The 59460-nt window shown below is 41.0% G+C and overlaps 2 protein-coding genes across 5 annotated transcripts; one reads left to right on the forward strand and one right to left on the reverse strand.

Moving 5' to 3' along the window:
• The first annotated feature begins 14387 nt into the window (after window positions 1-14387).
• Window positions 14388-47431, forward strand: PPARA (peroxisome proliferator activated receptor alpha). Of its 4 annotated transcripts, XR_013182281.1 has the most exons (9): window positions 14388-14528; window positions 16841-16963; window positions 30823-31067; window positions 32910-33070; window positions 34010-34148; window positions 36551-36753; window positions 39581-40028; window positions 40205-43601; window positions 43763-47431. XR_013182281.1 is itself a non-coding variant. In XM_077178248.1 (8 exons), exons 3-8 carry the CDS (start codon window positions 30860-30862, stop codon window positions 40450-40452), a joined length of 1407 nt encoding a protein of 468 aa, XP_077034363.1. In that variant the 5' UTR covers window positions 14388-14528; window positions 16841-16963; window positions 30823-30859; the 3' UTR covers window positions 40453-47431. The 4 variants fall into 4 exon arrangements, 3 of the variants coding, with proteins under 3 accessions (XP_077034363.1, XP_054487443.1, XP_077034364.1); XM_077178248.1 differs by having other exon boundaries at window positions 40205-47431; XM_054631468.2 differs by lacking the exons at window positions 14388-14528; window positions 16841-16963 and adding an exon at window positions 18523-18575 and having other exon boundaries at window positions 40205-47431.
• Window positions 47432-50379: 2948 nt separating this feature from the next.
• Window positions 50380-58248, reverse strand: CDPF1 (cysteine rich DPF motif domain containing 1). The gene is made up of 3 exons (XM_054632197.2): window positions 58136-58248; window positions 55932-56043; window positions 50380-50505 (listed from the first exon to the last, which is right to left on the reverse strand). The coding sequence occupies exons 1-3, from the start codon at window positions 58246-58248 to the stop codon at window positions 50380-50382; spliced, it is 351 nt and encodes a 116-aa protein (XP_054488172.2).
• Window positions 58249-59460: the final 1212 nt, after the last annotated feature.

Raw genomic sequence — 59460 nt, forward strand, 5'->3', positions numbered from 1 at the left:
TCACACAATTAGTGTTTGCCCGACCAATTTTTTGGTCTGCAAAAATGAGTGCCAGCTGGACAGGCAGCATGAGCTGGGGGGCAAATCAGCTACTTTGCCCCAAAAAGAAGGATGCTGGGGGATGTCTAGGGCTGGGTGCTGTTTTCAGTCTAGGGCTGAAAACAAAGGACATGGGGCTAAAGGAACTTGGGGAGAGGACGTGGCCAGCTGAAGTTCCCATCTCACAAAATGCTTGGGAAATCAGGTTTTGCTTGTTTCCTGGCACACATGCAATGTGTGTATGGCTAGGAATAGTTCTATTAATTTTTCCAACTTGCTCTCAAGCTCTTTAGTAACTGCACAGTCAATATTGCTGCCTTGTGCAAAAATGCAAAAATGTAAAATTTTATTGGGTTGGGTCTTTCCCAGTGAATGCAGTGAATAGTCATAGAAACTAGTAGAGCAATGATTCCAGATCCAAATGTAGGCTCATTTCATCAATACTTATGTATTTTATGGAGGATCATGATGAGTTTCTGAGCAAGAACCTAAGAAACGAGAGCCTAAGAAAAAACAATCATTTAATTGCTTAAAATGAGATGCTATTTAAACTAACTCAGCCAGTACAGAGTGGTGACATCAGAGCACCCCCACTTAAGCTATTGCCTCCCAACTCGACATCTCCACAGGGAGATGCATTAAATGAATTTGTGGGGATAGATCCACAAGCCAAAGGCATGTGCAAGGGCATTTAGCAAGCAGCAGTTGAAGTCTCCTGAAAACACAGCTCCAGAAACTCCAGCTCATTCATGGTGCTTCTGAAAGGCCCAAACCCAGCCCAGCATGAGGAAGGAAACTTCCCCCTTATCCTTCTCTTACACAAAGGTGTTCCCATGACATGCCCCTGTTCCACAGATCCAAGCAAGAGCAGGGATTTTGCTTTCTGTAGGAGAGATGAAAAATCACCTGCTATCCTTCCTTTGTTAAATAAAAGAGTTGGATTCAGTCTTCTGTCAGAAACCATTCAGTAGCAAAGAAAGAGCTCTAAGCTATGTGGATGCAGCCCTGATCAGCCCCAAGCATCACTGCCATTCCAGCACTTGAAACTTCTGGTTTTGTAAGCTTTTCTCTTGAGACATCTCCACAGAAAAAAACTGGAGAGTATCCAACCTCGCTTTAAAATGTATTTCACCTGACATTACAGAACATCTTGTGTAAACCACACTGAGATGATCTTCAAAGCCTGTTCTTTCCTTCACTGCCTCTTTCAGAGTGCAGCAAATTCTCTTATGGAGATTCCTCTGATGGTAACAACAATCATTGAATATGTCCCAGAGCGCAGTCTTTTATTCATTGGCATCACTATGTTTTCAAAACATTTTCCAGGTTTGTTTGAAATAAATAATTTGAATTTGTTATTTAATCTGTCCCTCCATGGCAAATTGCAGGGGACCTTCTGTGCAATGTCTTAGAACTGTGACAGGGTGACAGGTGGTATAAAATTTCATCATTGAAAAATTCAAAGCACATCAATTCCAAATTTTTTGAGAGATTTAACTTTATCAACAACTGGAAAAATGAAATAATTTAAGAGTAAAAATCTTGAAGTACCAGTCATACACATTAGGAATAAGACAGAACTATGTTTATTTAGGTTTGGAAGGGTAGGCTTTGGGGTTTTTTGGTAGAAGAAGTCTTTTTATCTTTGTTCAAAGAGTGAGTGGCTCCTGTTGTAAGCAGCATTATGGAAAGGGAACAAGCAGTTTTGTCTCAGGTGTTTTCTGTTCTCTCCACCTTGTTTTTACACAGTGCAATCACGGGTACAGAAGTCCACAGTTACTCAATATCCACTTACTGCATGCAAATATTTTTGTTGTGATAGAAACATTATTTTAGAGGATGGCACAATGGCCATGTTACTATTTTAAACCAACTGCTGGTAATATGAAACTACTCCCAGAGTACTTGAAACTGCTACTGTATGGTTTGCTAAAACTGCATTTAGGGTTTGTTTCGTGGCTTTGATGATTACATTGCTCAGATCCTGCTGTCCCTTGTGCTTTGTCTGCCCGGAAGAGGGACTATAGCTTTTCTTTTCAACCAGAGAGAAATTTAAACAGCAAATATTTGATTTTTAGGCTTAAGTAATTTCCAGGGGGATATTCTTTGTTATTTGTAGATACAAAGTTTTATAAGGATTAAAAAAGAAAAAAAATATGGGAAATCACCTATTTGTCTTCTTGTAATGCCATAAAACAACTGCAAGGAGAATTGTTTTTAAATGAGAGAGGAATGGTTCTATCAAGCAAATGTGAAAATAAATTCAATAAGTAGGCATTCATTCTCATTTTGCAGAGAAGTCGTGTATATACCTTGAGTGTTAAAAGATCAGTCTAAAAGATCACCTGTTATATCAAATTTTCACTAATTTGAGGGCAAAAGATCTGCACTCACAGTTGCAGCTGTTTTCTGCAGGGCTGAAATCTTGTCAAATCTGATGATTCTACAGGGCCTGCACAGGTCTGGGTGCAGTCCTGTGAGGTTTCTGTGCCTGCTGACAAATAGAAAGAATAACTTTGTGAACACTGAGTGACTGCACTTTGTAAAGCTAAGCCACTGCAGGTGGTTATGAGTCCTTTCTTTTCTGAAAAGCAGTGCTTTTAAAATCCATTTAATGCTGGAAGAGTTAGCAATCAGCAAGGTGTTCTCTGCTGCTGCCTCCATCTCTCTGTAAGTTCAGGCCCAGGTGTTTGGAGACACATCAGTCAAAGGTGAATATATACAAAGAATATGTGCATCCATCTGCTCCTGACAAAGGGATAAAGTGACTGGTATATGTGGAGTGCAGGAGAACTGACCTCCTATCAGCTGCAGTCTTGCTGTTTTGACCACTTATACTTTTTGTAGTGATACAAGAGGAAAGCAAGAATGCAATTTTGCTGTTTGTTAGGGTTTTATAAAATAACTTTCTGGCTGTGTATCTCTTCTACACCAGTGAATCTGGCAAGGCAAAAATAACCACATTATTCTCTCACAGCACCCCCCAAAAACAGGTAAAAATGTGCTCACAAGATGTAGGGTAGACAGGGTGCAGGGTACTGATAGAGACAAAAAGGTGGAAACATCAGTAGCCATCCTGCCTCCCAGCTCCTCTCAGAGTTCTTCACCTCTCAGAGTTCTTCACTGTCAAAAAAGTACAATTTCAAGGCCTCTGTTTCTTTCCTCCTCAATGTCTCTGCATTTGGTACGTCTCATCAGTCCACTATTTTCCTTTTTTTAATAGCAGCTTCCCACTCCTGAGCCTCAATCTGAATACCACCCATAAAAATTGATGAAGGTGCCAAGTCCAGCGTGGCATTTACAGAGCAGAGCTGCCACATCAGGCTTTCATTGTGACCTTTATTGTGACCCGTGTGTCCTCAGGCTCTCCCTGGCAGTTTGCCGCTGCTGTAGCACAAGCCCCTCTGGGAGCTGCAGAGCTTTTTTTGCTGCAGAGCTCTCTGCTCTCCGTGAGGAACGAAAAATAACAGCGGTGGGTTCCAGTATGCACGGCATGAAGGATGTGGCTGCCAAGAACAAAGGCTTGATCCTTGTGTTCCACAAAAAGAACAGCTCAGTATACTTAGCACATTGCTCCAAGTGATTAATCCAGGGAATAAAGGTGGGCTTTTTTCCTGAGGCACATGAATATTTTTTAAAAGTACAATTTTATTCTCTTGGAGCAGCGAAGCCTTAGAATTGAATAGCCTAATTTCTAGTAGTGCTATCATGGCTTGTGATTAGGAATGGAAAAACAATATCAAACAGTAGCCTACTGTATCAAACATATTCGTTCAATAATCTTTTTGATATCCAGGAGCTTATCAGAAACCTTGTGTCAGGTACAGACTGCACTGGGTACAACCTGCTGTTCTGCTGGAGCAGATGAAGGCAGATCAGCTCTGCAATTCAGAAAACTGCACATATTGCAGGAAGCATCAGGTATTTTCATACATCTGTATTATCAACCTTTTCTTTTAATGTAGGGTTTGTCCCTTCACTCTGAAGTAACTACCTAGAGGCTATTTAGTGAAGAGCCTTGCTGGATTCAGGCCTACTGGAAAGTATTTATCACTGTTTACAGAAGAGAAAAGCAGGGCTGCCAGATTAGCAACCAAATCTAAAACTGGCTTCAAAGTACATTCTCCGATAGCACAATACACATCTTTCAAATTTATGGACATGAGTGGATAGCAGAGAAAAACATGAAATCATCATTTATCCAAAGACAGCCTGACTTTCATGAACCATGGGTACAAATAAAATGTGCATACCTTCCAGAAGCAAACACTGTAGCCAGGTCTCAAAGGTAACTCAAATCTGACTAGATTAATTTAACATCTGTTAGTTGTATTTCTGAATTAAAGCATCATTAGTGTAATATACATACCAGCTGTAAAGTTTTTATTTCTGGAGTGAAAAATCAACATAAGAGCTAGAGACAGAAAAAAACAACAAAAAAATGGTTGGTTGTTCCATTTGGACTCTCTTAGGATTTACAGAATCTAGGAGAAAAAAATCATTATTGTACTTTATTTTTAATCAGAGATTCACTGGGTCTGGATTAAGTACATTTTGATACCAGCATTCCACTCTGATTTTTGAATGTCTGGTTTACCTTTATTTGGGTAATAAATAATATTTTTCTGCATATAGTTCATGGATTGATAGTGGGGTAATGACTGACTTGAGTCTTTCCTCTAAGAGCAAATCAAAGTTGCTAAAATGTCTTAGGATCTTTAGCTACGTACAGGCAAACAGCACTTTACAGAACTGAGAGAAATGGTAAGATTTAGCCCCAAAGAACTGAATAGTCAGGTAAACAGGAATTTAGTATAATTGCATTAGAAGTTGTCAATGAAGAGTTGGCCAATTGGAAAAACAAAGTTTGCAAAAGAAATAGGGCTTGAAGGACTATCCTTTGTATCCTCTCTTGAAGGATACAAAGAGAGCAGGCAAGGACAGTTTGTGCTTGTGAAGAGGGACATTGATCCAATCAAGGGGTTTGAAGATGGGGGAAAGATAAGAGGAATAAAACTAATACTGGTGCAATGGGAAACCGAACAACCCACCAGGGATTTCAACCACTCCTTGATCTGTTTTTTAATATCTGGAGAAAGAGGATATGGCCTTTACCACCTTCTTCCAAGGTATGGTTAAACAAACAAGTGAACTGATGTAACACCTTACAGCTGCAAGGGGGAAGATCTTCTTTCTGCCCTCTCCCAGTATCCTCTCCTCACCCTTGTGCCTCCCCTGGTGTTCCATGGCTCCCAGCTGAGGCAATGCAAGTCCCTGACCTACAGACAACTAGCCAGTCTTTGGGGGAGGTTGAAAAATGCCACAAATACTAAAGCCCAAAGAGGGTAAATTGTGGAGCCTGTGCCTGAAATAAGGGGTAAGAGAAGGGAATGTGGTTTTCCATTGATATTACCCCAGAAGGCTCCTCTGCTGCCACAACACCATGAAATGCAGTTGTCTGACACCTGGCTTTGAGGCTTTTTTCCTGATTCAGTTTCCAGTCTGAACACTAGCCTATGGCATTGCCCTTGATAAGAAAAAAAGTTCAGTTTTTCACTTTGTGTTGTAATTAGAGTTTTACTGGGTCAAAAAAAAAAAAAAGGGACTTGTGTTTGTTTTTACTTACAGCTCGTGCTGGAGCACAGTCATAGGTAATAGCTAATCTAACTGTAAAATCTGAGTGGAGGCACAGCTCCTGTAATTGCACAGCCAAATAATCAGGTGATGTCAGCACACTGCCAGCCTGGCTGGTGTAACCTCACTTACCCTGAGCTAACAGAACAGGGCCCTGCCTTGCCCGCTCGCGGTGCCACGCGTCCCTCGCGCTCTGCGGGGCCTCTGAGGCTTTCTGCGCGTGGCCGTGTGCCCTGACAAACCTGGTGACGTGTGGGACAGTGACAGGGCACTTCACCTGCTGCACAGCTCCAAAAGGCAAACTCTCAGAATGCAAATGTGAATGAGATGTACAGGGCAGGTATATTGACAAGACCTTTTTTCTTTCCAGATTAAATAGAAATAAATTGGAGGAATACTGAGATATCAGAAATATTTGAAAATCCCAGCCTGGACATTAAACAAACATTTGTAATGCTGAAGCCCAGGATAAACAGCAAATATTTTGTGTTCTCTAACAAATATTTGCAGAGTTGCACACAGATGAATTAGGTATTCAGGGCAACTGCTGTCAGATAGCAACTCAAAATGGGTGCAAAACTCTATGATACAGCTCTAATTAACCACTCTTGTATGATGTTCTTGTTCTCGGAGGCTCCCAGAATGGCATCAGTGATCTGCCTGTCCTGTTGTCAGCATTTTCCAGTGGTTTGGGAATTTCTGGGGTCTCCAGCTGTGGCTGTAGAAAGGGTGAAGCCATATAACCAGTGTGTGTGCACCCTGAGAGGCAGGCAGCTGGCAGGAGACCAGCTTTGGTGTATTTACTGCTCTACATTCAAACCTTATGGATTTTGTCTGCCAGTTTCCAGAGCCAAATGAACCTCAAGACATAAACAGCAGGTAAAAAGGAAGAAAGGGAGAGAATTATATTAAGACATGCAAAAGATAGTAACAATTTTTTTTTTTAAATGGGGAAAGACCTGTAAAATAATTCAGTTAAAAACTAAATATCTGATAACACTAGTATGCAGAAAAGCAGACTTCACAGGCTGCTCCTTAGACAAGTTCTTGTCTCTTTTAAACCATATACCCAAATTTTCCTTTTGGCTCTTGCTGCATTTGGAGTGAATGAACTGATATGAGACAGACAGTTTCTTCACATTTTTTTGGGTTTTTTAACTGGAAAGACATTCTCTCAGGGATTATTATGAGAAAAAAACTGTTTGGAAAATATGCTGAATATTGCAAATATATAGCTTAGAAAACATGCTGGATTTTCATCTAGTTCCGAACACAATTTCTATTTCTTGCAGGTTCAGCACCAAATTGTTTCCACAAGGTCATGAGGTTTTCAGAAGCAAATGGAGCATTTCATTCTTGGTTTCACTAAAGAGAGATGGGTCTTGCTACACAAGGATCTGTCATGTGCAATTTTGTTTACTTGGGACTGTTTGCTAACCTCCAGCTTCAATGAGTCACGGTATTTTTACTGCCATGCTGTCCATTCCATAGGCTTTAACACACTCCTCCACTTAATTATTAACAAAGTCCAAAGGTATCCACCCCTCTCCCACACAGATCTTCCAGCTAAACACAGCTTTGAAACCTCTTCTTATTTAAAATTGTTCTTTACGGTTTGGATAAATACAGTGTTAGCAGTTGATGCTTTCGTGTTGCTGCAATGACGTCCTTCCCCACGAAGGCTCCTGCTGCTGTTTACATTCCTTATGTCCAAACAAGCCAGACTTGCCCACACTCCAGCAGATATCCTCTGGCTTGGCTGCTCGTGATCCAGCTGAAAATCACCTCCTTTCCAGGGCTCCCTGTAGTCACTGAAAGAAGCTCTTCCCTCCATTTCCTTATCCTTCAGGTTCCCTGCCACAGTCGCCTTTTCCATGTCCTTGGTGAGGCTGGACCAGGGTTTGATGCCAGGCTGATTTCCAGGGTAGTGTAGAGGACAGAAATTCAGCCAGTGCTCCTCCTGGATGTGAGGCACATGCCATGAATTAGATAATGAAATTATTCTTATTTTCTGGTGCTATTTTCTACTATTTTTTCAGTGGAATAGGTTCCCTGATCTGGTTCCCAGCATAGCCCTGCAAAAAGCTGGAATTGGGAACATTGAGGAGTGATGCAGCATGGCATGAGGACAAATAAGGTAGTACTGAATGTTGGGATGTTTCTGAGGCCACAGGATCAGAAAACTGTGACCTTTCTTTTGCTGGCCTAGAGTAAGCCTCAATTTCTAGCCAGTAATGAGCTTGTTAATCTTATAAGAATGTGTTTTCAAGTCTTGTCTGACCTCCCCCTTCTATGTTTTTTAACATTTTGTTTACAAATTATTTTATCAAACACTTTAAACAATTTTAGAATTACAGTCTTGCTTTAAAAAAACCTGTCCAGGACTTAGTTATGAGCAGCTCCTATTCACACAGCAAAGCTGGTCAGTGTGAAGAGCAGTGAGAAGTACTTGAACAAGAACGTGCACAGTCAAAGTTTAAAAGAAAAACTGGTAGCTACAAAGCAGCAGCCCCATTATATGTGCTTTTGTTTTGAAGTGTGACTTTTAGATGTGCAATGATTGAGCAGAGAGTCCCGAAATGAGCTGTGTGATTGTTCATCCCAAGGCAGCTGTGGCTGAGGCCCGGTGTATCAGTTGTGAGCGCTGGAAAAGGCTGGGTGTGTATCACAGCACGGTGTTAATCACAGCCTGGAAATCACAGGGTAGGAAAACAATTTAAGCTCAATGGTTACTCAGCTAATTGCTTTGACTAAGTCTCACATTTACACACCCAAAGCACCCAAACTCAACATTTTTACTTGACAGTAGAAATACTTGCCCTTTCTCCGGGGGAGATAAGTACAAGCAGTACAAGGGAAAGAAAATGCTTGCTTTAAGGACCCCCGAGAACTGCAAATCTGTGATTAGATGAGCTCTGGGAAATGCACTGATGTGGACACACAGCACCACTATCACCCGGGAAATATCCTACAGTGTGCCACATGCTGCCAACTCCGGAAATGGCAGCAGCCTGTACTTTTCCTTTAATTGCCTCAGCTGAAACCAAACAAACCCAAATCGGCTTAGCTTTGAGCTCCCCTTCAGGAGCCGCCGGACTTTGCACCAAAACAAGCACACATGCACGATTGGCACTGCGTCTCCTCAGCTGCTCTGGAAGTTGTACAATGTGTGCACAACCACTGCACCTCCTTGGGCGCTCTGGCAGCAGTACAACCTGTACAACCACTGCATCTCCTTGCTAAAGGTGTGCTTACACCTCTGGTGCATGAGGTGTCCAGGGTATGGAGGCAAACAGAAGCTGCAACTTCAGTTTTCATTTCTGCACTTGGCCTGAATTATTTACAAAGCAAAATTATTTAGGGCAAGCGGGTATTTTCACAGCAATTCCTTCTTGAAATCCACATAAAACACGAGTGAAGGCCCAGAAACTTCTGCATCTTACATTAAGGCTACAACTAAAGCTAGACAAGGACAGATAAGCACTGATGCTGGGAAAATTGACCAGTGATAGCATAAGCCAATTGAGGCATGGAAGGGAATAAATACACACTGCAGAGGTGCATAGGAGGACACATTAAAAAGAAAACCAAGTAGAAATTGCTAATAATTGTATTAGGAAACACAATCCACCGAACATTCTGTCTTGCTTCTTTGTTGTGCTGTGTCATGCTCATGTACAGGCTGTGCAGGGAAGGAGCAGGTTTCCTGCAGCATTGGTAAAGGACAGTAGAGAGTGCACCGGAGGTTACAGGAAAGAAGAGTTGGGAATTGGAAGCAGACATCAAAGGGGGTACAGAGTTGACGTAAATAGAAAAGAGAGTTGAGAGAGGACAGTGAAAGTTGGCTTTAGCTGGAGACAGGGGAGAACGAGGGCCAAAAGATGTGTTGCAATAGCCACTCGTGAGTAAGGTCTGAATCACAGTTATGGGGGGGACAACAGGGACAGATTTTATGCACATCACCCAAGAAGAGAATCTCAGTGACATGGATAAAACACCAACTGGGAAACTGAGACTGGGGAAAGGGGGAAAAAAAGGCTTCACTGAGTCAACAAAACAAAAGTAGGAACAAGTGGGAAACCTGGATCAGAAAGAAATTCTTTCTTTGAAACTGAAAACATTCAAATAGTATTCAGTTCAAAGGACTGGAAATACAGGGATAAATAAATTTAAATGCTTTAAACAATTAAATTAAGAGTGCATTTATTTCCAAGGATAATAGGGAAAAATCTGCCAAAAAAGGAGGAGACTTTTTCCCTCAGTCACACAATGGCAAGTACCACATTGGTCAAAGAAAGGAAGGAGCGATCCACCCCAGAAAGAGAATAACAAAACTTCTCCCCAGTTCAAGATACCAAGCAGTAATTTGTTTTCTAAAAATGTATACACTTATTATATTAAGCTTAACTGATTTTTAGCAGTTCTTGGAGACCAAAAACAAAATGCACAAATAAATCTGCTAAATCCTGCTGAATCTGGTAATGCAGTGTCCAGCACAAAAAGAAATGTATAGAAAAAGAATATTACACTGGAGAAAGAAATTGTCCAGATGAGAAGGTGGGGAAAATTTGGGAAAGAATAGCCACAGCTGAGTTTTAAGAATAATTGCTTATTGCAATCAGGTGTTTTCAAGTCAGTAATTTTCTCTCTACTTCCTCCCCATCCAGCATGGGCTCCCCCTCAGAAAAAAAGAATTGGGATATCCTGCTTTCCTGTAAGAAAGGTGCTTGCTCTGCTAGTAGTTTTCTTTAAAGACTTTTTTTTTATTAAAACAAAGAAATGAAACACACTGGCTGTAATAATGATGAGGGGATAAACACTAAAAAAAAAAAAATTCACCAGTTCTCAACCTGGCTGGCAATCATGTATTGAAAACCCATAGCAACAATGACAGCACCAGCATAAAGAGTAATGAGAGGAATTCTAAACATTTTGGCTTAAGACAAAACATTTGGTTAATAAGTTTAAAGTACCATGATCTTACGTGCAACTGTTCTGAAGTCTTTTTGACACAGGAAGAGATGAATGGACACCTGCAATGTTTGATCTTGACGCTCTGACAAGTTATGAATTGTTTCAGTAAGGGAAGAGTAATGAGCAAAGTAACCTTCAAATATGAAAAGAAATTATCTGAATGACCAAGGCTATACCTTATATAGATGGGATGGCATGGCAAACATCTCTAACAGAAATTAAATGTAAGTAACAGCTTCATTGCTTATTTTGTTGGGAAATATAATCTCACCTTAGATTTTTTTTAATTGAATGTCTAAATAGTTTTGTGGAAGAGTAGGCTTGTGTAAACCTGTAAGTTGCATCCTGCTTCCATCCAAAACCTGTCATAGTAAAATGAGGCAGATGAGTCTCATGTGACTTAGCTAAATGTTTTCATTTATCACCTCTAGCCTTAGAGCTTTGTTCTAATCCAGGAGAGAGACATACATCTAAAAACAACCAGCCCTCAAATCCAGCCTGAGCTAAAACCAACAGCAAAATAAAGAAGCACAGATATTTCTGTACCCAGGCTGCTATGCTGAGAGAGAGCTTCATAAGGAAAGCTCAGGATGGATACATCTCACTGTCTCCTCTCCTCCACCAGTTTTCTTGGCTGTTTTTTGGGGTTTTTTAAGGGGTTTGATTTAATGAGAGAGAATTGTGCTTTTAGCAATGATTTGCATACTGTGTATATGAAATAAATCAGATTTAAACCTCTCCTGTTCATATCACATGGGACTTTTGGCTTTGATGTATTTTGACCAGGCACAAAGGGGCAGGATCCAGCATGCGCAAAGTTATACAGAAAAAGAATCAAATTACAGTCTGACAGTTTTCTAGGCTTTTGCTAGTGACCTCTGCTTATAAAACTTGTTGCTTTGTGATTGTCCACCCTCTTCTTTTAATAAGCATGATTCAAAGATTAATGTAATTAATTTTCCATTAGTACATGTTAGTTCTGTAAGGCTTCAGTAGGCACTCACAGAGAAACAGAACCCTATGTATGCTATTTCTGCTGATAAAGTGCTGGCTACGATACTGGGCCTCTGCAGTTCCCACTTCAAATAAATACTCAAATGGGAAGGCTCTATGGCTCTATCAACTTTGTAGTGGAAGTATTTCACGATGACCCAGCAAAAACAGGGCCCATTGTCTGTCAAAATCTCTACCATCAAATCAGCAAGAGAAACCACAGCAAATATTTGAGCACAGGGTCAGCCCACTTCCTGCATTCTACCGTAGCTGGAGGAGGTGGCGAAGGCGCTGCCAATTTTCCCTGGTATGGTCTGTCCTCCCAGACTTGTGAATGAGTCTGTGCTGACTTGGAGCTGCTCATCTGCTCCCACAGAATTGGTATGAGAGACTCTACATGTGGCCTTTACATAAATGAAAAGGCATTTCTCTTTTGCAAATGAAAATGTTTTGTGATAGAAATGCTGTGCATGGCTGTGCAGGCCTCTGACAAAGCCAGCTGGCTACTGGAAAGATGGAAAATCGACAACTGCACAAAGCTGGCTGCTTCTTCCACAACTGTCAAGGTGTTGGGCAATTGTAATAAGGTTATTGCATATTAATGGAATAGAACACTAATTGAAGGTTATTTCAGATAAAAACCTAGTAAATAATCTGACTTCTGATTTCTAAAAGCTTCCACATTTAAATAACCAATGGATTTTTATATTTAGTATGAGGTTAAGATTTGAACTGTGATACAAATTTACACAAACCAATCAGTAACTACACTGCAGAAGAATCACTTCCAGAACAGGGGTTAAGAGAGCTCTCTTCCATGCCTGGAGTAGCACAGCCCTCCCTGCTGCAGACGGAGCTTGCTACATGTTTGGTGTGGGCTGAAGAGCCCACAGCTCATAAACAGGAAACAACCCACAACTCATTTTGAATTCCAATAAATATTTTGTGTTTTACTGCCTTTGGGACAGCGCCTGTGCATGAGTCAGGGCAAGATGAGGTGTTGATAAAAAGCTGAGTCAGCCTGGCATGCCTCTCACTGGCAGCTGTGGCAAGTCCCTCAAAACGTGCATGTTCCCCAGGCAAAAGCCTGCATCCATTCCAACACTTTACTCTCGAAAATTGTCATGCAGCACTTGCATCATGTCACCTCACCTGTGGTGAAATATGTAGGTGTTAAACCTGGGAATTAACCTGCTAAATCAACTGATTCTTGTGGCATTGGGTGTTGGCCCAGCTCGGGACAGACCGTGGAGCAGCTCTAGTGGTTGAAAAGTTGAACTGTGACCAGAACCAGTTTGAAAAAGTCTGAAATGCTTTAAATCAATATAAGGCTTTTATTTAGCTTCTGTTTTGCATGGTCAATATTGCCTTTTGCTGGCTGGTCCTGACCCATGCCTTTGGGGGCTTTTCAGCCTCTGCTGTTACTGTTGTTTCTGCACCAAGTGCTCTGGTGTCCAGGGCCATGTGCTAAACCCAAATTTATGAGAAAATTATGGAATAAAGTGTAGTGCTCACGGCGGTAACGAACCAAACCCCCAAAACAATGCTCTCTTCCATTTCTAGGCCTCATTTACCTTCCTATTGGAAATATCTGAAGTGAGTCTTGTTTTATCATCCTGGTACGTGCCATTCACTCAGCTCACTAATTAAGTGAGATTCCTGATTAAATTTTGGTTTTGGTTGGGTTTTTTTCTTCCCCACATGGAATACAAGCGTGAAGGCAAACAGGCATTTATACGATTTTGAGAAGTGTTTCATAGAGCACAGATGGATGGGCACAGGCACGGCCCCTCCTCGCCGGCCCTCAGGCAGGCGGCGCTCACCGCGCCCGTGGCAGCCGGGCCGCCCCTCCGGCCGGCGGGGCTTTATGCGCCCCTCACCGAACGGCCCGGGGGCTCAGGCTCGACCCCCTCAGCCCCGTGTCCCGGTAAACATGCGGCGGCACGGAGGGAACGGGAGCCGGGAGGTTGTGAGGGGAGTGAGGGGAGCGAGAGATGTGAGGGCACTGAGGAGTTTAAGGGCAGTAGAGGGATGTGAGAGCGATGTAGGAAGTGAGGGGTGGGAGGGATATGAAGGGAGTGAGGGCAGCGAGGGGTGTGAGGGCAGCGAACGGAGTGAGGGCAGTGAGGGGCGTGAGGGCAGTGAACGGAGTGAAGGCAGTGAAGAGTGCGAAGGAAATGAGGAGTGTGGGGGGTGTGAGGGCAGCGAGGGGTGTGAGGGCAATGGAGGGGTGTGAGGGCAGCGAACGGAGTGAAGGCAATGAAGAGTGCGAAGGAAATGAGGAGTGTGGGGGGTGTGAGGGCAGTGAGGGGTGTGAGGGGAGCGGGGCCGCCCCCGCCCCGCCAATGGCGCGCGGCCGCGGCGGGAGGTGTGTGCCGACCTCACTTCCGGGACCTGTCACCGGCCGCTCCCGCCCCGCTCCCGTTCCCGTTCCCTCCCCGCTCCTTCCCCGCTCCCGCTCCTTCCCCGCCGGCAGCCGGCGACACGGCTCGGCCCGGCCCCGCCCTGCGCGGCCCGTGGCAGCGATGCACGGTACTGCCTTAGGGGCGGCCTCTGCCCGCGCGGTGCCCGTGTCCCGGCCGGGGCGCCTGCAGGAGGCGGGAGCGCCCGCCTGGGGTTGGGTGACGCCCCCGGCTCGCTAACGCGGCGGCGGCTGTGCTAATGACCTGTCCTTTCCTCTCCTCCCCTCCCTTGCTATTCGCTATTACTTATCTCTCCGGCCCCGCGGTGTGAAGCCCTCGGCGGAGCGGCGGCGGACAGCAGCAGGAGGTAGCCGGCCCGGGGAGATGCTGTAGCGGCTCCCGCTGCTCGCTCGGAGCGGCGCCCTGGCCCGGCTGCGGGAAACGGGGCCGAGGGGCTGCGGGACGGGCAGAGCCGGCCCGGCGCAGGTAAAGAGACACCCGGGAAGCGCCGGGGGAGTGGGATTTCGGGGGGCTGGAGGTGGGAACGGAGAAGGGGGTAATGCGAGGGGCTGTCACACGAGGGGCTGGTTGGCAACTGTCAAGTGTCCCAAATGGAACATCTGGATTGCCCTTAACCTGGAATGAACTCGGACACGAGGCAGAAAGTGCCCGCTGCTGGCTTGGCTCAGTCAGGCGGGCTGTGCTGTTCCCGGCCGGCTGGGCAGAGGAGGGTCCTCGCTGAGGGCGAGCGAGCAGCAGCAGGTCACTGGGAACGCCTCCGGGGCTCGCTTCTGCGGTTTGCCGCCTTCTTGGTTGTCCCCGTGGGGCTGGATACTTGCTTTTCAAAAAGCATTCCAGGAGTAACAAAGGAAAGGAGTGCGAAAAGGTGTTGCCTTGTATTCCTATTAAGATTGGCCCAGTCTCACTCAATGACACGGGAAGCTGTTCCTAAGCTCTCTGATGGAAGTGGTATGAGCACAGGATTCGTCACACGGGATTATCTGGAATGATAATGTTTGGCACTTTTGGCATTGGGTGTCTTAGTAGTACTGCACTAATAAAGGTGTTGCATAAGTTTTGTTGTGAAGGAAAATCGTGGTCAAACTCCTTGTATTGCAGAACATGCACAGACTTTTCTCATTGGCATCTGGCACTGCTCACCTATTAAAATTTGCTTTGCAGGCAGCGAAACGGATCAGCTGTAAAAACGATTTCCTTTGTAAATCCTGAATCACTGACTTAGCACTGAGGCTGCTACCTGGTCTCGTGCTGGAACTGAGGCACTTGTGGTTCATGTGATGTGGTCACACGTCTGCTGAACCCAAACCAGCACCATAACTTTTGTTGGCTGGCATGAGCTACCGAGCAGCCATCAGCTCCCAGTGACTTTGAGCGGCAACTTTGGGAATTTCAAGTAATACAATGTAGTTTATGGGAAGGATGAGGGTATGCAGACCTTATCAAAGGTTTGTGGAACTCCCCAGACTGCATGCTTGCTCTCTTTTCCCATGTTTGGAAGAAACTCTTAGCATGGTCCAAAAAACATTCTTATCAAGCTGTTGGTGCCTTATATTGACTGTCATCCTCTACAGTCAGGTGCATAGGGAGTTTTGGCTACCTATTGGAAACACCTTGTGGGTTTGTCACTTGCTTTTCAGTAGTTCTTTACTGTCCTCATTTTCTGTTAATACTGTAGTCTTCATAAAGGGTATCATGAATTTTAAACCATGGAGAGAGGGTTACACTTCAGTTGTGATTTTGTGTTGTTATGCTTTTAATATTTCACGTGCAGAGTTTTATAAAAATATAAGGGACAATAATGTCCTACAGGAGAGTAGGATATATGGCCTAAGATACTACTCTTGGTCTAAAAAATGGATTATAATGCTCACTGTTGTCCCAAAGTGGGCTAGGAAACATAACTTTTCTTATTATTTTTTCAGAAGCAGCTTGAACTTCAAAATTGCAAACAGCTCTATTCTTGTCCTTACTTTTCTATAGCTTTCCTGATGAGATTTGGGTTCTGGCTTCTGCTTCTATTGCACATGTAATATTTTTGCAAGGGGGAAAAACAGAGAATTCCATACTTATCTTGGAAAATAAATGAAGTTGAATTCATATTTATTACATATAGCTATATTTACATATAGCATATTACATAAGCATATTTTCTTACATAATTTTGGAATTTTAACTTTTTTTTTAATCCACTTTTCCAAAATCTCTCTGCATCTCTAATTTGTTTGATATTTTTTAGCCTTTTTTTTTTTTAATATATAGGCCTTATAAAGTGTATAAAACAAAAATCTCTACCTTTGAGAAGTAAATTCTCAAAATAAAGATCAAAGACATCTCATAGGGCTGTGTGTGCACCTTGGCAACTATAACTACTCTAAATGTGTCCACAGAAAGACTTTGTGAGAAAGTGCTCTTTAGGAGTAAAAGTATTTTACTCTATAACAGATAATTAAAATAGCACAAGGCTGTCACTATAGTGTTCTCAGTTGAGTGGTTTTGAATTCTTTTAGTATGAAAGAAAAAAGATCTGAATTATATTGGGATATACCAATTATATCCCCCAGTTAGCTAGATGTCAGTGTGGTCCAGCTGTAAAACTAGGGACATATTAAAAAACCTCAATCATTTAAAACATTCTCTTAGCCCAAGTGAAAGGAAAGCTTTTTTTTTCAGAACAAGCATAAAGAAATATTTTTTTAAGTTATATTACATCATAGCTATGTAAAATCAGTATTGTAAGCCCTGGGAAATTTTATTGACTTTTTTTTTTTTTTTTTAAGAATGTCAACAGCTTTTTATTGATGAAGAACTGCTTGTTATCACCAATCTGCACATGAAATGGAAGGGGGAAAGATTCTGGAAAACAACTTCTGTTTCAGCCTTGCAAGATGCTGCTTGAAAGGGTGAGTACATACATGGACTGGGCATAGAATCTCTGTAAAGAGTGATTAATGTATAGCCAAATGACAAGGAAAGAAATCTGAGCATATAGTGGCAATAAATGATTGATAAACAGAAAATAGTAGCACAATCAGGAGACCAAAGTCAAACTTCCTTATAGTCTGATATCTGCTGCTGTCTTAGGTGCTAGTCAGTAGAATTCTGAATTCTTAATATTTTAGAAGTAGAGTGCTCAGCATTTCAAAGGACCAGGTCTGTTAAATTAAGTATTGAATGACATTTGATGAACTAGAAGGCTGAATTTTTCACTGAAGTAGAAAGCCTGGTAAGGTTAGGCTCTTAATCATCACAATGCTCAAAACTAAAATCTCTCCAAGAGTGTGATATTTGACATGTTGTAAAGATACTCAAGTAATATGAGACTGTTGTGTGACCAGATTGCATGTGGCATTGAGATGTTGCCAAATCTGACTCCACTTCCTCATACCACTTCTCATAGTTTCTGCTTATGAAACAATATTTATTTATAAGTGCATTGCATGTGTCTTTAAATATCTAAGAAGTGTAATTTCTGTGTCCAGTGAAGGACTTCTCGTGCACAGATTACTATAAATTAGAAACCACAACTCCCTGGCACTCTAATCCTGACTGAGGCTTGAGTTGTTTTGTTACTGGTTTGTGTTAAAGACTTTGCTAAGTCTTAAAATGTGTGTATGGTGTTAACATTTTTTATACTTTGGAAAGATGTAAACTACCAAAGGGGCATGGTTTGTTCTGTGGTGCTGTATTCATCTAAATTTATTGGTTTAAGTTCAAGTTGTCTCATGCCTGTGGAAACACTAAGAGTAGGAGAGATTGGCAAGCATTTGGCAAGTTACCTATCCCTTTCTAAAAGTGCTGCTACACTGTCATGGTTTTTAAAAGATGTGTAAACTGAGAAATTATTCACTAAATCTTTCCAAGAAGTAAAAGAAACTTGTTCCAAAATGTGTCTGCCTTGAGGAGCTTAGAGCAATGAGCTGAAGTTGTACTGAGGTAGTACAGCTCTTTGGCATGTTTCCAGGCAGATGAAATACATGTGAAAGCAAGTTAGTCCAATATTTTAATATTTCATATTTTTGTATCTCATTAGTTTGTTTTCATTTTGTTGAGAAGTATGTGGAAGGAAACCAGAGCTGCTATTTGGAGTGCTGGTTGAGCAAATCCTTGCTCATTTTTGAGTGTATAACATCCTGGAGCTGAGAGAATTTATCGTGGTGAATGCTTTAGAGTTTGATGTATTTTAAATGGAAAAATAATTCTGCAATGACTTAATATTATCTACTTTTAACAACAACAAAAAAAAAATCATAAAAGTGGATCATTTGAAACTATTATCAGCCTGTGATTAATACCTGGAGGCAGGTCTTACTGTCTTGTTGTGTATATCCATGCATCCAGCACTCTCATGCTGAGTAAGTCCTATTACCTGAATATAGGCTTGTATTGCCATTCCTTGTTTTGTTCTGTTACACAAATAAGTGCTACATGCCTGTTTTATTTTAAAAATTATTTACAGGAAATGATTGATATAACAAATCACAGAACAAACCACTGAACATGAATGTTCAGAAGGTAAGAAGAGCTCATGTCTCATTTGCAAAACCTTACTTGAAAGTGAAGACTTGAATTACTGATGATGTTTGCTAACCTGCTGTCAGTGTTACTGCTTCAGGAAGAGTTGTACAAAGTACCTGACACTGCAGTCATGGGGCAGGTTCCAATTAAACAAAACCAAACAAAACCAAACCAAACTCTCTGGCATCTTTATTCAACACGTATGGAAAACGTTCCCTGGAGCACTAAGGCTGAAGAATATAATGTGGAACCAATTGGAACTGCAGGGCAGGAGAAGGGAGAAGGTGGGTGCTGTGTCAGGAGGCTGCTTTGGAGGCTCTCGTTTAATAGTGCCTGGTGGCATTCTGTCCAACAGAGCAGAGGAATCCTCCAGTGCAGCTGTCAATTAATTCCTACTAAACTCTGATGTTAAAATACAATTAATTGCAGGCCACGGGACTGTTGGCTTGTTGGCAGTTTTCAGTGGAAGATTACAAAATAGCTATTTATATGTATATATATATATAAAACAAGTGAAGTTAATACATTCATGCCCACCTCATGATAAAGGACATGCTGTGTGCAGTTGGGCAGGCCAAGTGTGATCAAATCAGGTAGCAGCTTTGGTACCTATGTAAATAAGAGACAAGCTTTAGTACGTAGATAAGTAAGAGACAAGCAGCACAGGGTTACTGCCTCTGAGCAAAGCAGCAGCTGTACCTGTTCTTCTGTGCTGGACATGTACAGATGAAACTGTGCATAAACAGGCCAATAATTTCAAACAGCTGTCAAGTTTTCAGGATAATTGTACATTCTGGTCACCTGATTTTCAGCATACTGAGCTCCTGTCATTCTAACCAAATTTACAAGGAGTTGCATTTTCTCAAGATTATAAATCCTGTAATAAATCCCATGGAAATGTAATAGTGGTTATCCTCTAAGAACATAGAATTGTTCTGTTTGCACCTATCATTCCTTTTATTTCTCTTCTACATGGCGAGGAGTGGGTGGTGTATATAAATGAACACATAAATGCAAATAAGAGTGGGATGTCCTCTGTCAGTGGTTCCTGACAGCCCTGCAAAGACAGGCTACAGCAAGAAGAGTGGCTACACAGCATGGCTGGATCTGATCTAGGCTCCTCCTTTCCCTCTCCCATCCATACTCCTCTCTCTATCCATCCGATTTGCTGCCCCTCGGTGGGTCTGTTCAGCTCTCTGTAGCTGTCCGTGGTTTTCCTGTGTTACCGATTCAGTGAATGGAGCTGTGTCTGCGCTGTGAAATAAAACTGGCCAGGGAGTGTTCCCGGGAGCTGGCCCGGAGTGTAGGGACGGCAGAGCAGCGTGCAGTGCCCCGGGCCTGGCGCTCTCCTGGGAGCCTGTCAGGCTGCTCCGGGCCACAGCGGTGTCGGGCAGGCTCCGGCCCAGCTCTGGCCCGGGTCATTCACGGTGCCAGCCGGATCCGGCAGCGGGGAGCCGCGTGGCTGGAAGGACAGAGGGACACGGAAGGTGCCGGGCCGGCAGTGCCAGGGAGCTACTGAAGGGACATCCTTTTGATGTGTGTTACTTGAGCTGACTTGGCTAGGTACCCTTAAGGTAACCTTACTTTGCAGCCAGTAACTCTGCTTTGGAGAGGGAGTGTGTGCCATGTCCCCCATAACTGCTCTTTCAATGTCTGATTCAAGGCAGCTGAAATGCCTTACAAAGTGAAGTAAAACTGGAATATGAAAATACATACATGGCTTTTTTTAAGAGGTTTTCTTTTTCCTGGTTGTTTCACTGGGCTCATATTCTTCCTCCAGCTTTCTGCAGTTCAGATGCTTGCTTGGTTAGAAGGAGTGGGGTGGCAGATGCACAGCAGTGCTGGTATTGCTGTTAAACTGGGCACCAGATACCCTTCAGAGGATGAGCAGGGAAAACATGGCACGAAAATAATTGGGTATAGTTTGCCACTTTTTGATCAGCCAGGAGTGTGAGGCTTGTGATCTGTATACTGTAGTGAGTGACCTGATTTAGAGCTGTGAAGTCATGTGTCCCAAGTATATCCTCTATCTGACACGTCAGGAGCTTGCAAGTACAAGTACTTGATGTCCATTTGCCAAAAAATGTAGATTAATTGCATTCATGCCTGTTGCCAAGGCTCCTGTCAGTAACACTAACTCAGTGTAAACTTTGGTTTTGTGTGATACATTTATCACTAAGAAAAACTTTTAAAGGTAGGGATGTCTGAATTGTCAGAATAAAATTGAAGGCCTTTTTCTTAGCAAAAAAAAAAAAACCAAAAAACCAAAATCCAAAACTAAACCAAAACCAACAAAAAACCCCAGCAAGAAAAAGTGAAAGAATTTTGTTTTGCATTCCACTCTGAGTTGTGGCATGACATTAAATTGAAGTTAGTTTATTTTTAGCAGGTTTCATTTGTTTATTTACTTAAATGTAATAGCTGAGCAACAAGAGTAAAAGTATTTCTAATGAATGAGTAAAATTTTAGCACAATAAAGAACAAGTCATCTACATAACTGCAGGTGCTAGTTACAGAAGACATTGGATTTTATGTGGAGGTAGAAGAGTATAAAAGTTGGCCCATTGGAACGACTCAATTTTCAGAAAGACACTTGCAAGCAGAAGAGGCCTAAATCTGTAATATTTTGTCTGAGGGTCATTATTTTTTAAAGGATATAAATCTCTCTGCTAAGCTGAATTTAATTTATCAAATAAGTCATGTTATTATGTCTGCACAAGGGAATAAAGTTTATCAGTGAAATAAAACCACTGAAAATACACAGTGGTGGTGTTCTCTGCTAAGAAGACGAATTCAGGCTTCTTGAATGTCTTCCAGAAACAGATGTAAATTCCACTGTAGCTTTTCAAACAGTGAATAATCCTGGTCTGTTATGTTTGGTGATGAATCATGCGAGGAGCTGCAGATGGTGAGGCGGGTGCAGCTGTGCAGATGCTGGAGGAGCTGAGACAGGAGACTGGAGCACCAAGGGGGTGAAGGAGGTGGTTTGGGGATGGGTTGATATGGGTGATAGAGGAGAGGGATAGACAGCTGAAAGAATATTGAAAAGGACTGTGACCTGGGATTTGGGGTAGGGAGTGAGCTGGTGACTGAAAGGAGGTGTTCTTGAGGAAGAAACATATTTGTTGTTGTTGTTGATCTTGGAAGCAAAAATTGCAGTATCACATACCAAAGCAACTGGTCTTTTGTCCTGAGCCAAAACAATAAGGAGCCCAAGCTAGAAGTTTAAGCTATAAATGAAAAGAGAAAACTAAGAGACTTCATGTTTCTTTTAAAGGAATACTGGCTTAAGTAGAAGAGCTTTTGTAGGAAAAGGTACAGATGCAAAGTTGTGGGCTTTTTTATTTCTATTTTTCTGAGCAGGTCACGTGTAATGAGATCAGTGTGGCAAAATTTGGGAGTTTGTCAGATGGAGAAGTTGTATCTAAGTCAAAATCCTGTCAAAATTTAGTCCTACTAAAAATGGGAGGTTGCAAGGCCTAATCATTAAATGGCAAGTAAGACTCAAATGTAACTTTTCACAATCTTAAATCAGTATGCTAAACACACCTTTCAAATTTTTGCATTAAGTAATTTCAATTTATCTTTTTCTTTTTTTCCTCTCCTTTTAGATTGATGGTTTTGTTCCAAAACAATAGCTCTTTATTCAGGAAAAATGTTGCCATTAAGATGTCTGCAAGAATTAGGGGGTGGTGCAGGCAAATGTCCAGATCAGTTTTGGAAGAGAGTTTTCCTCCAAAACTGAGAGCAATTTTCAGGATTGTTTTCCTGCTCTTCTGGTCTAGTTACCTGTCAGGTTATGCAGTATGTCTGCTGTCCTGTGCCCCCAGCCCAATAATTCTGAGCCTGCAAACCTCAAATTAGAGAGAGCAGTAATGGCTGCAAAGGCATGAAAGTTCTGTCATTTTCACGGAAGTTGGTGGCTGGGAAGAGGAAAGGAAAATGCATTATTGACCCTGCTGAGGAAGTGATGCAATATGAATTCAGCAATTGTCTGCTCTGTTTGGCCTGCCAGTTTCCAGCCAGCACAGGAGGACAAGCAAGCTCAGGCTGAAGCAGCCTCAGTGTGTTTGTGATGCTTTGGGGGTGCCAGGTGGGCAGGGGGCAACAGTAAATACCTGTGTGAATGGTAGTTCTCCAATCTGGGCACTGCCTCAGTGCTCCCAAACTTTTATCGTGCTATTTAAACTCACAAAACCATATGCAGCTGCAAAAATTTCATTGCCAGTCGATAAACTCAAAATTAATTGGCATCTGTCATATATAATGCATGGCCTTGAATGAGGTTGTATGCAGTTGGAGTATTTATGTCATAGGAACAATCCTTTGCTTTTCTCTTGAAGAATAAGCAAGGTTGAAATAATACAGGAAGGTTAAATATGCTCAGAAAGCAAAAGATTATGTAATTATTTCTTATCCTTCTTTTATGACATTTCAGCTAAAGACAAGTATTTTTATTTATAACACAGCAAGGATTCTAATATCTAAAGAGTATGTTACTGCTATATGTTATGTTACAATATATATATGATATAACTATTATGATAACATACTAAAGAATATGTTATTATCAAGAATATATTCCATTTGCTATCACTCATAAAGGTCTGCAGATAAAAACCAAAAGGGATTCCTATATCCTGTTTGGTAAGAACACATTTGAAGTTATCTGTACTTACACATGAACCCTAAATATTGTTGATATACCATCAGTTTCAGAAAGTGCATCCAACTGTTTGACTTTTAAATTAGTGGCAATTGGCTTTTTCTTTTCATAAATATAGTGTCTGAATTTTCACATTTGTAAGGAAGAGTTGCTAGACAGTTATGCTTGTAAAAGTTATGATGTTTTCCTTGAAAAAAAACAGTCATGTATGTTATGTTTTTGTGGGTTGATTTGGTTTTGGGTGTTTTTATCAAGCATGTGAGCAAGTAAATCTTCTGAGTGAGAGGTTTATGTAGCAGCACCATCAATATGCCAAAAATTTTGCCTTGCACTGCATCTGTGTGTATTAGATTATAATTTTAATTGACAATTTCAGTTGCACAGATGTCTTTAATTTGTTACCTTATGAAGTTTATTTTTACCATATGTAGTGAAAATGTATTATGTAAGAGACTTAGCAAGGGGCTTACATTTTATTTACTTCAGGAATTGATTATATTGGAGATAATCATTTAGGCACCACTCTAAAATGCAATTTCTATTTGCCTGTTACCCTCTGATGTCTGTGTCCTTCAACAAACGAGGTCTCTGTGGAATATCAGGGTATAGTTAGAAAATTGTCGAGCGCACGCTTTTCATAATCTGAGATGCAGTAATCACATGTGTAAGGAAACAATTGCAGCATTCCAATTTAGTCTTAAGGATCTGGTTCCCAGTGAGCAGCATGTTGGGGCAAATGCGTGGGCTGTTTGTAAATGATGTACATGTTGTAATCAGCTTTGACTTCACCACTCAAACTTATTGTTATGTATTAGTTTTAGAAAAAAAAAAAACACCTGACTATGGCTTAGGACATCTAATCTATGCCTGCAGTTCAAAAAATGAAGTTTTTGTGGGATTTTTGGTTTGTTCCTTTTTTTAAATTCTCTTAATTCCAGCCATACCATGCAACCAGATTTAGCCTCAATCTGAGCTCTGATCTCTGAAATTAAGGTGTCCCTAACTGTTAATCAATTCAAAAGCTTGGCTTATGTAATTAGCTCATCAGACGTTTATACAGGATTGCAAAACTTGGAAAAACCAGGCAGCTTCCAAGTCAATGGGCAAGGAGTTTTTGGGACACACCAAATAAAAGGGTAAGGAGTTTTTGGGACACATGAGGAAAGTAAAATAACTTTAGGTTCATCAACGGGGTAATAAAAATAAAGCAAACACTCAGATGACACATTTGTGTGAACGTGACCTTGGCTCTTGGATCGAATAGCAACTAAATGTATGTCGTGTTTGTCTGAATGTGACCTCTCCTTGGTTCAAATATCAACCATAAATCAAAGCCCAGCTTTTGATGTACATGCAGCAGGAGCAGCCCCCTAGATGATGCACCAGATCTCCGTTTCTCAGCAGTTGTGGTCTCCACATGTCAGTGTTCAGCGCACACACCCAGCATGTGTGGCAGTGTGTTCTGTCAGCTCCATGGCCTGCCAGGTGTTGTCACAGAGGCTTTAGAATCTGTGGAACTTTGAAGCACAAACTGTTGTGATTAGCACATGCGATCTTTTGAATCTTCCTCAAGCATGGAATAATTTGACTGGAATATAGCAGCGACTTGAAGAGAAGCTGACATTGAAATGGAATGGATGAAGAGAAAAAGCTGGGGATTCATTTGGGAGAGGAAAGGAAAAGGGGGAGTGTGTTGCAAGTGCAAAAACTCCACTGGAGTGGGGTTTCCATTAGAAGTTCTGGTCAGCTGTGAGCAGTATTGGTGGAGCTGTAGTGAACCTGAGAGGCAGCACATGGCAGAGAACACAGACTACTCTATAACATAGAGGCTACCAAGATGATGCCATGGCTTAGTTTCTTGCAGAAAATAAATTCTTATTGTCCTTTTGAATCTCTTGTTAATAAAATATACTTTCTTCAGTGGTTATGCCTCAAAAATACTGGATATTATGAACTGCAATATGAATATTTAAGTGCATTAACACCTAAAGTAATAAACCAAATAATCTTCCCTCATACTGCTTTACAGGCTGATTTTTTAAAACCATATTAACAGTAGTATCTTGATTCTATAGATTAGAATGATAGTCAGTTTGATTATGAAAACTGGAAACAGACACCATTACAAATTGAGAGGATTTTAAGCCTTCTATGTATCTAGACTATAAAAGTTGAAGCAAGACAAGAGACTTTTTTAACACAAAGTTTTTCACTTCAGTCTTTGGCAGTGCTTGCTTGGGCTTGGTAGTGTCTAAATTTCAGACTGAATTATAATGTAGTTAAAAAATACAAAAACCTAGGAACTCAAAATACACAAAGCAACCAACAAAAATAAAATCCCCAAAGCCCCACAAACAAACAAAAACCCCAAAGCAACAAAAAGCCCTCCAAAACCACTTATTTATTAATTTACTTCAAACAGTAAATTGAAGGAAAACATTACAGGTTTTACAGGTTTTTCAATAACCCTGAGTATGGTATTATATAGTTTGTTCATTTATATTACTCTTGACTTATACTGAAGTCCTGAGTAGACAGCTCTTTAAAGGATTCAGCAGACACAGATTTAAAAGAGATTTGAAAGCTTTACTTTGACATACAGCTATTTCTGACTTTAGTTTCAGTTCAGCATTCACTAGACAGAAAAATCAAGTCTTCCTATTCCCAGTTACAGAAACCTCCAAAGCATTTACTTTTTGGATATGAAAACTCACATTTAGAGGAGAAAAAAACAAACCAAACAACCAAAAATCTCAGTCATGCTGGCATTCTATGCAGACTTGAACCTATTTGAGCTTGAAGGCAGTTCAAACACCACCTCAATCTCCCCTCTTTACAATATAGGATTTTCCTTTTATCAGAAGGGCCTTGATGCAAGTTTGATTAATGCCATGTTTGATACATCCATTTGTGTGGAAGAAAGCAAGCATGATTGCTTGATAGGTGTAAACTTGAGGTGATAGACCTGTAAGTCTTGTCTTTGGAGCCTGGAGGCAAAGGTTGCAAAACCTTCCTGTCCTGTTGCTGATGAAACCAAATGTGGCTCCTGCTGCCAAAGGGATTGCAGGGGCTCCTTTGAACACAGGCTTCAGTTCCCACTGAGCCCGTACCCGGGAGCTGTGGTCTGCAGCTGAGCTCTCTGATACAGGCTGACTGTCTAATGGTGTGCATGAAATATGGTGAAATCTGCTCTCTTGTCTAATATGAAGTCAGTGTAAATACAAAGTGTTCTGAACACTGATCCTAGTTACCAGGATCTTGAGGGGCTTGTTGAATTCAAAATTCTCCTTTAGAAAGCCATTTGAGGCTAGGGATGTTGCTTTATTTTTACAAGCAGCTGAAGTCTTTCTTTGAGCTAGATTCTACTCTCAGCTTGAGTTTCCAGCATTGGAACTTTAATTTCATTTTTGTTATTTATTTTTTGGAGCATGTTGTGTCACCTCAGAGTAAGCAATCAGGCATTGCTGGATTTCAGCGGCAATTTTACTGCTGGAAGGCAAGTACCCATGGGATGTGCACATAGCAGCCTGCATGACAGTTCCATAGCCCTGCCAAAAGATGGTAATACCCCTTAATCTAATAGAGGTGCTGTCTGATCTGTAGAGCAGTTTTCACCTCCCACAGAAGACCAAAAAGGCCTTGGCTTCTTCACCTCAGGCAGTGCAAGTGCCTGCTCTGCAGACCCAGCCTGTCCACACAGTCACTGGACTCTGCAGAGGAGATTCAGGCTGCACATGCAGTTATATTTTGGCCATGCAGCACGTGTATCCCTCTTCCCAGCTGCTGATTTCTCACTCTCCATTGAGCCAGCACTAATATTTGTGAGGCTTTGCAGTGAACTGGATCAGGGAAGTGGTTGGATTGAAAAGTACCACATTTTTAGTGTGTAATCATGGCCTCGAAGATCAGTCATGGCTCTGGAAATTCCATTGAGCTCCACTCAACCCAAACATGTTAAGTGAGCTGTTTGACGTTAGGTGAGATGAATTACCTCTCTTATTTCTGTTTGCTGAAAATTAATTTCCTCTTTGTAGTTTTTTCTCCATTAGTGACTGCATCTGTTGTGTGAAAGTGAGAGGGTATGGTATTTGAAAGAAATAGTTTCATTATCTCCTGAATAATTTTGTTGCTGCCCTGTTATTAGTTACTTCTTCAACAGTAATCTTGGCAAAACAAATTTTTAAACTATTACTGTATAATAAATGTGTTACATAAGTGAAAAAGCATTGGGGTAAATAGTGGATATATAGTCTTGAAGGCCTAGAAATCAGCTGAATTGTTTAAAGAGGGAAGATCAGTCACATTGAAAGGGGGGGTTGAGTGGTCCTGTTCAGAGACACTGATCTGTAACACACACTAGCCAATGTAATTTAAAATCCACTGGGACAGAAAATCCTGGGTCCAAAGAAACACAGCTTCCTAGCTCAGTAAGTTCTCCTTGAGTTTGGCTGAGCAATATAAACCAAAAAAAAACCCATTTCCATGTTGTTTTTGTCATTTTGTCTGGGCTTAACACCAGGAGGCAACCAAGCCCCACTTGCTCACTCACCTGCCATGGTTCAAACAACACCTGGGGCTCAAACAACCTGCCATGGGGCTGGGGAGAGAATTCAAATCAAGGATGCATAGAATTTTTCCTTATGTGACTTTTAAGATCCTGACTTTACAGCTTTGCTGTCAATTTTCAAAATTAGGGTATGTAAATTTTGATTTCTTTTAAAGGCAAGGATACCTATGGCAAGTTCCATATGGTATCTTGGAGTACAACTGAGTAAAGGGAAGAAAGATGACATATTTTTTGGGTGAGTTTTTTTGGAGAAGGGGTGTGCAACTGGCAGTCTTGATGAAGGGGTATCTTACAAAAATTTTTCATCACATGCATAGAAAATGTTCACTGACTTTTGTTATTAATACTTTTTGAAATAAAAAATAGTATGAGTATATAAAGTTACAAACTATGAAAATTGAATCAATTGTCACATGATAAATTAGAAAATATGCATCCTTTCCCAGGTGGAAGTCTGGGTGTCACACTGTAGGTACCAAATCCTGTTTTCCATTCTTTTTTGTTTTGAATCAGGATATTGGAAATATTCTACAGCTTAAATATTCAAGGTTCTTCCTATCCAGTGAAGTTTTCTAAAAATATCTATTGCAATCACGAGTTTACATGTGCTGTTTTCAACCCCAGCATTCTCAAAATGACCTAGAGGTAATGGCTGTTTCAACTTTAACCCTGGTATTTGCAAGCAAGCCCTTTACACGATCAATTTGTTTATGCAGAAAGATCAGACTTTGTTACTGCTTCCCAGAGACCTTTGCATCTCAGAGACCTGTTTCCTTACAGAGATTATCCCTGGTGTGGCAAGTATTAAATGTGGAAGGGCTGGAGGTTTAGTATCCCTCCATCCCTTGCCAAAAATGAAGCAAGTAACTGATAGCTGCATGTTGAGGTGTTTTGCTTTAATAATCTGACTGATTACTTTGGGACTGATTTCAAGTTGATAGGTAAGTTACTCAGTGGGTATTCACAGTGAGATGGTGGGAAAAGACTTCTTGTGAAAATAGACATATTTCAGAGATAACAGGATGTGAGAGAGTAAAACCTGTTTGACCTTAAAACCATAATTACATCAAATGGTGTTCTTATTCTTCTATGCTCCATTCTCTTGTTTTCAGTTTGTATGTGTTGGTACTTGGGGATAAGAAAGGGGTTATGGAGACTGAAGTATTCTATGGGAAACTGAGAAAATTCTCTGCCAATGTCTTTGTGGCAGAGAATTTTTATCAATACTTAGAAGACACAGATCTTTGAGTGGAATCATCATGCTGCATCTACTACATCTACTGTTGTAACATGTACAGAGCTTTTTGTAAAGCAAAATTCTTTCTGTGAATGTTAAATGAGCTTCATACTCATTACCCTTTTTCTTTTAGGAGCTTTTTTTCTTTCAAGCAAGGATCAATGCATATCATGTGAAACCTGCCAGTGAAAGCCTATGCATGTGCAAACATGCACTGAACACAAGAGAAGCCAGAAGGCAGTTTACTGCATAAATACTAGGCGTATTTCTTACAGATTTTCTGTGCTTATAAAAAAATTATTTGTCAGTATTGTGAATATTAGTATATTTTGAGTCTTCAGAAATTGTTATGTTGTTGCCATGCTTGCTTAAGTACCAGTTAATCATTGACAAGAGCACTAATGATTAAGCAGCTGTAATTTAATTGTAGTGTTTGAAAGTACAAAAGGGTATGTAATTTAATAGTTAAAACAAGAAGCACTCCATTTATGTTTCACTAGCTATTAAGTTGTTTTTACAGAAATTTAACTAAAAAGGCTGCTGAATTTTACATATTGATTGTAAACCTGGAAAGGTATGGTGTGGTTTGGGGGATACCAGGCAGCTGTTGCCATGTTCAGAGGTCAGCTCTCAAGCCTTTCCTTTGCTTTCCTGACAGGTAATGCCTATTTTGGTTGAGGGTAGACTTCAGTTTTCACTTAATCTTTTAAAAATATGTGTGCTGGATGAAGAAGTGGTACTTGGAGAGATGTGTATGTGATTCAGCAGGGAACACTGAATGCAAGCAGCCCACTGGAACCTCCCCAGCTATCCTGGGGCTGTCTGCAGAGGAATACAATCCTTCTGTGCTGTGAACAACTGGTTTAGCCCAGGAGAGCTTCATGGAGAGCACACTGGAGGAGCAGTGCCAATCATATGCTCTGCCATTCCTCTCTTCTTTTTGCTAATGGCTCCCTAGGGATACAAATTTGGTAGTCTCTTTTAGGTTGCTGGAGGTTTCTCTATACTTTTCCCCCATCACCAAATAGATATATCACACAGATAGGAATTTAACTTTATTTTCACAAATTACATACAAGGGATTTCTCTTTTCTGGGTCTGAGTATGTTCTGGTTATGTCAGGGATGTGAGTAGATAACTAAGAGCAAACAGCACAGTTCCAGGTGTTTCTGGGCTTGTCCCTGCTCTGTGTCCAGCTCTCACCCACCAGCACAGTGGGTACAGTAACATCCCTGTTGTCTGTAACTGGAAATCATGGATTAATTCACATACTTACTCTCCTACATATTCCTGTTTGCTGCACTATGTGACATAGAAATTATTTTCCTTTTCTGGTCAGAATTAGCCTGTTTCAAAGAACTGGGCAAATAGATCTGTACTAATGGTATTTGTAGAATGAGATGGCAACTTAGTAATAGTGACAGCATTGCCCTTATGTCTCCTGCTCAAGAAGAGTGAGTAGAATATTGATGTTTGTTACAAGTTTTGGTGGGAAGTGTATAATGCCTTCTGTAGAAACCCTTTTCTCAACAATGGAGAGAAAACAACTATCTACCATTGACCTTGTCATAATTTTCATTCATCTTGAAGTCTTTTGGGGAATTTTCCCCACCCTGTGCTCTTGATGATTCATGTTGCATAAAGCTTCCAGAGCAATAGAATGTTGTATAATATTTCACTTTTGGATTAGAAATCCTGTATTCAGTGTGCTGCAACTGGTTCAAATATTTTTTTTTAATATCTGACTTTTTTTTTTTAATTATTCTTTCACCAGTATAAAGAAGTTTAAGTGACTGCTCTACTTGATCAAAATGGTGGACACTGAAAACCAGCTCTATCCCCTTACTCCCTTGGAGGAGGAGGATATAGACAGCCCTTTATCTGGAGAGTTCCTACAAGATATGGAGAACATTCAAGACCTGTCCCAGTCTCTAGGTGATGATAGTTCTGGAGCTTTAAGTTTAACAGAATTCCAGTCACTGGGAAATGGTCCAGGATCTGATGGATCTGTTATAACAGGTAAGAGTTTGGTTTAACATAAAACTTTCTTTTATAAACAGAATGGTAGAAATTAATAACTACTTTAATGCTGTAATTATTGTTTATGATGAAGTGACACTAGAAATATATAAGCTGATTATGGCATGGTCTTAAAATACTTAAAGCTAAAGTTAATATCTTAGACAAATATCACTGAAGAATGCCTGTAATATGAAGTTACTTAGCCTTTGGTCAGAGGCTTTGGGAGATCAGAATGGGAATCACTGCAGTGCTGTGAGACACTGTGGAGTTCTCAGTAAGGTTTTCCTGTTGAATCTGAGTGTTTGAAAGTCTTTTAGCAGGAGAGCCATTTGAAGTAGTTTAGTGTTAACCTTTTGGTTGGTTTGCATTATGCTTTGTTTTGGGGAGTTCTTACTTTAGATCAATTCCCAGCTTGTGATCCCTATTTCACCTCGGAATAGTAGAACTGAGGCAGTTGAAATGAGCAGTGTGGGTTTGAAGGAAATGGGGAGAACTGCCTTCTGGCACTATGGACTGAAGGAATGTTTCCAGAACTATGATTTTGTTCCCTTTTGGGAGATGCCTTGTACAGGAAAAGTTATGATGTGCTTTATGTATGTGTGTGTTTGTTTATAATGTGGTACTTCAGAGGCACGAGGGCTTTACAATTATTTGTGTAGGTATGTACAAGGCCTACAATAATTTAGATCAGCTTCTACTGTCACTTTCTCATGGAGTATTCAGTGCTCACTGCAAAATGTACTGGTTTTGTGGTCAGAGAACATGCAAAATGTAAGCTTGCAAGGCTCAAATTCCATAAGGCAAGTAAAATGAAATTGCACTTTTAAAAAATCCTGGGGTTTAGGCTGTTCTTGATGACTCTGATGCCTGTGGGCTTGGCAGCACTGGCAATGGAGACTCTGAGCTCTGTGCCAAGGTTTTTTTTCCAACATAATACTTGCTGACCTACATTCATGAGTGTTTCTTAATCTGTCTGTTAAAATAACACACCCATTAATTTGCTGAAGTCTTGTGGTGCAAGTTGCAAGATGGAAGATAAAAGAAATTCTGGCCTCAGAAAATATTTTCCTCAAACAAGGTGGAAATATTAATTGAAATAATTAAGGCTGGAACATGTTAGTTTTGTAATGTGTTCATCTACTGGTGAAACATCTGGTGAGTTTATTTCATTGTACAATTCAGAAATGCTTTGCCCATTAGAAGAAAAACACAAAATATCTGAGCCAGGCTATTTTAGAAGCAGGCATTTGTGTTACCTTCCTTTTAACATCTGTTCAGCCTTTCTACCAATGTGCAGGACTCATCCATCTGCTTTTCAGCCCTCAGTTGAGATTGTCATTTAAAATAACGAGCAGCTTTTCGAAGGTCAGGGGTTCTTACGTGTATCTCAAGTGTATCTGTGTGAGGTAAGAATGTGTCTCCTGTGGTGCTGCAACAAGAGATGCCCTGCTCATCCTTGCAGCACAGGAGATGGAAGATGCAAAGCCAAGATGAGCTGTTCACAACCTTTCTGCCAAGAGCAGTGGTGTGGTGTGTATTTACTGGGTCCATTATCACCCAAATAGTTCTTGTTGCCAGAGTCACTTCAGTAAGGCCTTTTCCTTCTTGACATCCCATGTGACATCAAAATTAGCAAGGTACACCCTGTATCTTGTGTGTGTTTGCACTGGAAATATGAATTATGTTTCAAAGAATTATGATCAAGCATTAGTCCACTTAATGACTATTAACACAAGATTATTTTTTAGAATAAGCTCCTTTTTTGTGTGGTTGTTAGTATAGAAACTGTATCAATCTTGCTAGTATAGTATTTATGAAGTGTTCCTTTTTTTTTTTTAGATACCCTTTCACCAGCATCCAGTCCTTCATCCATTAATTTTGCCACAGCTCCAGGTAGCATAGATGAATCACCCAGTGGAGTACTAAACATTGAATGTAGAATTTGTGGGGATAAAGCCTCAGGCTACCATTATGGAGTACATGCTTGTGAAGGTTGTAAGGTAAAGTCATCATTTTCTTCTTAAGAACCTAAATCATGTTACTTTATTTATGGGGTAATATGAAGATAAACATATGGTATATGAATGTTTCATTACTATAGCTCTAGCCATTACAATTCCTATCTGTGGTCTTTTTTCTGAATTAAGTCATCCAGATACCAGAACTCAGACCTTCATCAAGCAGGAGCAATTCACAGTGATAATTTTAATACTGCTTTTCTGCGTGTAGTTGGTGAAATGCTAAAACAAAACACTAAACTGTGACCAAAAAAAATCAAAATCTTCTTGCTCCACTACATTTTATTTGTGTTGGGAATCTGGCTAGGAGGAGTATGCCACATTCCTGTTATAACAGCAACAAATCCTGAGTTTCTCACCTCCCCCACATGCTGCTTGAATCCCTTAGTTTTGTACCTCTTGTAGTTTTGGGGCCAGGGCATGTCTCTAGCACAAATTACTCTTACCATTAATGCACAACTCTTGAGATGATATAACCCATGAACTATAAGATTCTTTTCTTTTTCCTTTCATGTTTTAGATTTCCATCTTTTTTCTATATTAGAAGGTAAGAGGAGAGAAAGAACAGTCTATGTGTACAGCTTTCTTTCATGCATCATGTCCGTATGATCATTTGAATGTAAATCTTACAGAATAATGTAGAATATCTATTAGAGATGGGGAGCCAGTTCCTAGCCAGGTGTGTCCCACAGCCTAAATGACATGTTGCTCTGTGATGTGACACAAAATGTTGAGATGGCTCTGGATTTGCTGTCCCTGTGGTTGGGCAGTGTGTGAGCAACCTTTCTTTGCAGACTGGAGACATCCTGGAAAGAGCAGTGGAGGTAGAGGCTGTTCTACAATAAATGGGAAAAGAAAAAAAATATACCTGCATGATTGAATCATTAACATTAAATATTGGTTTTTTCAAACTTTTTATAGGGCTTTTTTAGAAGAACAATTCGTTTAAAACTCATCTATGATAAATGTGATCGCAACTGCAAAATTCAGAAAAAAAATCGTAATAAGTGCCAATACTGTCGTTTTCAAAAGTGCCTTTCAGTTGGAATGTCACATAATGGTAGGTAAGAGTGCCCTTAATTTGTTTGTTCCTACCCAGAGTCTGCTGCTGGAGGCAGGCACTTGGATAGCATTTTTACTCACACACATGAATTGAACCTCAGATTTTTTACAGGATAGGCCGCTGTGGGGGGTGCCAGTTTCCCTGGTGGGTTCATGTGGTTGATACAGAGCTGCCAAATGTGCTGTTATGAGCTTTACACAGTTGTGCTACGTCTCACTTGGTCCATATGAATGTTCATTTATTTGCTTTCTTCAGCCCAGAACTTTGGCACCAGTACTCCCATTGAAACAAATTTCAATACTGGAAGAATTCTGTCTGAGGGTTTTGTAGAAGAGTAGGAGGAGAACAACTGCTTTCATTGTGAGGGGGAGTGATGTAGGATATAGAAATCTGTAGGAAAGCAGCCTTCACTATTTTTCAGGTTACAGTGCAACAGCTCTTGAGCAGATGATCAGAAAGTGGGGAGGGAGGGCAAAGGTCTATGCTGACTGTGCAACAGGAATCTGGTAGGTTGTTTGTTAAACAGAATGGTTTAAAATTCAGAGCATTTAGATATCCAGTTTAAAAGTTATGTTGTTGTTTGTGCTAGTGATTTAAGATAAGGGTGGCAAGCTTGTGGCTTACAGACCAATTTCAGCCCACAAGGCAGCTCTCTGTGCAGGACATAGCTTGCTGAGCAGCACCAGTGAAGAGGGAGAGGCCAAGCCATGAGAAAGCACATCTCACCTGGCCAGATGACAGTAATTTTCCTTGCTTGACTCTGATATTGTCCAGGCTGAACCTGGGGGCAGGTGCAATGTGAAAGTAGGTAAAAATGCTGGAGTAAGTGAAAAGCTGTGGGTTAGGAGACAAATTTCCTAAGGAAACTATGCAGTTGGGATGGGAACATGACTAGGGAGGCTGCTTGTGACATTGTAGTCTAGAGTCCCAGCTGGAGGCATTCTGGTTCTGCAGAAGCCTGGCTCTCTTGCAGTGAGCCTTGACTGAGATTGAGGTGCATTGGGAGAGGGTTGGTAGTCTCTGCAAGACTGGGGATAACCATCCTCAAAAAGTGTGCTGGACAGCAGAGTGACAACTCAGACTGGGAGCTAAGCAGGGAGCCATGCTGGTTGGCAGGAGCTGACATCCATGTGAAGCTGTTTCATTCTACTAAAAACACTGTGGCCCCCTGTGCTCCAGTTGAAGGGAATAGCCACAGTTTTATTGCAGCAAACATGTGGGAGGCAGCAGGGGAAAGGGGTGACTGCTGACCTGCTGTCAACACTTCTCAGGAAAAGCACTACAACTAAATTTACACCCGTGATCTTAAACTGTAAGTTTTAGTTTAGAGCAGTTATTCTTCCATTTTTTCAACAGGTTGGTAAGACCACCCACCCTTAAGGGGAAGGAAGCACCTAAGCCAGGTTCCAAACAGGCTTTCCTTGTTGGACTTTCCCTGAAGTCCACAGCTAATTTCAGATCATGCCTAGAGTCACCTCCTTATGTCATGAGAAGACCCCCTGGGCACGTTGAAGGGCTGATGGTGCTCATGCCTGGAATTGCTCAGTGTAGGCAGTGAGGTCCTGTCCTCACTGGTTGGATGCTGAAATGCAGTACAAGCAGCTCCCTGTATGAGCCATCTCAAACCCTTGCATACCTCCCAAGGGTAAAATGGGGCTGGCTCAGCTTGAAACTGAAACTGAAGAAGGATGTGGACGTGCCCATGAGTAGCAAGAACGCTTGCCCAAAAAACAGGAGACCTCATACCCAGAGGTGTTTCAGACTTGCATCTTCTGCCTCTCAGAAGAATATCCCAATGACTAGATTGGGTATTCAGACTGTTCTCCTCTCCAGTCCTGAAGGGTTAGTCTGTTGAGAAAGCAGTATGGAGTGCTGGGGGTAGAGAAGATTTTGTTGCCTTTGATCTGTAAATGCAGGTCTTTGGGGTTCCCACTGGCAGTACAGATGTGTTGAATGAAGAACTGGATGCCCCTGCAGGTTCTGAGCCAGCAGTGGGATTTCAGGCTCCATTGCAGCTCTCCAGCTCATGTGTGTGCCTTCTGCCAAGCTCTTGTCATGAGTTTACTTAGTGTTTTAAAAGCTCCCAAGGTGGACTTTGAGTTTCACATTGGGAGCTGTAGAACTCAGTAAGGAGAAAACAAAATACAAGTATATTTAGGTAATGCAGAAGGGAAAAGGAATGTGTTCTAGCCCACTGTAGATAGCACTTTGTGTTCTGAAACACCTGATTTCCTTCAGTTTAGCATATTAATCACTGACTGTGTTGGGAAGGGGGCGATGTCTTCACCTCTACCTCAGTTTTTCTAGACAAAGAAAATCTTACTGCTCTGATCAGCAATGGTAAAGCCTTAAGTTCTTGTACAATTTGTGTTTGTTTTACAATTCTGTCTTCCCATCAGCAATACGTTTTGGACGAATGCCGAGGTCTGAGAAGGCCAAGCTCAAAGCAGAAATTCTGACAGGTGAAAATTATGTAGAAGATTCAGAAATGGCAGATCTCAAATCTCTTGCCAGAAGAATTCATGATGCCTACCTGAAAAACTTCAATATGAACAAGGTTAAAGCCAGAATCATCCTTGCAGGGAAAACAAATAACAATCCAGTAAGTATTTTTTCTGTTACTTTAAAATAAAACTGACAGGTATGTAAGGTGATTGTAGTAATCTGGTAGATGCTTTAGCAAATCTTTTAGAAAATAAATATCATGGTAATACAAACATGAACTATTCAAAGCAAATATCTGTAGTAAATATGGTTGCTTTTAACCACTATCAGAATAGTAAGAAGCCTTAGGAAAATCAGGTAATTACCTTGTAAATGGAAACTCATAACCCTAAATTATTGTTCTTAATAAAAAAATGAAGTGATATCTAAATGTGAATGCATCTTGATATGGGGAGAACGGTTCAAAATTATTTTCCTATTATGACAGTGAAAAAAAAATATGTTTTTCTGTCACAAATGCCAGGATAAGTACTATTAGCTTGCAGGGTGTACAGGTGCTCTGCATGACTTTTCCTTTAATCAGAATAATATTTATAGCAAGAGGGGAAAGAAAACTTGAGTTTGTAATTTTTTGTTTACAAAAATGTGCTGGCCATTTCCTCACCCTGTCTTCCTGGTCTTTTCTGTATGATTCCTTTGAAAAGCAGAAGCAAGCAAGGTTGTGAAGACACATTTGCTGTAGAAGTTATTTTTCTTTCAGGGTAATTTAGCCAAGGTATACCTAATTTGATCAACTGCTTTTTTTTAGTAGCACATGGGAGAGTATAATTGATGTAAGGACTCGCTTGTTTCACTTTATGCATACTTATTTAAGCTCCACTGTGATTTTTGTTACTTTTATGTAGAAGATAAGTATCTTATTTTATCAGCAACTTCAGTTTCAGTAAAAGTTTGCAGGGAAGAAACTTTACATATGCCATAATGAAAACCATGTAAATGTGGGGATGAGTGCTATCAAAATGGTAAGCAAGCTGTCTTCTGCATTATGGAATTTGGCATATAATAGTCTAGTCTAGTCTAGCCTACAGCTTTAGAAGAGAGACACATGAATTATCCCAGTCTTTTTCATTGCACTGAGAGGTGTGTAAGATGAGGCACAGGCTTAAACATTTTAGGGGTACAGGCTGACACGAGCCCACAGTAAATACCACCTTTAGCTTCTCAGTGAGTGGGCTTCTGCAGAAAATCAATTTTGTGCTGGTTACCCTGTGTCAGAACCATAAGCCACAGTTTGTGTCACACGTGCAGGGATGGATCCTAGAGCACCTAATCCCAGTTCCTGTATTTGAATGTGTCCCACAGCCAAGGGACTGACCAGCCAACAGCGACCACCACATGTGTGCCCGGGTGAATATGCACAGAAAAATTAATGAAGAATCAGCCCTAGGATGTTTCAAACAGGCTGCTATCAATTTTTTCCATATGCAGGGAAGAGCAAAGGGGTTTTAGGCTATTTCGCCATCTCTTAAGAAAAGAAACATTTTCATTTTCTTTCGACTTTTCAGCAGAAAAGCAAATTTTAAAAGAAGGGGGTTTTTGACTGTAATTAGCAGCCCACCTGCTTCAGAACTGTGTATTAACAGCTAATTTCAGTGAATCCTAATTTTTGGCACCACTACAATTAATTTCAGAATGAATGAGCATTTTTCATGATGACAGGCTGTCATTTTTTAATTTATCTCCCAAGTCCTTAGCCATGCCTCTTTTCAACATCCTGAAATGATGTTAAATTTTTTTAAGTATATAAGATAATGTACATCTTTTAAAGGTTTAGACATGTGTTGTGTTTCCTGCTTTGCCACTTTCCACTCATATCCACCTTCCCATGGAAAGTTCTGCTCTGTGTAACTGTGCTGGAGTGAGATGGAATGTGCAGTAGCCGTAAACATTTTAAAATGGAAAACCATAGGAACCCGACCTGTTGGACAGTCTTCTGAAGGAAACAAGTGAATTCTATGAGTTCCTGACAGAACTCATGTGTTCCCCATGCTGTTTAATCTGAGCTGAGCAAAGCAGCACAAGGAAGGTGCTTGGTGTGTATGGAACTGAGTTTCTGTTCAAGGTCAGTTGCTGTGAGTTGGCTAGGTTGGGAAGCACTGGGGTTTGTTGGTTTTTTTTTAGTGGATTGTACTTCATTTTGACTGTTGCCCTGCAGATATGTATCAAAATATTTTTGAGTTCTGATTGTTCATAAGAAAGTCTGAATGCTGCTTTTCATAAGGATGTTTTCAGCGTGGCTCATCTGTTTGTAAAGGATGTACCTTTCAAAACAAATGGGATTATGGGATTTTGTGCTTGGCATTCTAGTGGGATTCTCTGTTTAGAGATGACTCAGCACCAACTGCAGCTAGAAAGTTGGGACAATTGGGACATTGTCTATGAGAAACTGATAATAAAACACAAGAGAAGTGCAGGGTTCACGTTCTTATGCAAATATGCTGCCCTGTATTGAAATTACTGTCTGTATTCCCCTTAGGGTACTTCAGGAAAGCATCCTGATATGCATCAAGTGTAGTTAGTTTAGGAATCAATTAGAAGTGTAGGCAGAATAACCTGGACTTCTGGAGAAGGTAATCCAAGTCTTTTGTGAACCCTCTGGGACTGGCTCTGAGATGGATTTGTGCATCCCAAGCACGGGAGTGCTGGAGCTTCGCTGTAACTATTGTATAAAACTAAATTAAAGATATGCCATACATCTTTACATTTGACTATTTGCATTGCTGTTTGCAGAGCAGACTTGTTAGGTATTGCAGTTTGTCGTACACTGTTTGTCTTGATGGGAAGTACAAAATAACTCAGGGTTTATTGATAGTTGAGGACTGATTAGCATGGAAGTTAAAGTTGAGCAAAATTCTTATTTTTTAGGAAAAGAATGATTAATAACCATTATTTAGTGACTGAACCAGTGGGTTTTTTCTCTGTAGCCATTTGTTATTCATGATATGGATACCTTATGCATGGCAGAGAAGACCCTGGTGGCAAAACTGGTGGCCAATGGGATTCAGAACAAGGAAGCAGAGGTTCGAATCTTCCACTGCTGCCAGTGCACGTCTGTGGAGACTGTCACAGAACTCACAGAATTTGCCAAATCCATCCCTGGCTTCTCCAACCTGGACCTGAACGATCAGGTGACACTGTTGAAGTATGGGGTGTATGAAGCCATATTTGCCATGTTGGCCTCTGTGATGAACAAGGACGGGATGCTGGTGGCTTATGGGAATGGATTTATAACCCGGGAGTTCCTGAAAAGCCTGAGAAAGCCATTCTGTGATATAATGGAGCCAAAATTTGATTTTGCAATGAAATTCAATGCACTGGATTTGGATGATAGCGATATATCCCTTTTTGTTGCTGCCATTATTTGCTGTGGAGGTAAGCATGTCCCATTTGTTCTCTAAGGTAGTAAATTTTAATCCTTCCCTCTTGTGAATTAAAAATTTTAATGGAAAAGCTTCTATCCTCTGGAAGATTCAGTTCTACCACTAACTACACTTTGAGGAATCATTATAAAATTATGACATGTATTCTTTTGCTTGTTTTGAGAACAGATCGTCCTGGTCTTGTAAATGTAGGACACATTGAAAAAATGCAGGAGAGCATTGTGCATGTACTGAAACTTCACTTGCAAAACAACCATCCTGATGACACCTTCCTCTTCCCAAAACTTCTCCAAAAAATGGCTGACCTCCGACAGCTGGTCACAGAGCATGCTCAGCTTGTTCAGATAATCAAGAAGACTGAATCTGATGCACATTTACACCCTTTACTACAGGAAATCTACAGGGATATGTATTAAGGACTTTTAGTATTTTTTTTTCCACAATATTTAAAGACAGAGAAATACAGATGGGAGCAAAACTACTTGTACAGTTATGGGCTGTTCACTCAGCCCAGAGCAGGAAAAATCTAAAACTGGGGAACTGGAGTGTTACACTTCTTTTGGTTTGGGATCTTTTGTCTTCGTTTGAAAAAGTGCTGCAGAAAAATACTGGTCAGAGTGCTCAATGAAGTGTCTTACAATGGTTCTTTTATTTGGAAATTTGAAGATTGGTAAGGAATACATATTTGTATAATAAATCAGAATGTTAAGTAACAGGAATGAACAAAATTGTATTTCCTCTTGGCTTAGTCATTTTAGTATTAATATAACAAATTCAGCACCTTCCTTCCAGGTATCTGCACAATCAGAAAGACAATGCACTTTTGCCTAATGGTAACTACTGAGAACCAGCTAACACTTTTTCTTAAAGCATTCAGTCTAGGTGTAGCAAATGGCTGGATATTACTGTCCATACACTTCTAAAAATTTGGAAAGATTTTTCATCCATTGTTGCTTTAATTCCATGAAATTATGTACATCTTTATCTAGTGTTATGTTGGCATACTTAGGATTAGCAGGTTTAAAAGACAGTTCTCTTATGAAATTAAACAAAATCCAAAGAGTTATCTAAAAGACAGCAGAGATGCTCCAACAGGTGTGTCTTGAAGATAAACTGATGGGACCTTTTTGTTTCAAAAGTCTGTTAAGGAAATGTGAAAATGTGAAAATATGAAAAGATATTGTATACCCTGTATTTTGGTAGAACTTGTAATAGCTCAGGATGCAGTTTTGACATAAAAATACTATTTTGAATTAGCAAGAGTTTTGGAGAGACTGAAAAATCTGATCCTACCCTAGGAAAAAAAAGAATTTAAACTTTCCAGCACTGATGCTGCACTCTACTGCAGTGATAGATGACTCCAAAGGAATAATTGGATAGGAAAGGCACCGGCTTCCTCTAAGTGTCTTGGCAATATAATTGTTTGGACCTGTTTGCTTCTCTGATGAATGCACTGCTTCATTTTTTACCCACTTGGATATATTTCTATTCCTTCTTTGGCCTCATGGATAGAAGTATTTGGTACTTGTTTTCACCAGATTTTGTCCTTGTGGATAAGGTGACAGTAATACCAAGAGCAGTGTTTGTAGGTGTTAGACTGTGTCATAGGATGGAAGGCAGCACAGCTGAGAGTAAGTTTATTGTGTTCCTAGGAGAAAGCTGGTTTTTTGCTGTACTCCTGCTGCAAAAGAAGCCACAATGAAATGGCTTCCTGACTTTGTCACTTCATGGGCTCTTTTCTCAGAGAGCTGCCCAGCAGTGCCAGCTGCATGCAAGGCACTCTGCTGTTTCCCTTTCGTTTCTTTGATACAGTAACCTCACATTATTACCACATAATTTTACTTTTTGTTTCACAACAACGAGGTCTCAGAAGCAATCCCGGCATTTTCACTACAGTTAACCTTTCAGTGGCACAGGAGGACACTTTGTACTTGTTTTATTGTAGGCACCAGAATCTTCACTGCAAGGATTGAGTGATGAAGTGAGACCATCACCTTGTCATTCCTATTTCAGTGGCAATGCTTGTTTCTGACCAGGCCCACAGGCACAGCTGGACACTGGAAAAATTACAGGTTTAAAGGCAACTTGGGGTTTATCTGGGCAATGATTGTGGCAGAAGTTACAGATAATTACAGATACATTTAGTGTGATGTATTGAAGCACAGGCCTCAAATTTGGTGAGCATCTAGGGCAGGATAGAAATAGTAAATGCATGTGCACAAAACTTCCTCCCCTTCCCTGTTGCCAGCAGGAAGAACACTCAAACACTCAGAGAGGAATGTTGGTCTTGCCAGGAACCCTCAGATGAGAAATGGGCTGCCTTTTGTGTCCCAGAGCAGCACACAGTGTGCCCTCAGAAACAGAGGATTTTAGGAATGCTGCTGCTTTATTCTTCCAGCCAACCCTGTTTCACTGGGGAGCTGTGGGGTTTGGGCCGTGGAAATAATTGATCTGAGATATTGCTGATGCAAGAAGTTGTCAAAATATCAGCCATTCTGGGATGCTGTTCAGAAACTGTAGGAGCCAACTGTTAGTTGGTCCTCTAAAAAAAAAGGATAACTTGAAATATTTTCCCCCCAAAGTCAGATTTCTTGCTAAGGGCAAATTTCAAAGTTGTATCCCATAGTCTAAGTGTACTGTAGGTTCTCAGGAAAAATCAGACACAGTCAGTGTGCATAACTATTTTTCCAGGTCTTGTTCTCAAAAGTGGCTAAAATGCTTTAGTAACACTTTAAAACATGGAAAATTAATAATAAATACTTAAATTCTCAGCAAAGCTATAAAGAAGGGCAAATAGAGTAACTCAGTGAAAGACATAATATTTAGCTGTTTTAGCAGCTGCTTGTAAGAAAGTCCTGTTATTAGTATGAGAAAAGTGATTAATTTTTTTGTTATTTGAAAACCAGTGAGAAATTTTTGACTATTTCCTTGGACATTAAAGGTTTGATTTCTGTTTTAAATTAAATTGCAGACCCTTAATGAAAAAAAAAAAAAAAGAAAAAAAGAGAACACATCTCTGAATTACAGAAATATGAACAAGATGTTAACACAGCCTAAAATTCTGGATGGATTCCACTGCCCACACTGCTGTCCCGTGCACATTCCCACAGTCACCTCAAAGAGTGGCATGGGGCACACAATTCCCTTCCCAAGAATTAATGGGCGAAAGAATTTCTCATTTCTACATTATGCTTTTAAGGAATTACATTTGCTCCTTCAGGAGATGACTACAGCAGGTTTTGGCCAAGGAGATTTTAAAGTTATTCAGTTTATGTCCATTTTTTTTTTTTTTAATTTGGAATCCAAACTAGTCTCAGATCTATTTCTGATCAATTACTTCAGCACCTCCCCTATGTGCAGATAAACTAATACTTTAAAATACCCCATCCATGGAGGGAAGCAAAGTGATCAGATTTTAGGATTAAAATGGTATTAAAGATTTACTGGCTCATCAGGTACAGTTGGGATCTGATTCTTGCCAACATAACTCATTTTACTGTCATAGCATGGAAGAACTCTGGTTAGCAACCAGACCCCACAAACAGCTCAAGGTGAGAGACAGCAGGTGGATAGAGAAATATCCTGGGAAATAATGGTCTGACTTAAGTTTTCAGCAAACCTACAGATTACTCATTTCTGAGCATTGTTTTGGGGGAAAATATTTATTTATTTATTCTGGTGCTCTAGGTACATTTTGTCAAAGGGGAAGGGGGGAAGAAAAGGAAGGTTTTGTGCCAAGTATTAGGGAAATCTGAGGTTCATTCTTTTCTCCTCCTTAAATATTCCCTTTAAATCCACTGTTTAAAAAAAAATAGTTACTTTGTACCTTTCAAAATTTCCGATCCCACTTTTGCTTTAAACACAAACTGACACCTGATAGGAAAGTTTCCATTTACAGAAACAACATCTTCCATTGCATTTAAAGAAACCACATTTTGTGTTAGCTGCCATTTCCATGTGCCTTTGTGCTCTGGTTCCAGCAGCTGCTGCAGAGCTGAAGTGCTGCCAGCCAGCAGAGTTTTGCATTATTCCTGCCCCGTGCAGATCTCGGAAATACCAGCAGTTGCACTAAGCCTGTTCTCATGAGAGAGCTGGCACAAGGCTGCACATCAAAGAGCTTATAATAAGCATCTAAACATTTGTTTGTTTATTCAAACTGCTGAAACCTGGGGAGATTTATTCATCACGAGAGCTGGGTCACATACGATTGAGTTTGAATTTCCTCATTCCTGATGGAAAGCCTGGACAAAGTTGGGCCCCATCTGAGGCAGAGCAGCTGGGGGATATCCTGCTGTGGCTGCAGAGGAACAGTTTCAGTCTCTCCTAAAAAGCTCCCTGTGACTTCACTGAAAATCTGCAACTGCATTTGACAAATGCATTTGCAGCTGTCATGGTACTGCTTTAGCATAAGGTCTGCAAATAATGGTCCCTCTCAGAAACCCCTCGTCCTTTAGGAAGTGTTGGAATGTAAGGTGGAGCGTGGTATCTGGGCTTGCTTATGTCCCAAGTGCTTTCCTGATAATCAGTTGCCTATAATTTTTGTATTTAGGTTTAATCAGCTTTATTATCCTTCTTTTACTGGAGATTTAAATAATATGTGGGTTTGAGCTAAGATTATTGATATTGTTATGTGTCGTGGGATTTTTTTAATTTAATGTAATACCATTTCTTCATGTTTCAATTTATAAAATACAAGAATATAAATGCAAGGTATAAACTTTCACTAAATTAATTGCAGAGGTGCTTAAAGAAAAATGTGTAAATTATTTAATTTAAATATTTGTTACATAGTTTATCTTGTGAACCCTTTGTACAGTGGGGAAGTATTTCCTTTTATGGGCTAGGGATGAAGAGGCTGATGTCAAAGACAATTTGCTATTTATTCTGTCTGGTCTTTATTGCTGTATCATTTGTGAAGAACTATCACAAATTCTTCAAAGTTATCAGTGTTTGGTGTTGACCATTATAACAAAACTTTAAAATATATTTTCACATAGAACACAGACTTCCTTTTATTCAATTTTAATAAAAGCAAGTCTAGTTGAGGAATAGCTGCAATCCCAAAATCAAGTTTTTAACTCAAGTTCACCAATAGGAAAAATAGTGTGTAGAACTGAGTTCATCTTTGTTTTGCAGCATGGTAGCTCATTTTCCTTTGAAAAGAGCTAAAAAGAAGCTGCATTTGGTTTGTGCACCAGTGCTGGTGTTTTCTGTGGAGCTGACTTGTGGCTCACTGGGAATAACAATATGTACTCAGGATTATTCCCTGCCATCTGCCCTGAGGGCAACCTGCTGCTTTTATAGATGTATTTCAAACATGATTTGGCAGCACAAAACAAAACGTTGAAATGGCAATTTTGGCTTCCCTGCAGGAGGGATTTGAAATAGAATTCAGTCTGCTTGTAGGGATTCTGTGTCTGGTGCATGCAGGTGTGACAGTCTGTGCCTACAGCATCCTTCTAAGGAAATCTGATATAGAATAAAAGGTACCTTTCAAAGGTATCAGCCTTTTATTTTGCTGTGTGAACCACCAGACACAGTAGGTACCACAAGCACAATCTATTACAAATGTTCTAGCTATCATTTGTATTTACTTGCTTTTTATTTGTAACACGTAACACTTTATTTCCTCAAATTGCTGCAACTTGGCATTTTCACTCCATCAGTGTCACCACACAGGTATGTTGTCTCCTAAGGTGTTTGTGTCATGTTTGCAAAAGCTCTGCTGGACTTCCCTGTGCTGACCTGCAGCCACTTCCTTTACCCTGTCACCTCATATGACACAAACCCACTGTGTAACTGAGCCCACCCTAAGGAAGGCTGTTTCCTCCTTTCTTTTTTCTATTGTGCTCACAGGTTTTTTAAATATTTTTCTGCTTCTGAAGCTGGGGTGTGTTTTTTTCTTGAGCTCCTTTGTTGCATCAGTCTTGTCAGATTCCATTGCTGCGGATGTTTCGAAACTGAATTCCTGTTACAAGGACCTCAATTCCAGATGAGCTGCCTCTGCCAGGGGATAGGCAGCGGGCACAAGAGACTGATCTCATTACAGGCTGGACCTTAAATAAGGACTGCAAGATCAAGCATGAGGTACTTGAAGTAGTAGTAATGTTTTGGTGTATTTTCTCACGTTGGGTATGCAGGTGATCCCTGTTGTGGTAAAGACACCAGCCTTATGCTCAGTGCCAGGAGTTTCATGGCATTCTTTCCGCTTGAAAGAAAAAAGATTGGCAGGATGGGGAAGTCCTGAGCCACTGCAATCCTGGTGGCCCAGCAGTCCTGTGTTGTACTCCGGGTGTGTGGGAGTGCAGTGTCACCAGGCAGCCTGTGTGGGACGTGCTGCAGAGCTGGGAGCAGGTCACCACCCTCCTGCAGGTGACTCACAGCCACCCCTGCTCACCCCGGCCATGCCGGGCTCACATGGCTCATCCCCACACACGCAGCAGCTCTCTCTATGGAATCACAGTGCCCTGGCCCTTGGGCACAGCAGAAACCTGCGTGGTTCTGTTACTTCTTTAGTAGTAACAAACCTAACCAACGTTTCAGTGCTATCAGTGTGCTCCAGAACCTCCTCTGAGTGGTTTGACAAAGTCTGGCTTAGCAGCTTCTCGGGGGACCTGCCTCCTGAGCAGCTCCTGCTGTTCCACAGCTCTTACAAACAGTTGCTCAGAATTTTCTTTAGGAATGCAGCACCACAGCTTAAGTGCCCCGGGATGTTGAAGCCCTTCCTCACCTCTTAAATGTTCTGTTATCTGGTAGGACACAAAAAAAGCAGCGTTGTTAATGTTGCCAAAGCCTAATCAACAGAGCCAACAAGTGTTTTATTAAATCAAGATATCAATATTAAAGAGAAAACAAAATAGCTTATTGTTTCCAGTCAGCTGTTTTGGGTACATTTGACTTCAGTGAATACAGAATGTAGAAGGAGCACATTTCCTGCAAGGAGTAGTCAAACCTAATTCTCATGGAATGCTTGTTTCCCAGTAAAAACCACTAATTCAAGCCAAGCTCCCAAGTTTCTCTCTGTTAGAACAATGCAAATGACACTTCCAAGGATGAATGGATGCCCTGGTCTCGCAGGGATTTTTAGGAAGGACAGCATATCTTGCACTTGTGAATGTTAAAGTCACATCTAGCTACACACGATGATGCATTCTCAAAATGTTACCAGCCTACTGATCTAGGATGAAAAAACTTGAACTAAACATTTTTTTTCTTTTTTTACATTCTGATTTTTTCTGCCTTCTTTAAAAACAAGAGGTTGAATTCACAGTGTTTGTATAGAGACTGTAGGAACCTATGTGCTTTAATCCTTTCAGACTGAATGTAAACCAACTTAATTTGAAACACGGTTTTGCCTTAATGGTTTTAAAAAAATAAAATATTTTTAAAAGTGAATTTAATGACATGTGATGATCTTTTATCTCCAGGAAAGGAACTCACTGCAATGTGACATTCAAAAGGCAGCCTATTTGAAGCATCTTCCAGTGATGCTTCCCTGCGTACTGTTAGATGCCTTTTGAAGCAGGAGTGGTTGTGTAACATACCCAGAGACGTTGCATATACATTTATTTATATACATTACCTGTGTTTGGTTGTCACCCATCATCCAGCTGTGACCTTTCATATTCTCATGGGTTGTATGGCTGGTTTGAGACATCCATGGAATTCAACGAGTGCACTTCTGTGTGAAATGCAGCACTGATTAATTCAATGAGCACATCTTCAATCAAATCAGGGAAGTATGTCACAGGTAGCTGTTTTCCTTCCAGAATCTGGGGATATTTTAAGCTAGTAACAGAGAGTGCTGAAGTGAAAATTACAACAGAGGAAAAAGACTCTGGTTTCTTCATCATCTGTGCTCAGGAGCATGGAAGACCTGATGTTGAGCAGCAGAAAGTACTTGAAGACCCCAATGAAAACAACCTGTAAAGGCTGTGCATCCATGAAGAGCAGGAAAGGTTGGGCATGGTAACATTCAGGCTGTGAAATCATGTATATACTAAAATATGATGATACTGAGACCATAATGCTCATGTTCAGTGGGAATACAAGAACGTGGAATAACTAAGTTCTAACAGCTGGGCACAGATAATAATCCATTGTCATTCCAGGAAATACCAAGTGGCACGTATGGCAGTCTCCTTTCCCAAAGCATAAACCAGAGATGCCAGAACACATCTGCTGTCCCTCTGTGGTACCTGCTGGCTTTTCTGCACCTGCCAGGTCTTCACTGCCAGGTAACTGTGAAGCAGAGGCATCCCTGACTTGGTTTTTCCTGCTGCACAATAAATAACTGAGCTGTACTGAGCCAAATTAAATATTATGTAATTTTGCTCTGAGGTTCTGCTCTCTTTTAACACTGAGTATTTTCCCCCTTCAGTTCAACATAACAAGTACTTTAAGGCATGGAAATTTCTGAGGGCTTTAAATGACTCCTCAGTCATATTGTAAAGGCAAATATAATGGTTATGAATAAATGAGATAACTGCTTGTGTCTTAAAAGGGCACAGAGGGAGCTGAGCAGGAGGGAAAACATGTCAGAGATGAGATCCCAATCTCATTGACATTGGAACTGCACTAGGCAGGCTTTTAAAACCTGCTTTTAAGAGTACAATCTGTCATGAACAATGGGAAATCCAGGAAAAAAACCTATTTCAAGGTATGTTTGCTGGTGTAAACATATGCTGTGATCTCACATAACCATGTTGCTTTGGCAGCTTGATTATAAGACTACAATTCCAAGGTGGGAAATTCAGTTGTGGGTTTAGCACAGGACATGCCTCTGGTGTTTATACAGAACAGATACAGACACACCATAGCTTTTAAACAGTGTTCCTAAAGTGATACTGAAATGTAATGCCACCCATCTTACATAAGTTTAGTATCACTTTCCCTGAAAGTGTAATCTTTTGTAACTGCGAAAAGGAATCTGAAATGTTGCATCCTAACGTGGATCTTTTTTTCTGCATTTAGAGACATGCATATATTTTATTTATTAAAACACTTAGGGCTTGAAAAGGCTACTAATAGGTCCATTATTGCTCCTTCAGTCACTGCAAGAAATTTCAGTCCTGATCAGAGGGCACCAATATAGTAAGTTCAGAAAAAAGAAAGATTTTAGGATACTTCAATGTCCTAAACAACTCATTGAAATTATGTTGATTTCTTTTAACAAGCACAGGTTCATTCTACTAAAATGAAGGATTTTTGATGGATTATATGGATGGAAGTGTTGGGAAAAAGAGATGTTCACCAAAGCACTAACAAGTTCTGAAGCAATGACCAGCAGTAACTCAAGTAAAAAACGGTGATTTTGTGATTAGAGAGCATTCTAGACATATCCTTAAGGCATGTGACTTGTGTTTTACATAAAAGCCACCTAAATCTTAAGACAGTCAAAAGAGAGAACTGAAGAAGCTAATTTTTGAGCTAAACAAACTGCTGTTTCCATTGAACTTTTTACCTTTTTTACTTAAGTTTTTTACTTAAAACTGTATTTCTGACATCCCTATTACAGCTGCAGTTTATTTTTCCAGTTCAGGAAAGAATTGAGTGCATTAATGGAACTTTTCTATTTCCAGATTAACTCCTTTGAAAGTGAAAAAGAAGTCACCTTTATTGTAAAGCATAAGCCAAATGTATTCAGGGTCCTCTCCAGTTGCTGTGTTGACATGGACTGGAAGGTTAAGTGAAAAGTGACTGCAAGTGCAAGGGAATGCTAAATACTTTTATTGATTGCAGAAGCACCAACCTTCAAAGTCTCAAGTCTCATTGCTGTGATAGCATTAAGATTACCATATTGAGAAATGTAGGTATTATATTTATACTTATTTCCTCACAGCACTTTTATTTTAGACATAAAGCTTTGCATTCCCTGCCTTATGTAATCTTACAGGACAGCACTGACAGATTAACAATTGGTGTACACTGACTTGCTTGGGTATAAGCTGAATTAAGCCAGATCAATCTGTTTTGGAATTTCGTAACACCGTAGGGAGCATCAAGAACACCACCAGGCACTAAAATAGCAAATGTGGAAACCTGGACACGGTTCCTGTGTCTGTGCTGTTTGGTTTCTCACTGCAAGCATTCCTCATGGTGACAGGAGGCTCATCTGCCTCCTTTCTGGCTCCTCGGAGCTGCTCCCTGGCGCGGCGGGCGCTGCACGGGGATGTCTGAACCTGGGCCAAGGGCAAGGAAATGTGCTGCTCTCTCCAGTAGTAGTGAGCTGATGAAGGTCACTTCTTTAAAAGGAGCAACATGATAGTCTCCAAGCAGAGAGGAGAAGCCCCAGCCAAAGAACTGTCGCTCTTGGACCTTCAAGATTTATGCTTAGTATCTGTTTATTTGCAGGATTTCTGCCGGGGCTTCCTTTTATCCATGTCTTCTTGTATTTCCAAAGGAAAGGCCTTTAGGTTTTCCTTCACACAGGGGAGGCAGAAACTTTTGGAGTAGAACAGACTACAGTTCTATGAAGAAAATAACAGTTCTGTAAAGAAAATAGCTAGCATTACTACACAAAATGGAAATGCTTACATTCCAGTCTCATTAAACTGCATTTATATTTAGAATTCTTCTAAAATTAATTATTCTTCTTCTAGGCTGAAATATTCCAGCAATTTAACTTTTTCTTACTCAATGATTCTAACATCTGGTTAGAGCCAACTGGGTGAAAAATAAAACCCCCAAATCAACTGTCCCACTGCTCCTATTAAAGTGACCTTCACCAGCTCCCTGCTACAGGGAATAGCAACACCCCTCCTTCAGCTGCCTTCTCCTTCCAGCACCATGCACGGGTTTCCTGGCCTGCACACTGAATTCCAAGTAGGATTTCATGGCTAAGCTGCAGCTGGTGTTGCTGATGGATTATACCTGGAGAGTGAATAAAGGTGTAAGAGATTCCATGGGTTTTACTGAAACAGCAGAGTTTTCCTCTAAGTCTTGCTTGATGAAGATTTCTACCTCCTGAGAGGATCTTCCAAATTCCTGCCATGGCGTGTGAGACTTGGAGTCTCACCACACTCTTCCTCACCAATCTCCACAAAAATGGCCCAAAGGCCCACACAAGTACCAGGTACTGGAGGCTCTCACAACAGACCATCTTTTCCATAACTCCCCAAAAAACTATTCTTCCATTAACCCATGCACTTGTATTGTCCTAGGAGACTACTAAAAAGTATCACTATTATATCAATATCACAGAGGTGTCCAATAACCGGAGGAGTTAAATGAACTCCATTCATCTGAGACAATTCAAGTGAGATTTCATCCCTTACCCTCAATAAATGTGCCCGCTGGTTAAAACCTAGAACCACGCCTGGTACTAAAGCTTGAGCTAATGGCTCCTCTGAACTCTTGATGGCAATGTATAAAAGCTGTTGTGCACAAAGAAAGTGTTTTTGCTGTCCCTGTTCTGTTCACAGCTCATAGAGACCCAATATTTTTTTTCCCCAGGAGCTGTAACCAGATGTTAGTAATTGAATAGAAAGAAGCAAAACTGTTGGAACATTTTAATGTATTTGCAATATTAGAGTTTCAACAACTGAAAGAGAAACTAATTAATGTATTATTCCTTTGCTCTGCAGCAAGACTTGACATCCCTGGTTCTCTTGATGTGCTGATCACCAAATTCCAAATAGGATTTCATGGGTAAGCTGGAATTGGTGTTGCTGATGGATTATTCTTGGGGATTTAAGAATGAATAAAGACATCAGTTTAGATAGAACTGGACAAATGGATTCCCTGGGTCTTACCTAAATAGTAAAGTTTTCCCCTTGCCATGGTCATTTGCAGCTGGCCTTTCTCTGGGAGCTAGGCTTGGCTATTCCTGTGATCCTCTCCTTGTTTTTGTTTCTTATGTCACTATCTGGGCTTTAGCAGCGGATTCAGATGATAATTATATCAAAATCACAATCAGCCTTCCATGTGACTTGGAAGCTTGGGGAACAACTTGTCTTCATCTATTGTCCTTTTCTGCATTGACTGCCAGGCCCTTTCATCCTCAGGAATGAGTGTGAGGCCTCAGTCTCTGAAAAGCCCTGAAAGTGGATTTCAGTTGCACAACCTCCAGAGCCTATTGTTTTTTGTCTCTTGGTATCCTTAATATGTTAAGCTGCCAGTTTAAAAGGGGAGATCAGAGTTTCAGCTGGCCTGGCTATTGTTGCTTGCATTGCCAAATGGCACACAGCCCCCAGCTCCCAAAGGTGGCCACTGGGCCATGGCAAAGGAGGGGAGAGGCTGTTCCTGCAGGTGGGATCCCCACTGTCAAGATGCAGCTCCTCACAGGTAAAACAGGTGCTCAACTTGCATTATTGTGGCTGAAATGAGTTGCTAGTGCAGATTTTGGCCAACAGCAACTGGGGAAATCATCACTATGAACCACTGCACCCCTGAGCATGTAACCATAGTGCTGCTCTCTCTGTCCTGGGACTTTCAGCCTAATTTTTCTTTCAATGCCCTGTGAATTAAACTTACTAGAAGTTTAATTAAACAACTAGAAGAATTAAACAACTAGAGTTGAGCCCTTCTTTTAAACCCTTATCCTGATACAGTTCTGTGTTTAATCAGATGATTCTTTAACGTGTTTTCTCCCTTCCATGACCAAGGTGGGAGGGGACCATTTCAATTCCAAATTTAATAGTCCAATTCAGGCAAAACAGCTGCCAGAGCATGCTGCCATAGTTTATTTCTGTTTTGACATGAATCATGGCTGAAAGTAATATATATATAGGGATGGTATCTACCACAATACGTAAAGGAAAGGCTCTGCCTGTCCCTACCCAGGACTGACCCCACATGACTGGAAGTTGAGTGGGAAGCAGCTGTAGTATTACATTTATCACTTAATGCCTACAATCATGTGCTCAGTCACCTTCTGCTGAGGTGAGCAATAAGGGATGAAACTTGCTCCCTTTCCTCCTTCTCCAAAAGCCACCTTTTTTCCATGTCTTTAGAAAGTGTTGCAATAAAACAGAAGTAACTATTTAGAGTTACTAATGTGGAACAGATTATATCATTTCCTCTCCCCTTTTCTGAAAGGGTAATAGGAAGAAGGGCACTCAACCTGCCCAAAGACTTTTAAAAGCATTTCTATTATCTTCCTTTTTGTGTGGTTTTGGCATGTTTTAACACATTACAGATAATCATTGGAATTATTCCCAGTTGCATCAGAACTAATGGCACTTACCAAGGCTCTCTGATAAAAGACTTGAGCAGGGTGATACAGGCTACAAAATGATTGAAGTAAATTAACTGAGTGAAACTTCAGAGGATATTTGGAGATATTTAAGTTTATGAACACTATACAGAACAGCTCTAAGTCATGACTTTTATTGGCACAATAAAAGAAAATAAACTTCAGCTAGCATGGGTTGTCTCATGAAAACCCTAAAATCTGATCTGTCTCTCAAGTCCCCTTAGGTACAAAAGCTAGCTAAAATCCCTTTGCCAAATCCAAGGTCAGAAAAGTCTTAATTTTGCCACACATTAGCCTAATTCTATTCTGAATTACCACAATTTAAAAAGCAGCCTGCCACTAAAACCTTTCTGATTGGTCCAGCTTCTTTGCAAAGGGGCCCAAGAAAGTATGATTTTCTTCAGCTTCAATTCCTGTGTTTTAACATTTAACTCAGCTCAGCAGTGAATTGATGTACTTGGGTCAAGCACAAGCAGGAACCACAGCCAATACAGAGATATTATTATTCTACCTTTGTCTCTCTCTATTGCCTTGGATAAGTTTTTACTTCTCTGGACTTTATTTTCCTTACATGAAGAGGAATAGTATGTGTTTACTTTGTTGTGTGGGTGTTTAAAGCACTAATTATCATTTCTGCAGATCTCTTTCAATGTTACCTAAGCAGTATTGCTAAATTCATTTTGAAACCATAGTCATATGTGTGATTCACTATCTGGCCTGGCCAGTTTGGTTAGAAATTTATTCTCAATCATTTACAATCAATGTTTTACTTTGAGTGATACCATCAGGGGAATCTTGAAAACTCAGATAACAAGCAGTAAATGACTGACAGATTTCCACAACAGGCAAAATAAGCAGGACTTTCAAAAAGATTAGAAGCTTCCATTAGCTCACTGCAAGTATCTTCTACTCATTGCCAAGGCCTAGGTTAACTGAAACAAACACATCTTTTCAAACAAAAATCCCCACCTTCATTCAGAAAAGCACAGTGTGTGCAAAGACCCTGAGAGGCTGAAACGCTCTATTTCTGACAGCTCAAATGCCACACTTGGAAATATCTGCTGAATCCTTCCTAAATTCAAGACACTTGATTTGGGAATGAAAATAGTTAAATGTGCTCAAGTTTGTCCCAAATGTGTCTGTGTTGCCAATCTGCTGTTAAAAAGGAAGGATAAACCTGGCATGTCAGGGCAGGAATCAAGCCCCTAAGCCCAAACTCTGAGTAGCTGCTCTTGGCTCCTCGTTGGGCTGTGTGGGAGGGAGTCAGCCCCTGCCACAGCAGGGACAGCAGGGAAGATCCTGCTCATGGCAGCTTTGCCTCCACACAACTGCCCTGAGCAACCTGGCTCTGGAAACTTGAGCTCAGCCACCACAGCCACAACCAGAAAGTGCTGGCACTTCACCTAGTCACAGCCTACTTGTAGCTTCAGAATAGAAAACAAACCAAACCAAACCCTCTGAGCTTCAATCGCTTTCGGTGACTTTCAGTCATTTAAATGTCAGAAGAGACTTCAGAGATAGGATGCTGAGAAATACTCCCAGTGCAGGTAGCTGGGTGTGCAAGCTCCCATGCCAGCTGCACACTGCCATGGATGGCAGGAAACAACTGGAGCCCCCAGCAACAAGCCAGGAATGGGCTCAGATCCCTTCCCTAACAAAGGGCTCAGGGCCCTGCAGCACAGTCTGGGAGAGGACTGCTCACCCTGAGACTCTGCAGGGGCCAGTGAACAGCAGGAAGACCCCAGACCCAAAATTCCCCATGGGAACCGGTGCACAGACTGTAGGGGTATAAAAGCCATGGGGTTCCTTTGTTCAGGGCCCCTCCCAGAGGAAGCAGCCTGAGCTGTTCCTGCTGCTGCACAATTCAATTATTAAAGCTTTTTTCCTGAAATTGGACCTGACAAACCTGGGTAAGAAGTTTCTTTAACAGGGAAATAAACCCAATCAGGAGAAAGGTGTTACTGCATGCTCCTCTCAGCCCATCCTTGGTGCTGACTGCCACAAGTCAGAATAGCAACTAAACTGAGCCAAGTGTGCCTGTATCCTTCTGGCTGTGTCTGCCCAACTCCCAAAATCTGAGACTCACAGCAAACAAAGGGGCCAGTTCTGCACTGAGAACAAGGAATTAAGACAAGTAATTTTACACCCCCTTTCTGGACTGTATTTAGATTTCATAGTTTAAGGTTTCCTTCCAGCTGCTACTTAAATTCATTCTTCCTCAGAGAGCAAGCATGGCATGGAACACCTCTCTTCCCTGCTCACTTTAAATATTAACTTTTGCAAATAGGATGGCAGCCCTGTGCTGTGAATGCAAACCTAACAATCCATGGACATTTATATTCTCTTTATGGAAAAAAACCCCTGATCTCCTATTGTGTATGATCTATACTGCCCATGCATTTCCTGGTGCTAAGAAAGTAGTGCTCTCCTTGTGCTTGAGAGGCTGGACTGTGCTTATCTGTAAATAGAACACACACAGATGCTGATCATTTTAATTTAATACTGAGAGCTTCATCTGGTGGAATCCACAAGAACGTACAATTATGTACAATTAACATGCATATACTAGTAGGACAAGGGGGAATGGTTTGCTTTAAAAATGGATTGTTTGGGATTTTGCTGCTTGATATTTCTCTGATAGGTCACCAGGACTGGAACAAAAAGAAATTATTGAAGCAGCTTGTTTTTCTTGTTACTTACTGTACCAACACATACTGCTCTGCTACACAAACTGCAATGAGACCTAATGATGAGGAACTTGTTCTTGTCAGGGGTGAAAGGATCCCTCATGACATAGCCTTCTTCCAAAAGCCTGCAAAAGAATAATTTCAGGCTTTTAGGTGTATACTTCACACTTGTACTTGATTTGCTCCTCTTGCTGTTGTGCACGAGGCAATGCAGCAGCTCTCCAGCTCCTTTTCTCTTCAAAACCTTCAACTCTGCAGCTGCCTTCAGTCCTATACTGTACTTTCTATCTCTCTTCCAAAAGTAGAGCAAGTGGTGAGTCTCTCAGTGTCATCTTGCTAAGTTTTTCTCAATGCTCTACCTTAACTGTCTTCCATTTTTTATAACAGGCATTCCTTAGCATGGCCAGCTCCTGTACCCTGTCAAGTCACCATTTCAATTGCACAGCTTTTAATTAGAAGTTCTCTTCCAAAGCTGTGTGCATGTGAGTATGAAATACAAAGGTTTTACTGCTCTTGGTTATGTTGCTGCTGTAAAGCTGAGGTCCCCAGCTCTTGAAAGCAGGAGCTACCAGCAGAAGCCTTGCAGTCACCTCCAGTGTGCTTACTTTATGGCACAGACTGTACTGCTTGCTCCAGGGTGTTGGGGGAGTGCATTTAATAATAATTTGGCAACCTGCTTGGGAAAAACTAAAGCTTTGTTTTTTCTGGGAGCTCCAGGCAAAATAATACAGAAGCCAGTTGAGCACCCGTCTGCATAGGGGCACACAGCAAGGGCACCTGGCTTCCTCCTGGGCTTAAGTAAAAATTGGATTATGGGAATAATATGGATAAAAGGTATTCTGTCAACTAGTACTGCCTTCTCCTTGTCTCCACACACACACACAAAAGTGTGTGCAGGAGTGTGTCCAGCACTGTGTTCCTCTCTCCTTTTTCTGTCCACTCAAACAGAAAATGATTTGGCCAGAGCCTTCCACTGTTAGGAAAGATCAGGCATCTTACCATGGCAGATCATCCTGTCAACAAGTCCCTGGGATACAAAGACAAGATTGTGTTTGCAAAGCTCCCCTTGTAGGATTTGACAAGGGCCCCTGTCCAGCACATTTCCTGCAGCACTGCATTTGGGATGTGAGCAAGCCAAGAAAGATGGGGTGTGAAGCTGTTTCTTAAAAGCATCAATAGAAGTGTTATTAAAAGTCAGCATTATTCTTTTGCCTTTGGCACCTGAGCAATCCAAATAAAGCTGGGGTGTAAACTCTGAGATTGGATAACCTAAATTAAGATTCACATTCAGACTCTTCAGGAATGGACCTGATCAAAGGTGAGTAATTGCTCTGCTGAGTGGAAGAGGGAAAACCAGTAGCACTGTGGGGTTTGGAATGATAAAAAGACAGCTGCCCAAGGACAACAGCCCCAGCAGGTGGTGATTAACAGCTGTTTCCATTCTTTAAGAAACTGAGCAGTCTTATTGGGGTGAAATGCTGAGTGCATGCCTGACTTCCAGCTCCAGAGAGTTCCTGAACATGTCTGCCTGATGAATTCGTTGACCATGATGGCCTCCACCAGGCTACTCGTGCATGTAAAGCAAAGTGCTTTATTTTATGGGAATTTAATGTCTGCAGAAAAAGCTGTAACTGCATAATTTCTGGTCAAACTGTCCCTACTCAGCAGAGAGATAACAGGCTTTGGTTCCTGAAAATATAAATACATAGTGAGCACCCACACACCCTGATGTTGCATGGTCTGACAAAGGATTGTCCAATGCACACAAAAAGCACTGCTGTTCAAAACTCCACATCATGCCAGAGAGCTCTAAGAAGTGATTTTGCCATATATATTTCATTCATGCTGTGTGTATGTGTTGCTCAGCTGAGGGAGGCTACAGTGAGGGAAGGGCTATTCCCAGAAATACCAGGCTGGCAGTCAGCAGTGTTCTAGCAAGAAAATATTGATACAGTAGATTGTCAGTGGGGCTAGGAAATAGGTTAAATACAGATTTTGGCATGGTATTGAAGCAGGGCACAAAAACTTATTGTTGTTTTTCCTACCAGCACTGACAATTTTTAACATTCCTTCTCCTTGGAAAAAAGGAGATCACTTTAAGCACCAAGCCTCATGTTCAGGGTCAGTGGAGCACGTTACTGGGCTCATGCAGTGCACACTGCAAGGATTCCAATGCTCATAGCAGCAGTGAAGTCTGTGATCTCAGAGGGCACTTACACAATCGAGTGAGAGTTTGGTGACATCTGCCCATAATATGTGCACAGGGCTGATAACTCACACAGCTCACATCTGAACTCTCCTGCTGTGTGAACTTCTTTGGGAGCATCCATTTGTAAGCTACCTGCAAGAAACACACACAAAAAAATCTTTTAGCCTCAAAATGCAATGGTGGGAACATATCTGCAAGAAGATTAAAGTGACCTGAGACATCTGGCTTTGCAAATTGAAACCCAAAGGAAAACTGACAATTGCAGACCTTGATTAGTAAATATTTTCTCCCAAATCAAGTTGGTTCCCATGTCCCAGTTAAATTTTCAAATTCCTTAGACAGATCTATAAACTGCAGACTGGGAGCCTAACTATAAAGTTCACCTGTTAATTTGGAAGATCCATGAAATAACTCAGGTGACAAAGCACATGGCTGTGATCTCAAAAACCCTCTGCTCAGCTGAGGTCTGTACTCCCTAAGTGCTTCCCAGGACACTGTTCCCTATCTGCTGCTATGCAGAATTCCAGCCCAGCTCTGCAATGCCCATCTCCTCCCTCAAACTGGGGCCAGGAAAGGGTTTGGGACCTCACTCAGGAGGCAGGTACCAGGAAGGTGTTTGCAAAGAAAAGACTGTGTCTTTTTCTTTGCTTCTGGTTCACCTTGGAATAGAGTTTTGGAAGCTCACCCCTGACTCCCTGTTCCCATCTGGCTTTCTATGGGAATGAGGCCAATGGAATCATCCTATAACTTGATAAAGTGTTGGCCCATTCCAGCCACATGGAACAAAGGAGCAGTCACCTTTAAAAAAGTTTAGATACCATAACTTTGATGAAAATAGGCAGAAGGAGAAGACTCTCCTTTATCCTCCTGGAGAAGACCCATATATTTCTGGTATCCAACACCTTGATCCATGGTTTCTGTACTACTAAATCACACTAGTTACTAATGCAGTAATAAAAAAAAAAAAAAGCCAAACTTTTTCATTTTCTTCTTCCAATATTTTTTTCCTTATTGCTTTTAATGAACTAAATAGGCTTGCGGAGGAATCCAACAGCTGGTAACAGTAGCACAAGGTGAGAGGCAGAACTGCAGCACCAGCAGAAAGGCAGGGCTGAGATGAGGGACTTGCACATCCCTCTTTTGGTGACAGTGGGCTGCTATTTCTGCTTGCCCAACAGAGTGAAACTGAATCCTCAGAGACATCTGCTGACAAGGTGAACTAGGGGCAAGGTGAAGCAGAGCTGGGACTACTTTCATCTAAAGTTCCAGAAGAACAGGGAGATCCTCAGAGGATCCTCTTCATGACAGACATCCAATTCAGAAAGCCCTAGCC

The sequence above is a fragment of the Agelaius phoeniceus genome, chromosome 5 (assembly GCF_051311805.1).
Source record: "Agelaius phoeniceus isolate bAgePho1 chromosome 5, bAgePho1.hap1, whole genome shotgun sequence".
Classification (NCBI taxonomy): domain Eukaryota; kingdom Metazoa; phylum Chordata; class Aves; order Passeriformes; family Icteridae; genus Agelaius; species Agelaius phoeniceus.

Coding starts and splice junctions, on each gene's coding strand:
- PPARA (XM_077178248.1), top strand. CDS start 30,860: ATGGTGGACACTGAAAACCAGCTCTATCCCCTTACTCCCTTGGAGGAG. Junction 34,149..36,550: donor AGTTGGAATGTCACATAATG/GTAGGTAAGAGT, acceptor TCTTCCCATCAG/CAATACGTTTTGGACGAATG. Junction 40,029..40,204: donor TGCCATTATTTGCTGTGGAG/GTAAGCATGTCC, acceptor TTTTGAGAACAG/ATCGTCCTGGTCTTGTAAAT.
- CDPF1 (XM_054632197.2), bottom strand. CDS start 58,248: ATGGATGCTCCCAAAGAAGTTCACACAGCAGGAGAGTTCAGATGTGAG. Junction 56,044..58,135: donor CCAAACTCTCACTCGATTGT/GTAAGTGCCCTC, acceptor ATTCTTTTGCAG/GCTTTTGGAAGAAGGCTATG. Junction 50,506..55,931: donor GAGCAGTATGTGTTGGTACA/GTAAGTAACAAG, acceptor TTTTCTTCATAG/AACTGTAGTCTGTTCTACTC.